The 60,609-nt window shown below is 55.7% G+C and overlaps 4 protein-coding genes across 5 annotated transcripts; 3 read left to right on the top strand and 1 right to left on the bottom strand.

The window, feature by feature from the left end:
• Positions 1-11,586: 11,586 nt before the first annotated feature.
• Positions 11,587-12,536, top strand: NKG7 (natural killer cell granule protein 7). Its single transcript, XM_049787112.1, has 4 exons — positions 11,587-11,743; positions 11,845-11,991; positions 12,267-12,401; positions 12,478-12,536. Exons 1-4 carry the CDS (start codon positions 11,587-11,589, stop codon positions 12,534-12,536), a joined length of 498 nt encoding a protein of 165 aa, XP_049643069.1.
• A 4,056-nt stretch (positions 12,537-16,592) lies between these two features.
• On the top strand, positions 16,593-25,559 carry ETFB (electron transfer flavoprotein subunit beta). The gene is made up of 6 exons (XM_049787079.1): positions 16,593-16,706; positions 22,572-22,730; positions 22,953-23,111; positions 23,572-23,634; positions 23,726-23,884; positions 25,336-25,559. Exons 1-6 carry the CDS (start codon positions 16,650-16,652, stop codon positions 25,504-25,506), a joined length of 768 nt encoding a protein of 255 aa, XP_049643036.1. The 5' UTR covers positions 16,593-16,649; the 3' UTR covers positions 25,507-25,559.
• A 1,548-nt stretch (positions 25,560-27,107) lies between these two features.
• VSIG10L (V-set and immunoglobulin domain containing 10 like) lies at positions 27,108-34,364 on the top strand (the record flags this gene model as incomplete). Its single annotated transcript, XM_049787586.1, has 9 exons — positions 27,108-27,147; positions 27,234-27,941; positions 28,480-28,782; positions 28,867-29,151; positions 30,305-30,559; positions 31,614-31,892; positions 32,432-32,728; positions 33,729-33,842; positions 34,246-34,364. Coding segments are annotated over exons 1-9 (2,400 nt in total), but the record flags the coding sequence as incomplete, so codon positions are not given.
• Positions 34,365-39,996: 5,632 nt separating this feature from the next.
• On the bottom strand, positions 39,997-53,724 carry IGLON5 (IgLON family member 5). Of its 2 annotated transcripts, none has more exons than XM_049787058.1 (8): positions 53,642-53,724; positions 47,554-47,632; positions 46,343-46,575; positions 45,290-45,409; positions 44,059-44,193; positions 42,721-42,841; positions 42,403-42,558; positions 39,997-40,655 (listed from the first exon to the last, which is right to left on the bottom strand). In XM_049787058.1, exons 1-8 carry the CDS (start codon positions 53,718-53,720, stop codon positions 40,550-40,552), a joined length of 1,029 nt encoding a protein of 342 aa, XP_049643015.1. In that variant the 5' UTR covers positions 53,721-53,724; the 3' UTR covers positions 39,997-40,549. The 2 variants fall into 2 exon arrangements, with proteins under 2 accessions (XP_049643015.1, XP_049643016.1); XM_049787059.1 differs by having other exon boundaries at positions 39,997-40,697; positions 42,404-42,558.
• Between the last annotated feature and the right edge of the window lie 6,885 nt (positions 53,725-60,609).

Here is a 60,609-nt window from a genome sequence, read left to right as displayed (position 1 = left end):
GTGTGAACCCCAGCACCACCAGGCGTGACACCTGAGCACAGAGCTAGGAGTCAGGCCTAAGCACTGCCATGTGTTCCTGGAAGCCAACAAGGGGAAGTCATCAGCTGAGGCTTTTAACCAACTAACTGTAGATTGGAGCTCCTATAAATATTTCTCATCAGTACAGCAGGGAAGGTGTGTGCCTTGCACGTGGTTGTCCCCGGTTCAAGTCCCAGCATCGCATATGGTCCCCTGAGCCTGCCAGGAGTGATTTCTGAGCACAGAGTCAAGAGTAATCACTGAGCACATTGAGTGTGGCCCCCAAACAAAAACAAACAAACAAACAAAAAACAAAAACAACTAAGAAATTCCTGGGGTTTGAGGAACTCTGTGTCAAAATTGGGAGTGAGAGTAAAAATAAAGAAACTGGGGGGCCCGGAGAGATAGCACAGCGGCATTTGCCTTGCAAGCAGCCCATCCAGGACCAAAGGTGGTTGGTTCGAATCCCGGTGTCCCATATGGTGCCCCGTGCCTGCCAGGAGAGGAGCTATTTCTGAGCAGACAGCCAGGAGTAACCCCTGAGCATCGCCGGGTGTGGCCCAAAAACCAAAAAAGAAAAAAAAAAAAAAAAGAAACTGTGTCTTGGGGGAGCACAGAGTCAGGTTGACCCATGACCGTCAGTCACCAGGTGTGACCCCAAATAAGGCAAAACATAAGCAAACAAATATCTTATTTTGTTTGTTTGTTTTTGGGCCTCGCCTTGTGGTGTTCAGGGGTTACTCCTGACTGAGCTCAGAAATCGCTCCTGGCGAGGCTCGGAGGACCATATGGGATGCCAGAGATCGAACCCAGGTCCCTCCGAAGTTGGCCACAGGTAAGGCAAACTCCCTACGGCTATGCTATTACTCCAGGCCCCAAAAACAAGTATCTTATGAGTCACTGAGGAGACAGGTGCATGGAAAGACGGGTGGAATAAAAGTGGCTCTTGGCTGGTGCAATGGCAGTGGTTTATCAGAATGTATTAATGTTAGTATCACAAAAGTTGGTATATAACACACACACACACACACACACACACACACACACACACACTGCTTAATTTGACTGGCTTAAAAAAAAGTGACTCTCCCAAACTCCCTCCCTGCCCTGGGAGCACCCTTCTAGGAGCAACACCCCTAATTTTGACCTATACCTTGTCACACACAGTCATCTCTGCCACTCTCTCTTCCTCTGCTCATTCATTCATGGCTTATCAGTTGATAAGCGGATGCTTTTCATAAGATAATGATAGGGAGATGCAGCATGTGGGACACTTGCCTTGGACATGCCTGCCTGCCCCAGATTCCATTCCCAGCAACCGCAAATGACCCTCTGAGCACTGCCAGGTCTGATCCCTAAGCACAGAGCCAGGAGTAATCCCTGAGCACTACCAGGTATGGTTCAAATCCCCCCCAAGAAAAAAAAATACATGAACTGAATAAAAGAATAAGTATATAATAAAATATGGGCCCGGAGAGATAGCACAGCGGTGTTTGCCTTGCAAGCAGCCTAACCAGGACCAAAGGTGGTTGGTTCAAATCCCGGTGTCCCATATGGTCCTCCATGCCTGTCAGGAGCTATTTCTGAGCAGACAGCCAGGAGTAACTCCTGAGCACCACCAGGTGTGGCCCAAACACCAATATATATATATATATATATATATATATATATATATATATACACATATATATAATTAAATAAATAATAGGAAATAAAAATAAATAAAATAAGAGGACATCCTCTAAAGATACCCATGACATTCTTCAAAGAAGTGGATCAAAGACTTCTGAAATTCATTTGGAACAATAAACACCCTCGAATAGCTAAAGCATTCCTTGGGAAAAGGAATATGGGAGGCATTACTTTCCCCAATTTTAAGTTGTATTACAAAGCAATAGTTATCAAAATAGCATGGTGTTGGAATAAAGACAGACCCTCAGATTGGTGGAAAATGCTTGAGTACTCAGAGAATGTTCCTCAGACATACAACCACCTAGTTTTTGATAAAGGAGCAAGAAATCCTAAATGGAGCAAGAAAAGCCTCTTCAACAAGTGGTGGTGGCACAACTGGTTAGCCACTTGCAAGAAAGCGAATTCAGACCCCCAGCTAACACCATGTACGAAGGTAAAATCCAAATGGATTAAATACCTTGATATCAGATCTGAAACTATAAGGAATATAGAACAACATGTAGGTAAAACACTCCATGGCATTGAGACTAAAGGCATCTTTAAGGAGGAAACAGCACTCTCCAAACAAGTGGAAGCAGAGATAAACTGATGGCACTATATTAAGCTGAGAAGCTTCTGTACCTCAAAGGAGATAGTGCCCAGAATACAGGAGCCATCCAATGAGTAGGAGAAATTATTCACCCATCAGATAAAGGACTAATATCCAAAATATACACGGTATTGACAGAACTTTACAAGGAAAAAAACAGCATAAAATGGGGAGAAGAAATGAACAGACACTTTGTAAAAGAAGAAATGCAAATGGCCAAAAGGCACATGAAAAGATGCTCCAAAATCAAAACAACTATGAGGTATCATCCCACACCACTGAGATTGGCACACATCACAAAGAAGGAAAACAAACAGTGCTGGCGGGAATGTGGAGAGAAAGGAAGTCTTTTTCACTGCTGGTGGGAATGCTGTCTAGTCCAACCTTTATGGAAAGCGATATGAAGATTCCTCCAAACACTGGAAATTGAGCTCCCATATGATCCAGCTATACCACTCCTAGGGATATACCTGAGAAACACAAAAATACAATATAAAAATCTCTTCCTCACACCTATATTCATTGCAGCGCTATTTACAATAGCCAGATATGGAAACAACCAAGATGCCCTTCACCAGACGAATGGCTAAAGAAACTGTGGTACATATACACAATGGAGTATAATGCAGCCATCAGGAGAGATGAAGTCATGGAATTTTCCTATACATGGATGGACATGGAATCTACTATTCTGAGTGAAATAAGTCAGAGGGGGAGAGATAAACGCAGAATAGTCTCACTCATCTATGCGTTTTAAGAAAAATGAAAGACATTTTTGAAATCATTCTCTTTTTTTTCTTTTTTTTCTTTTCTTTTCTTTTTTTTTTTTTTGTTTTTGTTTTTGTTTTTGGGCCACACCCGGCAGTGCTCAGGGGTCATTCCTGGCTGTCTGCTCAGAAATAGCTCCTGGCAGGCTCAGGGACACCGGGATTCGAACCAACCACCTTTGGTCCTAGACCGGCTGCTTAAAGGCAAACGCCACTGTGCTATCTTTCCAGGCCCATTTTTTTTTTTTTTTTGCAATAATTCTTAGAGACAAAAGAGAGGAGGGCTGGAAGGTGCAGCTCACAACATGAAGCTCACCACAATGTTAGAAAAAAAACTACATTGAAAAAATAACTACATTGAGAACTATCCTAACAATGTGAATGAATGGGGGGGGGTGGGGAGGAAGAAGATTTGGGACATTGGTGGTGGGAATGTTGCACTGGTGAAGGGGGGTGGGGTTTTTTTGTTTGTTTTTGTTTTGGGGCCACACCCGTTTGATGCTCAGGGGTTACTCCTGGCTAAGCGCTCAGAAATTGCTCCTGGCTTGGGGGGACCATATGGGATTCCGGGGGATTGAACCACGGTCTTTCCCTGGCTAGTGCTTGCAAGGCAGACACCTTACCTCTAGAGCCACCTCGCCGGCCCAGAAGGGGGGTGTTCTTTACAGGACTGAAATCATACAACTACAGTCATATTTATAATCATGGTATTTAAATAAAGATAAAAAATTTTAAAAAATGATCAGACATACTAGACACAGAGGGGACCACTGATACTAGCAACCCGGGTGCTAAAGGATGGGGCTGTGGGATGCATGCTGGGAACAGGGATGGAGGGAGGATAACATTGGTGGTGGGAGTGCCCTTGACTCAATATCACTATGTACCTAAAAAATTACTGTGAAAGATTTGTAATCCACTTTGGTCAAAGTAAAAATTAAAAAAAGGAATATAATTAAAGAAAAAAATAAGTGCCTGGGCAAGCCAGCGAGGTGGGTCCCTTTTAGGAGCTTGAAGGTTACCCTAGTCTTAACTTGTAGGTGCTGAGAGCTGCTTGGTTGCACTAAAGCAGTCACTGGTAATTTCTTACCAGTATACATGTTCAAAATGCTCAAGATACATTAATAGTACTCCCTACCCTTGAATTATGTTTTTGTGTATGCAGAATGTCCATTTTGTTATCTGCCCTTTCGCACACCCCTACAAAAGCTCCTTTTTTCTTTAACTCTCTCACCCCCTACCATCATTACTGCACATTTACCCTTTTTACCTTCAGTACTGCAGAGTTCTCAGTCACAGACCAAAGTGGTGCACTGGAGTAAACACCGCCCCCAACTATTTCAAAAGGCATAAAATGGATACGTATGTCTTTTCAACATTTTATGTGTGTTTTCTTTGACAGTATTTTCTTATACAGTGACGATTTTCTCCATTTTTTTTTATCTTTTTCTCTCTTTGTGAACTGTTCAATAGGGAATTTGGTGAAAGAGTCCCTCTGTTTAATGCTTATGTTTGAACCAAGTCACTGGTATTGTTGGCCGTGTTCTTATGCCCTCATATCACCGATAACGCCACGTGGCTTTATTTCTTGTTTGCATAGGCACATTAAAATGGGAAAATACTATACATACAAATAAGTTCTTATCTAATAGAGATGGGAACACACAAATCTTGTAGTGCAATGGGACCTTAAGCCCTGAACATTGACATAATGACCTGGCACAGGCCTCAGAAGAATGGGTATTCTCCATTCACCCCTGATCTAGAGAAGCCATCTACAAAACATCCAAGGTTGTCTATAACATCACCTGGAAACAATCCTCTACTGGGGAAGACCCTACCGCTGCTCTGACATCGACCTACTCAAAAGAGACTTCCCTTAACACTGAGAAGACTTAACAACAACAACGACCTGCTTACTGGACTGGGCTTTCTGCATTGCCCTTTAATTGTGAGGTGAAACTAGAGGATGCTCCACACCAGCCTGACTTTAATGTAGGATATGCAGATTCCAGGATTTAATACAGAAACCTGATGCCAACAATAGAGACTGTGTGAAAAATAAAACTGTATTGGCACTACAGACAATGACTTGGATTGAACAAACTAGTTTGCCTGGAGCCTAGAGTTGGTCTTATGCCAGGAAACTTCAGGGGTAGGGTCTCCTTGCATTTAGACCAAAGCTTTTCCTTTCCATGTCCCCCATATTTTGGTGGGCCTATGCAAACAATATTTGCCACTCTAACACTGTTTTTACTGTGCGTTGACTCTAAATCTTAAAAAAAAAACACTTAAACTTTTGATGTTAATTTAAACTAATATGCATGTGCATGAAAATGTAAAAAAAATACTATGCCTTCAATGTTTAAGGAGTCACATAAATTTAATGGCTTTAGATTGCTTTGTGTACTGCTAAGAAATGTTATAATGTACTACAATCTGGGGACTTGTGGACAAAGTAATTGTACATGGGTTTTGTTTTATTCTTCTTAATGTTCTTTGACTGTAAGTTCAAAATTTAGGCATCAGCACGGGGATTTCTTCTGAGAACTCTGTTTATGGGTGATTGTCCTTCCACTGTAACTTTACCTTGTCCTCTTTCTTTGCATCATTGTTCTTATAATAAATTAAATAAAAAATTAAAAAATAAGATAAATAAATACATGAACTAAATAAAAGGATAAATAATAAATAAAATGAATAAATAATAAGAGTAAACAAAACAAATAAAAATAAGAGGATACATAAATAATAAAACTAATATATAAAGGGGCCGGAGAGATAGAATGGAGGTAGGACGTTTGCCTTGCATGCAGAAGGATGGTGGTTCGAATCCTGGCATCCCATATGGTCCCCCGAGCCTGCCAGAAGCGATTTCTGAGCATGGAGTCAGGAATAATCCCTGAGGGCCCCCAGGTATGACCCCAAAAAAAAAAACAAAAAAAAAACAAAAAAACTCTGGGGCCAGCACAGTGGCACTAGAGGTAAAGTGTCTGCCTTGCCAGCGCTAGCCTAGGACGGACCGTGGTTCGATCCCCCGGTGTCCCATATGGTTCCCCAAGCCAGGAGCAACTTCTGAGCGCATAACAACCAAACAACTAGTAAATAAAATAAGTAATAATAAATAAATTAGATGAATAAAAATAAGAGGCTAATCCGGGACAGCCTTAATACTGCTGGGTCACCAACAAGTGCCAGCTCTAATATGATATCCTGACAACAAGGAAAATGGGAACAACTTGACCTAAGAGCAGGTTATCCTACCTTACCAGCTAATGACAAGACAAAATCAGAAGACTTGTCACCCTTTGATAGGTCCAAAAGCCAAGATCGCGATTTACAGATGACTGGCTGCTAGAACCATGACCAGACTGTATATATCTTGGGACCAATAAAAAAGCCCTAGTCTAGGGTTTGAACTACGACCTGCACAATAACCATGATCCCCAGTTCCAAAGGTCTGGCAGAGACAATTGTAACGGAATGGGGCTTCTGGAAACACAAAGAAAGACGCTATCCTAGGTGCCATCCTAGGTTCAGTGCAAAGACCAAGACCACCAACCACAGAAGATGGATTAAAAAGACACTGAGGGAACAGAACTTCTAGAACCACAAAGACTGACTTCATCATAAGTCCCACCCCTGGACCTGTGCAGATACTGAGATCTCTAGATACAAAGGTCTGATTGTATCACCCAGGACAGAACAGAAGTCTTCCAAACACCACAAAAGCACCACCGGAAGAGTAAATGATCCTGAACAGAGTCTATAGTTAATCCCATGACAATATACTCCAAGGACGGAGAAACCCCATATCTCTTAGGCCAAGTGAATTCCTTGTCGAATGACCCCAATATTTACTGTGCCAGGGTAGGAGGGGATAAAAAGCAAAAAGCACAAAATATTGTTTATTTTTATATGTTATTTTTATCTTCATTTATTATTATTATTATTTTTATTTACCTATCTATTTTTGGTCGATTTCTTTGTTTGGGTGTGGTTATTGAAGTTGTTGTCCCCAGTTATACTTATTTTTTTCTCTTCTTTTCTTTTTTTTCTTTATGTGCTCTGCCATGTTTCTTATCTCGAGACCATAGCGGGTTTGTGTGTGTGTGTGTGTGTGTGTGTGTGTGTGTGTGTGTGTGTGTGGTGCTTATCGTTATTGTTGGAGTCCTCACTGGATATTTGACACTTCTTTTTGTACTGGTGGAGTGTTTCACCTTCTTTTTCTCCTTCGTCTCTCAAATCAATGATGAGAGCCTCTAGAAGGATTCTGCCCATTTTCGGCATATTAGACTTTTACCCCAGTATATTACTTTTCTCTTCTTCAAACAAAACCACGTAACTTGAACTAACTTGTCCTGCCTCCCAGTTAGAGGGGGAAATAAGGGAGGCTCCAAGACCAAACAGGTGCATGACTACTAAGTAGTAGGCTAGGTACAGAGGGGACCACATATTCTAGCAGCCCTGGGGGTGAGGGAAGAGGATATGGGAGGTAGGACAAAAACGGAGGTGTAGGGAGAACAAATTGGTGATGGGAATCCCCCCTGATTTTATATAAATATGTACCTAAAATATTATTGTCAACAATATGTAAGCCACTATGATCAAAATAAAAATTATATTAAAAAATAAGAGGCTGGGGCCAGGCGGTGGTGCTAAAGGTAAGGTGCCTGCCTTGCCTGCGCTAGTCTTGGACGGACCGCGGTTCGATCCCCCGGTGTCCCATATGGTCCCCCAAGCCAGGAGCAACTTCTGAGCACATAGCCAGGAGTAACCCCTGAGCGTTACCGGGTGTGGCCCAAAAACCAAAAAAAAAAAAAAAAAAATAATAAGAGGCTAAAAAAATAAAATAAAATAAAATAAAATAAAAAGAAAGGGGCTGGAGAGATAGCATGGAGGTAAGGCATTTGCCTTTCATGCAGGAGGTCATCGGTTCAAATCCCAGCACCCCATATGGTCCCCTGTGCCTGCCAGGAGCAATTTCTGAGCCTGGAGCCAGGAATAACCCCTGAGCACTGCCGGGTGTGACCAAAAAAAAACCAAAAAAAATAATAAATAAAAAAAAAATAAGAGGCTAAATACATGAACTAAGTGAGAGTATAAATAAATAATAAAAACAAATAAATATAATTAATACATAAATAATAAATAAAATGCATAAACAAGAGGATGAATAAATACATGAGCTAAATAAGAGTCCCATCTGGCAAGACGGACTCTAACAATATTTATAGACAGCCTCAACTATCCACTGCCATACATGGGCTCCTCCCTAGAAATAATACTGATGGGGGTCCCTTAAATAACAATAATGCCATTTATATAAAAGTGGTAGTGAGTCAAGCGAAGAAAGCCTTATGGAACAATAGCCATGGAAGCCTCTCCAGAACCCACTGTCTGGGCCAGAGACATAGCATGAAGGTAGGCCATTTGCCTTGCATACAGAAGGACGGTGGTTCAAATCCTGGCATCCCATATGGCCCCCCCTTTGAGCCTGCCAGAAGCGATTTCTGAGCATAGAACCAAGAGTAACCTCTGAGCACTGCCAGGTGCGATCCAAAAAACAAACAAACAAAAAAAGAACACACTGCCATGGGGCCGGAAAGATAGCAGAGCTCTAGGGTATAGGGTGTTTGCCTTGCACACAACTGACCCAGGACAGATGGTGGTTCGAATTCCGACATTCCATACGGTCCCCCGAGCACCACTAAGTGTGATCCCTGAACACAGAGCCAGGAGTAACCCCTGAGCACCGCCAGGTGTGGCCCAAAACCAAACAAACAAAAAGAAGCCATTATGTTTGGGGCTGGGGTGATAGCATAGTGGTAGGGAGTTTGCCTAGCATGGTCCTGAACCCAGGGCGGACTCAGGTTCGGGTTCAATCCCCAACATCCCATATGGTCCCCCAAGCCTGCCAGGAGCGATTTCTGAGTGCAGAGCCAGGAGTAACCCCAGAGTGCTGCCAGGTGTGACCCAAAAAAACAAACAAACAAACAAGAACACAATGCCACAAAATCATTTCACAGAGTTGGAAACCTCTGCGTTGCAGCAATGCAGACAGATGTCTTGGGGTCCACCCCAGCCCATGAGGAGGATGTCAGAGTTCCTGACTCCTGCCCCACCCCTGGGACAGTGTTTCCACGGGGACATCAGCAGCCTTTCAAGTGCCACCCGACTACAGCCAGAATCTTAACCTTCCCCACAAACACACAGCAGCTGTTCCTCCCACCTCCCACGGTCCCCCCCAACTTGGTAAACAGCTAAACTGTGTTGGTCTCAAACACCTCGAGGTGACATTCTCAGCCTCTTGCTTTCTCACATCTGACTCACCAGTTAGTCCTGCTTAGCTCTTGGGGTGGGGGGGCGCGCAGAGACAGAGTTTGAAGTAAGTAATGCTTGAAATAAAAAATTAAGCCAATGAGGCCCAAGAGGTATGCACAGCAGTGGGGAAGGCGTTTGCCTGGCACAGGTCGACCCAGATTTGATCCCTGGCATCCCATATGGTCCCCTGAGCCTGCCAGGAGTAATTTCTGGGTGCAGAGTCAGGAGGAATCCCTGAGCTCTGCCTGGTGTGACTCAAAAACCAAAAATAAAAATAAAAAGTCTAGACCCAGGGGATAGGATAGGGTTGTGGGGAGCACTTGCTTGGTTCGATCCCGGCACCCCATATTGGCCCCTTCATGTCCCACTACGAGCACCAAGGCAGGAACAGCTCCTGAGAACTGGCGTGTCACTCCCACCCTAAAAAAAAAAAAATAAACCAACTTGTTGATCACGTATTCCACCATTCCCCTGTGCATAGAACGAACCCTCCAACGCCACGCCACCCCAATATCATTCCTCCTAGGAGAGCACTTAGGATGGAGGGGAAACGTCTCAGTGTATATGTGGTTTGTGTTGTGTAGGGTGACAAGGTGTCATGGGGGGGAGGGAAATGTCATGTATTTTAGGGGGGTTGGGTTTTTGGGCTGTATGCAGTTGTGCTCAGGGTTGCTTCCTGGCTCTTTGCTTAGGAATCACTCCTGGGGGTTCAGGGGGATCTTCTGTGGTGCTGGAGATTAAACCTAAATTGATTGTGTGCAAGGCAAGTGCCTTACCCCTGTCCTATCTCTCCAGCCCCTTTACACTGATTCTTTTATTATTATTATTAGTTTTTTTTTCTGGGGGAGCACGCCCAGTGATGATTAGGGCTCTGCACTCAGGGATCACCCCTGGAGAGCTTAGGGGACCCTATGGGATGCCAGGGATAGAACCCAGTTTGACCAACCGCGTGCCAGGCAAATGCCCTTCCCACTGTTCTATCTCTCTGGCCCCTCCAAACCACTCTTTATTATGGTGGAGACGCACACCTGCTGTTGCTCTGGGGAATGCTCCCAGCTCAGTGCTCACTCCTAGTGGTGCTTGGGGTGTGTTTGTGTCATGTCATGCAGTCACCCAGGTCTCCTGCTTTAGGGGCCAGATGACAGCACAGCAGGGGGGACATTTGCCTTGCGCGATACCCACCCAGGTTCCATATCCCATAGGGTCCCCAGAGCCTGCCAGTAGTAATTCCTAAGTGCAGAGCCAGGAGTAACCCCTGAGCACTCCGGGGGTGGCCCCAAAAACTCTAAAACTCCAAAACCAAATAAAGACCCAGGTCCCTGCTTCAGAAGCACATGCTTCTTTGAGCAATCCACATCGGTTTTTTGGTTGTTGTTATTGGAGGGGGTTGGGTTCTGCAGCTGCACCTGGAAGTATTCAGGGTTGACTCCTAGCTCTGTGCTCGGGATCACTCCTGACAGTGCTCAGGGGCCCCTTCATGGGGCCAGGTCAGGTGCATGCAAGGCCAGAGACTTCCCTCTATCCTGACTCTCTTGCCCTCCTCCCTTTCCCACTCAGTGGGGACCCACCAGTGGCCCCCCAGCTCTGGGTCTCAAGACGGAAATTGCCTCAGCCCACAGGAAAGCATGACGCATCCCCCCCAACTGTCCCCTGTGGCCACATCCCCCTTCTCACCTCCTCACAACCAGGAGGACTTTCTTGTATCAAGCTCACCAAGCCCCCCCCCACCCCAACTCTTCCAGGAAGGCCCTTCCTGCCACCCCACCTTGCAGTCTGAGGGTGCCGAGGGAGGGGCGGAGGTGAACAGGCAAATTCTCTCCACCTCAACCCAACCGCCACCAACCTAGCCTCCAGCTAGGGTCTGGGCCGCCTGACACCCACTGTCCCCGCCTCCCCACTGCGACACCCTAAAGGGGAAATCGCGGGGCCGCCTCCAGCAGTAGAGGAGTTTGCGCGTGAGCCAGGAAGGGACTGAAACAAATCCGACAGCAGGAAGAGTGGAGGAAGAAAAGAAGCGTGAAACTCCACCAGTGGGCCTGAGCGCACGGTCAGACTGACAGGCCTGCTGGACACAGACAGACAGACAGGCAGGCAGGCAGGCAGGCAGGCAGACAGGCAGGCAGACAGACAGACAGACAGACAGACAGACAGACAGACAGACAGACAGACAGACAGACAGACACTCCTCCCTGCACCATGGAGCCCTGCAGAGTCCTGGCTCTGTGCACCAGCGTCCTGGCCCTGACCTGCCTGCTGGTGGCTCTGAGCACCGACTACTGGTACCTGGTCATCGGGGCACACTTCACGGCACACTCGGGCATCTGGAGCAAGGATCCCAGCGAATCAGTGAGAGGTTAGGCAGGCCAGGAGAGCCTCAGGGGGTGGCTGGCTGGGTGGGTGGGTGGGTGGCGAGGATCCAGGCTCTGCAGGAGGTATCTCCCCACCCACCCGCAGGCTCTGTCCGAGTGACACAGGGGTTCGGCGTGGTGGCGGCACTCTGGGGCGTGGTGGCCGTGGTGTTCCTCGGCATGTCTTACATCCCTGCCCTCTCGGCCCCTGGCCGGGGCCCCATCGTCTCCTGCTTCACGGCCTTCGCCGCTGGTGAGGATGTGGGCTCAGTGGAGACCGAGTGGGGACCAAGACTGGGGTGTGGGAGGGAGGATTTGGGGTAAGGAGGACCAGGGCAGGGGAGGACTGGGGTAGAGGAGGATATAGGGATTGAGGACCAGGTTGGAGGAGGATGGGCAGGAAAATAGGTCGGGGAAGATCAGAGCAGGGGAGCACCAGCACAGTGGAGGGAGGCCTCTAGGTTCGGGTGTCCGGCCTGGGATGGTAGGAGATCGGGGCGCCCTTGAGCCGCTGCCTGTGTTCCCCAGCCCTGTCCACAGTGGTAGCCTTGGCTGTCTACACCAGTATGCGCTGGAGCCAGCCTACTCACGCCCAGATCCAGAGTCTTTTCTCCTGGTCCTTCTACGTGGGCTGGACCTCCACCGTCCTGTTTCTCATCACAGGTGAGTGGGTGGGGGCTGAGGGTGGAGGAAGGGAGTGTGGTGGGGGGCTCCCCTGACCTTCTTCCTGCCCCCCCAGGAAGCCTGAGTCTGGGTGCCCACTTCCGCGCCCATCAGACCAGCTACGACAACATGTGAGCATGACCGGAGGGAGCATCCCGGCTGGACACCATGAACCCTGGTCCCTCCGGGGCCTCCACTGTTTTCTCTTTCATCATACAAAAACAATTAGCAACGATCTGCTTGTTCTTTGGTTTTTGCTCTGGGGAGCCACACCTGGCGGTGCTCAGGGCTGACTCCTGTCTCTCCGAGCAGGCATATTTCCTGGGGTGGGGGGGTTGGACTCGTGGGGCCCTTTGCGGTGTTGGGGATCAAACTGGGGTCAGCTACATCTGGAATAAAGGAATGAACCCCAGGTCTGTCCATGTGGTTATAGTCCTACATGTGGACTCTATGGGGCTGAAGTCTCGGGGTTCAAGCAAGGGCTTGGGCGGGTGGCAGTGGTAGAAATGGAGATAGGACTGGGTGAGGGAGTGGGTGACTGTCCTCAAGAAAAAGAATTTAGGGTCTGGGCCCAGAGAGATAGCACAGCAGCGTTTGCCTTGCAAGCAGCCGATCCAGGACCAAAGGTGGTTGGTTCGAATCCCGGTGTCCCATATGGTCCCCCGTGCCTGCCAGGAGCTATTTCTGAGCAGACAGCCAGGAGTGACCCCTGAGCACCGCTGGATGTGGCCCAAAAACCAAAAAAAAAAAAGGATTTAGGGTCTGAGGAGGGATTTGGGGGCTGGGAGAGATTGTCCAGGCCAAAGGCTGGAAAGTCTAGATATTGTCAGAAGGTGTTCTCACTCCTTTGTGGGGGAAATGTAGTATATGGGAGCATTAGAAAATGAAGGTGAGGACAGAGGCATGGTGGGCAGCTGGGGTTCAGACTCCATCGATGGGGAGTTAGGAGGTCCTGCGCCAGGCGAGAGGCCCAACTGGTGAGATAGTTCCCAGTAGGACAGGCAGATACATGGTGGGATACCCCTGAGTCTGGGGAGGGAAAGAGAAAAGAAGAAAGGAACCCAGAAATTCAGGGCTCAGCAGGAGACACTGAATTTATTTGAATTTTATTTGTTGGGAGGGGCAGACCTGACAGTGCTCAGGGTTGACTCCTGGCCCTGTGCCTAGAGATCACTCTTGGAGGGGCTCCTGGAGCCCTGTGGAATGACAAGGATGGAACCCGGGTCTGTGGCAGGCAAAGACAGCATCTCAACCCCGATCAGGCAAAGCCAAGACTTCATAGGGAAAAGAGGGAGAAGCGCAGACATATGTGGTCCTAGGGTGTCTGGTCCCCGCCCAGACAGTTGTCTACACAGTGGCTTCCACACTGCCCCAGCAGCTGGCCTGGGCGGGGACCAGACACCCTAGGCCATACATGTCTGCGCTTCTCTCCCTTTTCCCTATGTGGATTCACCGGGAGCTACAGGTCTGGGAGACAGTCTGGAGGGACAAGGACTTGGACAACAGCTTGGGGGAGAAGTCTGGGCTGGAGCTAAGCCTGGGGGTGCCATCTGAGGAGCCAGCTGCCCAATGTGAGGGTACGAGGGTGCAGGCTGGGGAAGTGACAAGAGCAGATCTGGGCTCGGGGTCTGAGTAGCCCCAGGAGATGTGGGACAGACCAAAGCAACATTCGCCAGGGGAATGGGAAATGTCTGAACAGAAGGCAGAGCCAGGAGCAGGAGCGGGGTGCAGGGACACAAAGTCTGGGCTCAGGAAAAGGTTGGGGTTGGGCAAACTCATGAGGAGGGGACAGGGGCAGCTTTCGGGTACAGGGTACAGGCAGAGGAGGGGGATGGGTGCTATTGGGGTTCTCATGGGAGGTGTGGGGTAGGGAGCAGGGTGGAGGCTGTTGTGTGCGCCACAGGAAACCTCACGGGCATGGGGGTACAGTGGAGCCTCTGGTGAGTGGGGGTGTTCTGCTGGGCCTCCAGAGCATCACACTAAGTTTGGACTCTACCACCACCCCCTCTGAGATCCATCTCTCCAGGGGTCCCAAGGTCTGGTGAAGAAGTGGGACCAAAGTGGCTGCATTGACTTGTCCTGCCAGAATGAGGCCCGGCCCGTCCAGGCATCAAAATCCCCGCTCTCCCCCACACTGGTCATGTGGGGGCCCCTGCTCTGGCCACATCCTGGGGCGCCATCCCTCCCTCTCCTCCCACCCCCTGCTCTCCCATGGCAGTCTCAGACCTGTGATGGGGCCACTACACACCCTCATGTGAGCTCCCCCAGCCCCTCTCGAGGATGGCTACACAGTGCTTTCTCCCAAGTCCTCACCCTGGGGTCAGGGTGCAGAGACCCCACAGGGGGTGGCAGAGCAGGACTCACAGGTCTGCTCTCGCCAGGCCCCTTGGTGGTGACCGCAGCATGCATGGGTGTTGACTTAGTTCTAAGCACCTTGGACGTGCTATTTGGTTGTTGTTATTTTTGGTGGGGACTGTGGGTTCTGTGCCACTAGGGTATCATCTGCCTGCTTCCTCTGCGGTGAGAAGGTGATGGGTCTCTGGGCATTGGGGTGGGTTAGGATGGGGGTGGCCTAGTACAGGGATGGGCCCATGGGCACATAGGGCCCTAATATGGAAAGCAGGAAGGTCCCTTAAGATCATGGAAGGGGCGTGACCAGAGACGCAGGGGCGTGGCCAGTTGGTTCGGGGGCATGGTCAGGGATGTTGGTCAGTACCTAGAAGGTGCAGAGACGTGGCCAGATGGTTGAGGGGTCAGAAGCTTGGAGGGGGTGGCCAGAAGATGCAAGGGCGTGGCTAATTGCTTCAGGAGTGTGGTCAAAGATCTCTAAGATGCAGGGGAGTGGTCAGATGACCAGGGGCGTGGCCAGGTTAGTGGGCGTGGTTAGACATGCTGGGGAGTGTCTAGAAAATGGAGGGGGCGTGATTAGAAGGAGAGGGGGCGTGGCCACTAGGTTAGTTGTATAAAATAGATGCCATAAAGTGGGGGGCAGGATGTGGGGCCCAGGTCTGTTGCTGCACATCGAGATGACATTCTACTTCGTGAAGGCTGCGTAGAAGGGCCAAATCTCCTGATCCTATATTTTGGGGGTGTCTGGCTTTACCCTTCCCCTGTTTTCTCATGTAATGTGCACAGCAGAGAAGCAGGTGGAATAACAGCTCAGAGGCCCCTTGAACACCTCACCCCACACCCTTTCAGGAAACTCCGGCTCTCTCAGACTGGGCAAAGAAGCCCTTAGGAGCCCCCCACAAACACACATCAGAGTCCCCAGGGGCCCAGGGCCCTCCCAGCCTGCAGCTCCCTCCTACATGTTTCTCCCAGGCTCCTTGGAGACTTCCCAAACGCCTTGCACAACCTCAGGAATGTGAACGTGTGTGTGCCTGCGTGTGTCTTAAGAACCTGGGGGTGAGAGTGGGGCTCGAATCCGGGGGTGCAGGGAGGCAGGATCCTATAGAGAAGTGCAGACATATAGGGGAGAGCATGCACAAGGGATCACTTTGCAGAGGACTGGGCCCAGCTCGGGGTCAAGGACCAGCAGGAAACAGGCGCATGGGCGACCTGTTTGGGGAGGAAATGGGGGTGATGGGGAGGTGGGGTGGGTCTGGGGTACACGGAGACGCGGTTATATATATGGGGGAGCCCTTTGGGGGAAAATGGGGCGACCCACGTGGGAGACCTCCATGGCGTGGAGGAGTCTAAGACAAGGGACAAAGAGGACGACTTGGGGGGAGCCCCCCGGAGCGATTGCACAGCGTGGAGGGCCTTGCACGGGGCTGGCCAGGGTCCGAACCCCATATTGTCCCATATGTCCCCCAAGCCTGCCAGGAGTAATTTCTGAACGCAGAGTCAGGGGTAAGTTTTGAACGCCGCCGGTATGGCTCAAAAGGCAAAAAAAAAAAAAAAAGTAGAAGAAGAAGAAAAATAAAAATGAAAATCAAAATGAAGAAGAGAATAGCCCCAACGCCCTGGAAAGAGCTGACCTTTCTCCCAGTTCCCGGCCAAGCCCCTTATCCTGGCCACGCCCCCATCGGACCCGCCCCTTCCAGCTCCGCTTCTCATTGGTCCCCACCTGCTCGCCCCGCCTCCCAATCCACGCATTCTCATTGGTCCTGCCTGACGGGGGCGGGCAGCGCTGCGTCTGATTGGCTGTCGGCGGGTGGCGCGTGCGCAGACGATCCCGGCGAAGGCGCCCGCTGACCTGGCGGAAGTTGGCGGCGGCGGCGGCGGCAGCGGCAGCGGCGGGTGAAGATGGCGGAGCTGCGGGCGCTCGTGGCCGTCAAGCGAGTCATCGACTTCGCCGTGAAGGTGACCGGGGTCCCCGCTCTCTCCTGCTCCGAGGAGGGCCTCCAGGCCGTGTGCTTCCGGGTCACGGGGGCGCGCTGCCTTGTGGGGTGACCGAGTTGTCACCCCCAAGTCAAAGTCACAGCCGGGGTCAAAGGTCAAGCGGTCCCTGTTGCACCCCGAGCCCACGTTGTGGCCTTCTCTTGGGGTCTCTTGTTTGGGGGCCACGCTGGCTGGGTCAGTCAGGGCTTACCCCTGGCCCTGTGCTCAGGGATCTTGTGCCTTCCTGGTAGGGTTCAGGGGGACCCCTCTGGGATCCCCGGGGTCAAACACACACCCCCCCAAGGTCAGTCCTCTCCCTGCTGTGCTCTCAGTCCTGGCTCCATGAAACAAACTTCATTTTATTATTTTTTGATTTGGGGCCACACTGGGCTTACTCCTGGCTCTGTGCTCAGGGATTTTGATCTTTCCTGATGGGGTTCAGGGGACCCCCTGGCATGCCCGGGGTCAAACAACCCCACCCCAAGGACTGTGCTCTCAGTCCTGGCCTCATGAAACAAACTTTATTCTTTTTATTTTTTGGTCGGGGCCCGCACCCGGCTGGGCTCAGGGCTTACTCCTGGCTCTGTGCTCAGGGATCTTGATCTTTCCTGGTGGGGTTCAGGGGACCCCCTGGGTTGCCCAGGGTCAAACACCCCCACCTCAAGGTCTGTGCTCTCGGTCCTGGCCCCATGAAACAAACTTTATTCTTTTTATTTATTGGTTGGAGGCCACACCCGGCTTGGCTCAGGGCTTACTCCTGGCTCTGTGCTGAGGGATCTTGATCCTTCCTTGGAGGAGCTCAGGGGACCCCTCTGGGGTACCCAGGATCAAGTCCATGTGGACCACATGCAAAGTAAGTGCCCTGAGCTGAGGGTTCCTGCCCACCTCCCCACCAAGGTTCCTAGCCCCATGAAGCAACTTTACTTTTGTTTTCTTGGGGGGTGGGGGTGGCGGCACACGTGTAAGTTCTCAGTCAGTTACTCCTGGCTCTGTACTCAGAAATCACTCCTGACAGGCTCCGGGGATCCTATGGGATGTCAGGGATTGAACCACGTCGGCCGTGCAAGGCAAACACCTCATTCGATTTGCTAGTGCTCTGTCCTATGAAGCAACTTTGACACCTGTGTGCAGGTCCTCTTAGCTTTCTCTCAGCCCTACATTGTGCTCGGGCACTCGTGAGCTTTCTGTGTCACCTCACCCCGTTCCTTGCCTGCACTGGTGCCTTGCAACTCTCTGGATCCTTTCCTTTCTGCAAAACTGCTGTGAGTCACACCCACTCTCTGCCACCTCTGTACCAGGGGATGGAGAAGGTCTCAGGTCTGAGGAGAGCCAGCTTGTGCCAGCTGCCATCCAAGTGCTGATGTTGTACCTTGCCTCAGTGTCTTAGAAGCAAATCGAACATGTCAGTAAGGCATTTGTCCTACACACTTCAGACCCAGATTCGAACACCGGCATTCCCTATAGTCCACGCTTGCCATGAGTAATTTCTTTTTTTTTGTTTTTGTTTTTGTTTTCTGGGGGGGCCACACCCGGTGGTGCTCAGGGGTTACTCCTGGTTGTCTGCTCAGAAATAGCTCCTGGCAGGCACGGGGGACCATATGGGACACCGGGATTCGAACCAACCACCTTAGGTCCTGGATCGGCTGCTTGCAAGGCAAACACCGCTGTGCTATCTCTCTGGGCCCACCAAGAGTAATTTCTAAGCTCAGAGTCAGGAGTAAACTCTAAGCTGAGTGCTGCTGGGTATGGCCCCAAAACAAACAAAATGAATGCCAAATGGTAGGTAGTGAAGGACTGCCCTCAGTGACTAACCCCCAAATATACATCAGAGAGGGAGAACCCACTATTGGGTGTCCAGTACAGCCCAGCACAGGAGAATGGCAGGCGGGATGCCTGGGAGGGATTGAAACTGGGGCCACCAAGTTAACCCCAAGTACTACTGCCTGCCCCATGTGTATTTGGGATCCTGGGCACCAGACTCAGGGAACCTACTTGTCCTGAATCCCCACTATCAGTGCTAGGAAGTGGGTCCAGACGGCTGGGATATGTGAGCTTAAAATGCTGGGCATCCCAAGAGTGATCTCAAGGACCACAGGGGCTCTCCCACTCACCCCCAGCACACTACGTCTGACCAGCACAGCTTGGCCAGGCTTTGCTATCAAACTGCCTCCCCTTGGCCCCAGAACTATGGGGAACCCACAAATAAAAGCAGTAAAGCCAGTTGCTGGCAGTGGCAGGGCAATGACCTCTGTAGCTTTTCTTCCCTTTGGGGGACCAGGGAGGACAGTTAAGAGGAGGCCCAGGGAATTCCCACCTGTTAGCTGGCACAGCTGAAGGGCTGTTAGATCAGAGACCCTGTTTAGAAGCCGCCATCCTGGGGCCCTACCCTCACTCTCCTCCAAACTGTGGGTCCCCTGGGTCCCTCTCCCTGCCCCCTGGCCCTCTCTGGCTCACTTGCTTGAGGACAGGGAGCCTCGGGGTGCTGCCAAGGACAGCTGAGGAAATGGGAGGCAGCCTAGAGCAGGGCCCCTGCCAAACGGTGGCTGTGGGCAACCGCTGATTACGGAGGGGGCAGGTCGTGGCTGGGTCTGCGCTGCTCCCAACGCACCGTTCCAAGGTCCGCAGATATAGAACAGGGGACAAATGCCTGCCTGGCCCGCTGCTGACCTACTTGGGTACCTTCCCCAGCACCAGATGGGCCCCCTGAGGCCTGCCAAGAGTGCAGGAGTGAGCCCTGAGTAGAATTGGGGCTGAGCTCCGAGCACAGCCAAAGGTCGGAATGAGCCCTGAGCCCTGCAATTGTGATTGCCACCCCCCCAAGACAGTCAAACCCACACACAGCAAACCACCATGACTCAGACACCGGCTCCCTAAGCACCCCTGTCCCTGCACTGTCATCTTTGCCTCACTTCCACCCGGGGCTCCTAGCCTCCATCCAGTCCTTCCCCTCCCAGCCTCAGGGACCCCATGACTGACCCTGTGATTCCCCGGGACTCCCACGCCAGGCGGGTCATCCACTTGGACCCCCCACTCCTCTTCCCCTTCTTCATCCACTTCCCCTTTAAGTTTCAACTCCCATCCACCAAGCTGCCTCTTGCTTTGGGCCCTAACCCTTGACCCCAGGCATTGACCCTAGACCCCTGACCTCAAGCCTTGACCCATGGACACCCTTTCTGTCACACCACCCTTTATCTTTGCTGCTGCTTTGGAGGTTGTGGGGCTCCCTCCAGTGACATGAGGCTGGGGACCCCCAGACCCACACTGCTCATGGGGTGACACAGGGAGCGGTTGGTCTCTGGAGCAGACTCTGAGCTCATGTTCTCAGGGCCTATGCTCCAGCCCTTTTGCACTGTCTCCCGGCCCCTTCTTAGGCCCTCCCTGTTCCTCCTTCGCTCCAGTCACTGTATCTAGGTTTCCTGGTTTTCGGGTTCGGGCATCACCTCCTCCCGCCAGCCCTGACACACACACACACACACACACACACACACCCATGTTTCTGCTGTGGATTTACACACACACACACACACACACACACAAACACACACACACACACACACACACACGTTTCTGCTGTGGGTTTTCCTGTCATTCCTTCTGGCAGGATCTTGGGGACACTCCCCTTACATGGCTTCGGTGCAGGTACTACCTAGTTTTGCTTCCTGGTGCGATATTGTTGGGCTGTGCCCAGCCACCCTTTCCTCCTTTATTGTAACGTTTCTTTTTTTGTTTTGTTGCTTTTGGTTTTGGGGCCACACCCGATGGCACTGAGGGGTTACTCCTGGCTCTGCGTTTAGAAATTGCTCCTGGCAGGCTTGCAGGACCATATGGGATGCCGGGGATCGAACCCAGGTCTATCCATGGTTGGCTGCGTGCAAGGCAAACTGCCTACTGCTGTGCTATCACTCCAGCCCCTAGTAACATTTCAAAATTTTACTTATTCCCTTTATTTTTTTTCGTGGTGCTTGGGCCACAGCTGGCGATGCTCAGGGATCACTCCTGGCAGTGCTCAGGGGACCATATGGGATGCTGGGGATTGAACCCAGATTTGCCTCATGCAAGGCCAGCACCCTCTCCATGGTGCTTACTCTGTCTCTGTCAAAATTTAATTTATTCTTTTATGTTTGTGTATTGTTTATTCTTTTATGTGTTTGTCTTGTTTGAGAGACGCCCCATGCAGTGCTCAGGGGCTGCTCCTGACTCTGCTCAGGCGTCCCTGCAGTGCCCATGGTTCTCACAGGACTATACATCGTATTAAGGAGCCAGTCAGGTCAGAAGCAAGTGATTCACTCCTATGCTAGCTCTCGGGCCCCAATGGAACTTTTCTTATTGTTTTCCTTGTGGGGCACACCCAGCAGTGCTCAGGGCTTACTCCTGGCTCTGCCCTCAGGGATTCTTCCTGGCGGGACTCAGGGGATGCCAGGGATCAAACCTGGGGCAGCCACATCAAGATATAAGCCCTATCCACTGGACCATCTCTTGGCCCATTTTGGTTTGATGCCACACCCAGTGGTGCTGAGGGCCCACTCTTGGTTCTGTGGTTGGGGGTCACTGTGCAGTACCTGGGAACAGACCTGGGCCCCCTATGGACTGAATGAAGATGAGCTGGGCCTCAGTGCACACATGTGCGTGTATGCATGTGGCATGGGGCCTACCACTGTGTACAGGGCACTTTGGGGGGGGGGTGAATTCTTGGCAGCATGGGGAAGGAGTCACCGGGTTTATCCCCTGAGATACTGTGTGGGGTCCATCCTGGAAGTCTTGTCTGATTCTATCACACATATGCTCCAGCCATTGGCATGTTCAGGCTATTCATAGGCATGAGGCAGTCCCGTGTGGCACCTGCCCTGCCATGTGCACTTTGGCTGCTGGAACTTGACCTTCAGCTCCTGCCTCAGGCCCAAGAGAGGCCAGATGTGGGCCGGGCTTGGGCCTTGGGCCCCTTCCAGGAGCATCCTCCAGCGGGATGTAAGGCCCCTGGAAAGCTGTTTCTCAAGTCTGACTAGAACTGAGACAGAGGTCATCCCTTGGCCCTTGACCTTTGGACACCTGCACTGGCCCAGTGTCCCCCATTAGAACCCCTAAGAGACTTCTGGTGTCCCTGAGCAGTGCCAGAGACTCAGAAACCCCAACTCAGGGCCTAGAAACTGGGACCTGTCCCCCGGCATCAGAACCAAAAAAGTAAACACCCCCAAACCACACAAGCAAAGTGAAGAGCACCCCCAGATACAACACAACCAGCTTACCTTCAAGGGCAGCTGAGCAGCTGAGCACCCCCAAGAGGGCCCCAGTCACCTGATATTGGGTTATTTTGTGTTTCTTTTGTTTGTTTGATTGGTTTTGGGGCTACATCCAGTGGCGCTCAGGGGTTACTCCTGGTTCTGTGCTCAGAAATCGCCTGTGGCAGGCTCAGGGGACCATATGGGATGCTGGGATTCAAACCTGGGTCCATCTTGGGCTGACCGCATGCAAGGCAAATGCCCTACAGCTGACAGTGCTATTACTCTAGCCTTTTCGTTGTTTTTTGATTGGTGTTGGGTTATTTTGGGGTAACATCTTGTGGTGCTCAGGGATCACTCCTGCTAGGCTTGAGGGGACCCTGTGAGATGTTGGCGAGTGAACCCCGGTTGGCCTCATGCAAGGCAAGCACTCTCCCTGCTGTGCTATGGCTCCAGCCAGCCCAAGTCACACTCGGGTTATACTCCTGGACCTGCCGCTTCCTTATAGCATGGCCTTAGGTAAGGCACTTGGCCCTTCTGTGCTTGGTGTCCCACCTGAAAAGTGAGGATCCCCCAGCCTATCTCTGGAAGGTGGTTCTGGGCCTCACTGGACCCTCCCCTCCTGCAACAGATTCGGGTGAAGCCTGACCGCTCTGGAGTGGTGACAGATGGCGTGAAGCACTCCATGAACCCCTTCTGCGAGATCGCCGTGGAGGAGGCGGTGCGGCTCAAGGAGAAGAAGCTGTTGAAGGAGGTCATCGCCGTGAGCTGCGGGCCCGCACAGTGCCAGGTCGGTCCAGCTCCGGGTCTGAGGGGGCCTGTTGCTGGGGCCTGCACTCTTGGGTCCTAGGGAGGAGGCATTGGGTGCTTGTGCTAGGTCTGAGGGAGGAGGCACTGAGGATCGGGATTCCTGAGGGAAGGGCTCCTGCCTGGACTTCAGGTCTGAGGGAGGTTTCAGGCTCTGCTTGAACTTGGGGTATGAAGGGAAGGGCCTGGGCCCTGTCTTCTCCAGGAGACCATCCGCACAGCCCTGGCCATGGGTGCAGACCGGGGCATCCACGTGGAGGTGTCAGCGGCAGAGGCCGAGCGCCTGGGGCCCCTGCAGGTGGCCCGGGTCCTGGCAAAGCTGGCGGAGAAGGAGAAGGTGAACCTGGTGATACTGGGCAAGCAGGTGAGTGTGGACAGCACTGGGCCCAGTTGCAGAGTTCCAGGCCATGGAGCAGCCGAGGTTCAGCTGAAGAGATGGAGAGTTTGGGGTGTGGGGGCACAGAATGTGTCTAGTCCGGAATCACAGAAGCAAATCCTGAGAACACTTTTGGGCACGGGTGAGGAATTCGGGGTGGGGGGCCTCTGGGCACAGAGACCTGATCTGAAGCAGGGCAACATTGTGGGGGGACCTAGGGACCCCTGGGAAGTCGCAGAACAGGGACAGTTCAGGTTCAACTCCGGTGCTGAAAGACCCTTTGGGGACTGGGGTGCTAGTCCAGCGGGGACTCCGGGCGCCTGCCTCGATGCTGTCAAGCGGGGTTCGGTCTCCGACACCCCATGGGGCCCCCCAGGCCCTGCCAGTGGCCCTTGACAGTCAGGCCTCGGCTCAGCCCCCTCCTTCCCTCCCACCCCGTCCGTCCCAGGCCATCGACGACGACTGCAACCAGACGGGCCAGATGACTGCGGGGTTCCTGGACTGGCCGCAGGTGAGGGACCCCCACCCCAACCCACCCCACCCCAGGCCGGGCCTTCCTCCCGCCATCACCCCCAACCCCCGCTGCCCCTCCGGCCCCGCAGGGCACGTTCGCCTCGCAGCTGACGCTGGAAGGCGACAAGATGAAGGTGGAGCGCGAGATCGACGGGGGGCTGGAGACGCTGCGCCTCAAGCTGCCGGCCGTGGTCACCGCTGACCTGCGGCTCAACGAGCCCCGCTACGCTACGCTGCCCAACATCATGGTGAGCATGCGCATGGGCGCCGCCATGACGGTCCTCCGATGGGCGGGGCTATCTGGCTCCTCCAATGGGAGGGTGCGCTTCCGTTGGTGGGCGGGGCATTCTGTTTCTCCAATAGGAGGGTCTCTCAGTTCCTAGAGTGGGAGGGACTCTTCCCTTCCCAGTGGGCGGGGCTCTCGTTCTTCCAATGGGAGGGGTTTCTGCCTTCAGTGGGAGGAGCCTCATCCTCCAATGGGAGGATAGCTCAGTTTCTTCAATACCTGTTCCTCCAATAGGAGGAGTTCTCAGTTCCTCCAGTGGGAAGAGCTTCCTGTTCCTCCAGTGGGCGAGGCGTTCTGTTCCTCCAGTGGGAGGGGCTTCCTGTTTCCCCCAGTGGGCGAGGGTCTCTTCCTCCAATGGGAGGCTTCGGTGGGAGGAGATTCCTGTTTCTCCAGTGGGCGGTGCTATCTGTCTCCTCCAATGGGAGGGGTTCTCTCCAGTGGAAGGAGCTTTCTGTTCCTCCAGTGGGAGGGGCTCACTGTTCTTCCAATAGGAGGAGCTTCCTATTTGTCCAATGGGCGGGATTCTCTCCCCCCCAGTAGGAGGGGCTTCCTGTTCCTCCAATGGGCGGGGTGTTCTGTTCCTCCAGTGGAAGGGGTTCTCTTCCTGGTGGGAGGGGCTTTCTCTGTTCCTCCAATGGGAGGCTTTGATGGGAGGGCTTTCCTGTTTTCCAGTGGGCGGAGCTATCTGGTTCCTCCAATGGGAGGGGTTCTCTCCCCCAAGTGGGAGGAGCTTTCTGTTCCTCCAGTGGGAGGGGCTCACTGTTCTTCCAATGGGAGGAGCTTCCTGTTTGTCCAATGGGCGGGATTCTCTTTCCCCAAGTGGGAGGGGCTTCCTGTTCCTCCAATGGGAGAGGCGCTTTGTTCCTCCAATGGGCGGGGTGTTCTGTTCCTCTAACGGGAGGGGCTGTCTTCCCGCACAGCAGGGTGGGCTTTGACCTCGCACAAGATAGATCCGGGTTCAAGCCTCAGCACCCCATACCCAACTCCGAGCCCCACCAGGAGTAATCCCTGAACCCCGGGAGGGCGTGACCCCAAAATAAGAACCAAAAAAATGGTTCTGTGAATTATCGAAATCAACGAGGGGGGAATTCATGGGCTTATCTCCTCCGGAGACAGTGGGCGGGCTTAGTGGGCCGTCTCAGCCAATATGGAGAGCCCAGCGGGTCCGCTCGCCCAATCGGAAACGCCCGGTGAGTCCCCTCAGCCAATCGGGTTGCTCCGAGGAGGGGGGGCGGGGCGGAGCCCTAAGTCGCTTCCGCCCAAAGACCTTGTGCAAAGGCCCAATGCAGCCTCCAGGGAGCGCCATAGGCGTGGGGGTGCCCCGCCAGTGGGCGATCGGGGCGAGGCTCGGGTTCGGGTTGGGGTCGGGGTCCGAGCGAGGGCCCCCGCTGAGCCATGGCTTCCGGGGCGCAGAAAGCCAAGAAGAAGAAGATCGAGGTGCTCAAGGCCGGCGACCTGGGCGTGGACCTGACCTCCCGGATCTCGGTGCTCAGCGTGGAGGACCCGCCCCAGCGCACGGCGGGCGTCAAGGTGGAGACCACCGAGGACCTGGTGGCCAAGCTCAGGGAGATCGGGCGCATCTGAGCCCCGACGGACGGGTGGAGGCGCCTCCGCAATAAAACGGCCTCTCTTTGCCAGCCTCGTCTCAGTCCACTCTGTCCACTCATCGCCTCCAGCCCCATTCATTCCCCCGTTGGTCGCTCCACAGGCCCAGGCCTAGGCCTAGGCGCATTGGAGGAGGTGGAGGAGCTGTCGGGAAGAGGGACGGGACCCCCAGTGGGCGCCCATGCTCCCCCTGGGGCTGTGCAGCTTCTGACAGATCCCTTGACAGCTCTGAGCCCCTAAAAAAGAAGAGGCTGATGCACACCCACCTGCCACTCGCAGGGCTTGCGGGGGTCCAGCCTGGGAAGAAGCATTTTGTGCCTTTTCTGGGCAGCGTGGGTAGGAGTGATTTTTGGGGGGTCCTAACGGAGAGGACATGGCATGGGATGTAAGGAAGAGATAGACATGGGGCATCAACAGTAGAGGGGACAAGAAGGAAGGGGGGCCGGAGAGATAGCATGGAAGTAGGGCGTTTGCCTTGCATGCAGAAGGACGGGGGTTTGAATCCCGGCATCCCATAGGGTACCTGAGCGCTGCCAGGTGGGACCCAAAAATAAAACAAAACAAATGCCTTTCCCCTATACACACACCAAAAAAGATCAAGCTTGTTTATGTGTAAGAGAACAGAAAGAAGGGCCTGAGAGATAGTATGGAGGCAAGGCGTTTGTCTTGCATGCAGGAGGGACTGTGGTTCAAATCCTGGCATCCCATCTGGTCCCCCGAGCCTGCTGGGAGCGATTTCTGAGCGTAGAGCCAGGAGGAACACACTGCCGGGTGTGACCCTAGAAACAAACGAAGAAGGAAGGGAGAAATAGAGACCTGGCCCAAGAGTAACCCTAGAGAGGCCAAAGTGGGTTGGGCATTTATGTCCCTTGCATGTCACCGATCCAGGTTCAATCCCTGGTACTCCCACAGGGTCCCCTGAGCCCCACCAGGAGTGATCCATGAGCTGGGAGTAACCCCAGTTACTGGAGGAACCCCACAGTCTGGAGACTCTGCAAGGGGGCTGGGGAAAGGGTTAAAAGTGGGGGCTGTATGGGACTGGCCAGTTTGAACCCCAAGGAGAGGAGCACAGACAACGAATGAGACTATAAGCAGGGATGAGGAGGTACTGGGGACCACACAGAGATACAGAGCCCCAGAGGCAGATCTGAGCTGGGGGGAAGAAAGGGGGTTCTGAGGTTGGGGCAACAGGAGATGGGAATCCTTAGAGGTGACCCCGTGGAGGGACTGGGCAAAGGCCCAACACTGCCAACAGGTGTCCATACCCAGTGTATCACCAGGCCTGGAGGCAGAGAAGGAGGAACCCTGAAAGCTCCCCCTTTCCCTTCCTCCAGCAAGGCTTCCAGGCTGCACCCCTACTCCGAGGGCTCCTCCTGGGCGTGGGGCCTGCAGGGATCAGGCGGGACTTCCCCGGGCTGGGTGGGGTGGGTGAATGCTTCAGCTCCTAGGTCCCGGGAGGTGGGGGTGCTGGCCCCTCCCTCGTGGACTGGCTCCTTTTCCGCACCCCAGAAGCTACCAGGCCAGTCTGACCCGTCCAGCCCCGAGAGCCGGGCGCTGGTCCCGGCCCTGTAGCCGGCACCATGGTCTCCCCGGGCCTTCTGCTGCGCTTCCTGCTCCTGGGTAAGTTAAGCCCCTGGGTGCAGCCCCCTAACTCGGGGTCCCTTTCCCTACCGGCTGCAGACCACCCTCTCTAATTTCCTCTGCAGCCCTCATCACACACCGCTCCTCAAGCTCCTCTCCAGACTCAGGTCCCAGTGCTCTGTCCATGAAGCCCCCTGAAGGGGCACGGACAGGGTGTGCCCAGGGTCCAGAAGCTTCTGTGGGGACCCCAGATTCCAGCTGCTCTCCAGAGCCCGAGCAATTTTACCATTCCACATCGAATGCTTCCAAAGAGGGACAAATGATGAGCACCTACGTCCCAGAGTCCCAAGGAGCACCCCGGGACCCCAGCCAGGAGCTGGCTGGAGAGACCCAGACTGTGGGGCTTTCCAGCCCGGATCCAGCTGGATCCCCAGAACTTCCAAATCTGGAATTTTCCCCCCCAAAACCGGAATTCAAAGCACCTGCAGAGACGGATTCTGGGGCCACGTTCTTGCAACAGGTGGAGGGTCCCCTGGCAATCATCGTGGGGGCCACCCTCCGGCTCTCTCTGCTTCCAGTGCCCAGCCTTGGGCCCCCTGCCCCCCTGGTGGTCTGGCGGAGGGGCACTAAGGTTCTGGCAGCGGGGGGCCTCGGACCAGGGGCGCCCCTCATCAGTCTGGACCCCACTTACGGGGACCGGCTGCGTTTTGACCAGGCCCGTGGGGGGCTGGAACTCACCTCGGCCCAGCTTGATGATGCTGGCGTCTACACCGCGGAGGTCATCCGGGCCGGGGTCTCCAGGCAGATCCGGGAGTTCACGGTGGGTGTGTATGGTAAGTGGCACCCCGAGTTGTGGGATCAGCTGGAGGGGGAGCCCTGAACTTTTCTGGGCTTGTTGTGATGAGGTTTCTGACACAGAGGATCCAAGGCTGTTAGGAAGAAGAGGGGGTAGGGGTGAAGAGATAGCACAGGGTAGGGCGTTTGCCTTGCATGCGGATGACCCAGATGGACCCAGGTTCTATTCCTGGCATCCCATATGGAACCCCTGAGCACTGCCGGATGTGGTGCAAAAACCAGGAGAAGAGGGGCTGGAGGCCCAAAATAGGGGTGCATAGGAGAGCTGACAGGTGATCTGGATTATAATCCCTGGCCTGGATCCCTGACTTCTTTGGGCTCATGGCTCTGGGAACAGCTGGGCTGTTCTCACACCCAGAACTTGGGGGGTCTGGGAAGAGGGACCCCAAGTTCTGGGTGTGAGAAACCTAGGGCCCAAGGATTTGGCGCAGGTCCAAGGGAGGAGGGCTTGGGGGTGCGGTCCGAGGGAGGAGGCCCCCGGCGACCTAGGCCCTCAGGCGTCTCCCCCTTTTGCAGAGCCCCTGCCCAAGCTCTCGGTGCAGCCCGCGGCCCCCGAGACGGAAGAGGGGGCGCCCGAGCTCCGGCTGCGCTGCCTGGGGTGGGCGCCGGGCCAGGGGGCGCTGAGCTGGAGCCGGGCCGGGCGCGTCCTGGGGGCAGGGGACCCCGAGGGGGCCGGCCCGACGCCCCGCGACCGGATCCGAGCCCGGGGCGACCAGCTGCTCATCGCCCGGCCCGAGCGCGGCGACCAGGGCCGCTACACCTGCCGCGTGCGGAGCCCCCTGGGCCAGGCGGAGGCGGCGGCGGACGTCAGCGTGCTGTGTGAGCGGGCGGGGGCGCCCGGGGGGGGCGTGGGTCCCGGGGAGCCCCCGAGGCGCCCGCTGACCCGACGCCTCCTCCGCGCAGTCGGCCCGGACCCGCCCGCCGTGTCCGTCTCGTCCGATCGCGACGCCGACCCCGCGCGCTTCGTGTCGGCCGGCAGCGACGTGCGCCTGGCCTGCAGCGCCGCCTCGCGCCCGCCCGCCGCCTACGCCTGGAGCCTGGCCGACCCCGCCGAGGCGGCCGTGCCCGCCGGCCCGCGCCTGCTGCTGCCCCGCGTCCGGCCGGAGCACGCGGGCGCCTACGCCTGCCTGGCCTCGAACCCGCGCACCGGGCGGAGCCGCCGCGGGGTGCTCAACCTCACCGTGGCAGGTGAGGGGCGGGGCTTCGAGGATGGGCGGGACCACGAGGGGCGTGGTTGGAGCGAGCCAGTGTCTGCGGGAGGGGCGTGGCTTCGCTGAGGGGCGGGGCCACGAGGAGGACGGCCCTGGTAAAGGGGCGTGGCTACCCTGAGGGTGGGGCCCTACGGAAGGCGGTCTCTGCGAAAGGGGCGTGACCTAGTCGAGGGGCGGGGCTACCCTGAGAAGGTGGGAACCAGCCAGACACAGCTTCTGCAGAGGGGGCGTGGCCACTCTGAGGGGTGGAGCCACGGCGAAGGGGCGGGGCCACAAGGAAGGCAGTCTCCGTCTGTGGAGAGGGCGTCGTTCCTTGGAGGGGCGGGCTACCCTGAGAAGTGAGAGCCAGCAAGACAACTTCTGCAGAAGGGGCGTGGTTACTCTAAAGGGTAGGGGCACAGAGGAGGGGCGGGGCCACAAGGAAGGCGAGCGTTCCGGAAGGGGGGTGGCTTCCTTGAAGGGCGGGGCCACAGAGAAGGGGCGTGGCTTCGCTGAGGAGGAGGTGGGAACCTGCAGAAGGGCGGGGCCTGGAAACGCAAGAATGCAGCTAGTCTAAGCAGAAGGGGCGTGGCTACCCAAGTGGGTGTGGTCACTGATGAGGGGCGGGGTCACAACAAGAAAGGCTCTTCGAACGGGGCGGGGCTATCGAGGGGCATGGCTACCTGGAGGGGGCGGGACTACCGTGGAAGGGCCACCTTATAGGATAACACCACGTCAGGGGCGGGGCCACAGCCAGGCAGCGACTGAAGGGGGCGGAGCTACCTGGAGGGGCGGGGCCACAGTGACGGGGCGGGGTCTGCAGAAAGGGCGGGAAATCCAGCAGGCAGGGAGGAATGAAAAGCAAAGGCCTGGGGTCCTCCAGAGCCTGAGGGGAGAACAGGGTGCCCAAGAGAGGGGTGCAGGAGAGATTGGGAGGCTTGGCGGGGCTAATGCAAGGAGATGGAGGTTCCAGGGCCTGGAGCAAACCCAGCCAGTTAGGCCCCAGCATGCAGGAAGGGATGGGAGGGAGAGGGAAGTCACCCCAAAAAAGCCAGCCTGGGAAGGGTCAGGGATACTCAGGCCTGGCAGGAGAGGTGAAGGGACAGGGGAAGAAAGTGAGGCTGACATCTCCCCTCAAATCTCTCCCACAGATCTGCCTCCAGGGTCCCCACAGTGCTCGGTGGAAGGGGGTCCTGGGGACCGCAGCCTCCGTTTCCAGTGCTCCTGGCCCGGCGGGGTCCCGGCGGCCTCTCTGCAGTTTCAGAGTCTCCCTGAAGGTGTCCGAGCCGGCCCCACGCCCTCTGCGCTGCAGGTGACCATCCCTGTCCACCCGAGGCTCAGCGGCGTCCCAGTCACCTGCCTTGCTCGCCACCTGATGGCCACCCGCACCTGTACTGTGGTCCCAGGTGCGAGGGGTGAAGCTTCTTTGGAGGTGTCCAGGGAGGGGGGCACTTTCTGGGATCCTTGGGGAACGTCTTAACTCCCTTAGAAAAGCTCTTCCCTGGCTCTCAAAATAAGGGGATAGACAGGGCCAGAGCAATTGCACAGCAGGGAGAGTGTTTGCCTAGTACCCAGGATTTGATCCCCAACATCCCTTATAAGCCCTGAGCCTACCGGGAGTGATTCCTGAGCCAGAAATAACCCCTGAGCAGGGTCAGAGAGATAACATGGAGGTAGGCGTTTGCCTTGCATGCATGCAGAAGGACGGTGGTTCGAATCCTGGCATCCCATATGGTCCCCTGAGCCTGCCAGGAGCGATTTCTGAGCGTAGAGCCAGGAGGAACCCCTGAGCACTCCAGGGTGTGACCCCCCCCCCCAAAAAAAAAGAAATAACCCCTGAGCACCGCTGGGTATGGCAAAAATAAATAAACAAATAAATAAATAAATAAATAAATGGGGGGCTGGGGACAGGACATTTCTTTCCTGGGCCCAAGAGGAGGGGTGACATCTTCCCATGTGAATAAAGGGATAAACATGTTGGCATATCCCTGTTTTATTGGGGGGGGGATCACACCCAGAAGTGTTCAGGCTTTACTCCTAACTCTGCAATTAGAAATTTACTCCTGGTGGGCTTGGACCCTATGGGATGCCAGGGATCGACCCCAGGTTGGCCTTGTGCAAGGCAAACAGAAAATCCTTGTTTTCTGTTCACACCCAGCAATGCTCAGGGCTGACTCCTGGCTCTGAGTTTTTTTCAGGGCTCACTTTTTAGGGGATAGGGGACCCCCTGAGTTGCTGGGGATGGAACCTGGGGAGGCTGTGTGTGCCAGGCCAGCACCTTCCCCACTCTCTCTCTCTCTCTCTCTCTCTCTCTCTCTCTCTCTCTCTCTCTCTCTCTCTCTCTCTCTCTCTCTCTCTCTCTCTCTCTCTCTCTCTCTCTCGTGCTCTTTGCTTTTTGCTGGTTAGACTTTGCACCTACCCAGGTCCTAACTTTTCTGCCCATCATTCTCGCCCCTGCAGAGGCCCCCCGAGAGGTGCTGCTGCTGCCTGTGGTGACAGAGACGCGGTCGGGGGACGTGGAGGTGGTGCTGGAGGCCACGGGCTGCCCACCACCGTCCAGGGCATTGTGGGCACGCGAGTGGCGGCCCCTGGCCCCCGGTGGAGGGGGGCGACTGCGACTCAGCCAGGACAGCCGGAGGCTGCTCGTGGGCAACTTCAGCCTGGACCGGGACCTGGGGAATTATTCAGTGCTGTGCAGCGGGGCGCTGGGGGCCAGGGTCGACAAGATCATGCTCACGGGTGAGCCCTTCCCTTCCCTGGACCCCAGAAAGCAGGACCCCCCTGTCCTCCCTCCATCCTGAACAACAGTGATGTGTGCGGAAATGAGGACAAAGGGTATTGGATGGAGGTTGTGAGGTGGCTTGAGGTGGTGAGTAGCTCAAGACACCCCAGGACTCCTACCTTTCTCCTCCAGAATTCCAGGCTGTGGGACTCTTTCCCCAGAGACCATCTTTCTCCTCTCAGGTTCCAATGTCTCCCTCCTCCCTCAAACCCAGAGCTCCATCTCCCAGCCTTTTCTATCAGACCCAGAAATCCATTTTCCATCATTCATTCTCCTTCCTCAGACCCAGGGGTCCATTCCCAGCCTCCTCCCTCAGAGACGACTCCCACCTTCCAGCCTCTTCCCTGAGACCCATGAAGCCTAGGCCCAAATCTCTTCCTTTCCTAGACACCCCACCACCACCACCAAATCCCGCAGGATCTCAGTGCTCAGGAGCATAGCTCCTTTCCTGTGCCAGTCTGCATGCATGAATGCAGCACCCCCCTTTGTCCCCCAGGACCCTCCATCTCTTCCTGGAGGCTGCAGAGAGCACGGGGAACAGCGGTGCTCACTTGGGACGTGGAGCGCGGAGCCCTGATCAGCGGCTTCCAGATCCAAGCACGGCCCGAGCGGCCCGAGCAGGGCAGGGTCTCGGCCTCCCAGGACTGGGTCTCACTGCTGGAGCTGGGACACCAGGAGCGATCGGCCGTGCTCTCCCTCCCACCTCAGAACTCCGGTTCCTGGGCACTTCGCATCTTGCCCATCCTGGGCCACCTGCCAGGGACCCCGTCACAGAGCCGCATGTACAGGACAGGTGTGTGTGTGTGTGTGTGTGTGTGTGTGTGTGTGTGTGTGTGTGTGTGTGTGTGTGAGAGAGAGAGAGAGAGAGAGAGAGAGAGAGAGAGCCCAGCCATGTGTGTGTGTGAGAGAGAGAGAGACAGAGAGAGAGAGAACCCAGCCATGCCTCCTCTTCCTCTGCCCACCCAACCTGACTGTCCTTAGCCAAGTGGCCTCTGAAAATGCCATTTGTTCACAGCAACCTCTCAGTGTCCCCATCCCAGACACACAACCTTGTCGTCCACCTGAGCACAGTTGGATGTGACCCAACTCCAATTTATATAAATTTTTTCACACCCCCTCCAAAAAATAGTTAAAGGGCTCTCCAGTCTACTCAATTTCCCTTCCAAAATACTTTTCTTTTTTTTTGCGGGGGTGGCTAACATGGTGATTCTTGGGGGTTGCTCCTGGCCCTGCACTCAGAAATCACTCCTGGCATGGGACCATATGTGATGCCGGGGATCGAACCCGGGTCGGCCATGTGCAAGGCCAGCATTGTATAGCCTCTGTTCGTTTACTTCCCCCCCCCTTCTCTCCCTCTCCTCCCCCTCTCCTCCCTCCCCCCCCCCTCTCTCCTGACTAGGATTGGTACTTCCGTTTATGTCTACTTCATCACTGAGACTTGGCCACTTTCTAAGATGTCAGGAGTCTGAGTCACTCAGAAAAAACTGTTAGTTCTGGGGGCCACAGTGATAGCACAACAGGGAGGGCGTTTGCCTTGCAAGTGGCCAACCCGGGTTTGATTCCCAGCATCCTATAGGTTCCCTCGAGCACTGCCAGGAGTAATTCCTGAGTGCAAAGCCACGAGTAATCCCTGAGCCATTGAATGTGGCTCAAAAATATAAAAAAATAATAGCTTCTTTTAATGTTTGTTCATGCACATCTGGGCTCTGCAATCACTGGGCTTAGAACTTTGAGCAACCAGGTAGGGGCCTGCCCTGGGCTCCCACTGCCCCATTCTTTCTGTCTTCCCCCAGGCTCCACCCTGGGCCCCGGAGCCATCGCTGGCATCGTGCTGGGCTGTCTGCTGGGCCTGGCGCTCCTCTCGCTTCTTCTCCTGTGGTGCATCTGCTGTCTGTGTTGCCACCGAGGTGAGTCAAGGGCCAAGCAAGGCATCGTCCATCACAGGAGAACCATTAGAGCTGGTTGACCAATCAGAGAGCCCAGGTCATCCGCCCCTCCTCCTAAATCCATAGCAGCCAATCAGAATAAAAATCCAGAGCCGGAGAGATAGCACAGCGGTAGGGCATTTGCCTTGCATGCAGCCGACCTGGGAAGGACCTAAGTTTGATCCCCGGCATCCCATATGGTCCCCTGAGCCTGCCAGGAGCGATTACTGAATGCAGAGCCAGGAATAACCCCTGAGCGTGGCTGGGTGTGCCCCTCCCCAAATAAACTAGAGTCAGGACCCACCCCAGCTCCCTTACCATTCATTGGCTATGCTGGCAGGTTAGCAGAGCCAGTCACCTGCGTCTTTCTCTTTCTCTCCTCCAGGTGAAACTCTTAAGAAAATGAAGTTCCCTCCCGTGCTGAGCCCCGTGATCCCCCTGCCAGAAAAGAAGATGCAGTGCGTGACCCCAGCTCGGATTCTGCCATCTCTGCCCCTCAAAGAGCCTCCCGGTCCCCCAACCCCAGCCAGGTCCCACCAAGTGAGTGTGGGTGATGTCACACACTTGCCTTGTTGGATTTAGGGGCTGAAATGGGGTGACAGTGTCATTTACTGAGTTTCAGAGTGGATACATCTTTTTTGTTTGGTTGGTTGTTGTTGTTGTTTTGGAGCCACACCCAGCCATGCACAGGGGTTACTCCTGGTTCTGTGCTCAGAAATTGCTCCTGGCAGGCTCCGGAACCATATGGGATGCCAGGGGTTGAACCCAGGTCAGTCCAGGGTCAGCAGCATGCAAGGCATATGCCCCACCACTGTGTTATCACTCTAGCTCCACATAAAGATTTTTTTGAGTGGTGTGACTTGACACTACTGTGTCAAGGGTAATTCTTGAAATTTTCCCCCCATGATCTCTCTCTGTCTCTGTATCTCTGTCTCTGTCTCTCTCTCTTTCAGGCCACACACCCTCATGGCGAGGTCATCACTCCAGGGGGAGGCCAAAAGAATGTCCGAGCAGCCACACAAGTGTGACCAGGGTCAGCGTCTTGCTCTGTATAGGACTTGGCGGGCAACAGAGTCGCCCCAGTGACTGGCAGGACCTTCTCGTTCTATGGTGAATGGATGTTGGAACCCCAACTGGCACTTTCCGGCATGAAAGACTGCGTTTGTTTTGTTTTGTGTTTTGTGTCACACTGGCAGTGCTCTGGTCCCCTCCTGACTCTGCTCAGTGGCAGCTCCTGGTGGGGGGCCAGGGGACCCTGTGAGGTACCAGTTTATCGAACCTGGGTCAGCTTCATGTGAGCTCAGTGCCTTCCCTCTTGTCCTGCTTTTCCAGGTTCTCTATTTTTATTTATTTATTTGGTTTCTGGGTCATACCTGGCAGTACTCAGGGGTTCCTCCTGGCTCTCTGCTCAGAAATCGCTCCTGGCAGGCTCAGGGGACCATATGGGATGCTGGGATTTGAACCGCCGTCCTTCTGCATGCAAGGCAAACGCTTTACCTCCATGCTATCTCTCCAACCCCCCCAGGCTCTCTATCTACACTGTGCATCTCAGGAAAAGGGACTCAGGGCTGACTGAGTTTTATTCTGAGCATTGTTAAGGCAGTGCTTTGTTCTGAACTGGGCAGAGGATACCCCTTCATTCTCAGAAGAGGTTTTCCTGCCCCTCCAAGCCACAGGCCATCCCTTCCCAGTGTCCCTGAAATTATATCTTGTCCTTGCAGCTGTAAAATCTCCCATGGCTGCCTATTGCCTTTCTGCTATGTTCCTCATCATGGCCTTCTGAGCCTGGACATTTGACCCACTCTCTGGTGACCTCTCTGGCTTTTTCTTCCATGACTTTTCTTCTGCTTCTTCAGGCCTGTCTTTGTACCACTTGTGTTCCCTTCTTACCTCCAAATACTTGCTCCTAAAGTTTACTTAGCCTGGAGTGCTCCTCTTTCCCCTACAATGCTATCTCAGGTAGGAAGTCAGTCATTACCACTTAGAAGCTCCATTCCTGGTCCTGCCTCAGCCACACCCTTGAACCTCCTTCTCATCTACCCATCCATCTGTCTGTCCATCCACTCATACATCTATCCATCCAACCATTCACCCATTCATCCATTCACCCACCCACCCACCTATCCATCCATTCATCAATCATCCATCATTCTTCCATCTGTCAGTTAGTCCATCCATCCATCCAACCAACCATTCACCCATCTATCCACCCACCCATTCATCTACTCACCCATCCACCCACTTATCCACTCCTCCATCATCCATCCATTTGTCTGTCCAACCATCCATCCATCCACCTACCTATCCATTTATTTGTCCATCCTTTCATCCATCCATCCATCCATCCATCCATCCAACCATTCACCCATTCATCCACACACTCATCCACCCACCTATCCATAAATGTTCCATCCATTTATTCATCTGTCCGTCCATCCATCCATCAATCCATCCATCCACCCATCCATCCTGCATTGCCTACTCGTTTCTGACTCCTGGCTCCACAAAGAGCTCCCTGGAGCCAGAGACAGCATTGCAGTCCCCTCTCCACCCAGAGTCTCACACAGGGAAAACAATTAATAAATCACTGCCCACTCGATATTTTGCTCAAGAACTGTGCTTGCTGTTGGGATTATCTCCCTGATCTCCCTGCTGGGACGACTTTCTTTTCCCAGCTGGATTTCTCCTGGAACATGGATGAAGGCATCAGTAAAAATTTCTCTGGCAGCAAGTAAAGAAATGTAGCACAGCAAGAAATGGAGCTCAGTGACCTGGCATGTTGCCTCTTGTGGCCTAGATGGCTGCTGCTGTTCCAGCCATCACCTCTTCCCACAATGGGTGTCTGGAGACAGAAAGAAGGAAGCAGGACTCTTTCTTCCCATATACTTTGCTCAGCCTATCTCAGGAGTAGGGAAAAACCTTCCCAGAAGCTGAGCAGCAAATGTCCCAGTGCCTTATGGAACCCAAACTAGCGGCTTGGAAACCAATATTTCAGCCTGTATCATGGGAGTTGGGTGGGTCTTAGAGCTGAGAGAAGATGGGAAAACAATTAGTGTCCATGAACTACAAGTCTGAGAGAGTTTCTTGGAACACACAGAGCTTGAAAAGGTGACAGCTAGGGGCTGGAGCAGTGAAACAAGTGGTAGGGTGTTTGTCTTGCATGTACTGACCTAGGACGGACCGTGGTTCCATCCCCTGGTGTCCTATATGATCCCCAAGCCAGGAGCAATTTCTGAGTGCAGAGCCAGGAGTCACCTCTGAGCGTCACTGGGTGTGGCCCAAAAACAAACAAAAAAGGTGACAGGGAGAATTTTGAGTCCATGGACTCACTCTCTTTCCTATACCGTTCAGGAAAAAAAATTCTAAGTGAAATGAGATGGAAATCCTCTCATTCCCTCCTTGAGACAGAAAAGAATGAATCGGCATGAGCGTACAGGGGCTGGCTCCAGTTTGGTTTATTTTTCTGTATCTTGTTTGTTTTGGGGGCCACACCCAGCAATGCCCAGGGCTACTTCTGGCTCTGTGCTCAAGTATTACTCCTGGCGATGCTCAGGTACCATATGGGATGCTGAGGATCCTAACCCAGGTTGACCACGTGCGAGGCAAGCACTCTACCCACTGTACCATCTCTTCTTGGGCCTCATGCTTTTTAATGTTTCTTCTTTTGGTTTTGAGGTCACACCTGGTGGTGTTTGGGGATCACTCCTGGCCCTGCATTCAGGGAGCCTTTCTGATGGGGTTCAGGGGACCATATGTGGTGCTGGAGCTGGAATTTGGGTTGGCTGTATGCAAGGCTGTGCTATCTCTTGGAGCAGGGAAGGTCAGTTTGGATGTAGAAATGGAAATTTTAAAAATGTGGCCAGAGGGGCCGGGAAGGTGGCGCTAGAGGTAAGGTGTCTGTCTTACAAGCGCTAGCCAAAGAACGGACCGCGGTTCAATCCCCCGGCGTCCCATATGGTCCCCCCAAGCCAGGGGTGATTTCTGAGCACATAGCCAGGAGTAACCCCTGAGCGTCAAACGGGTGTGGCCCAAAAACAAAACAAAACAAAACAAAAAAAAATGTGGCCAGAGGCTTGTCTTTCTTCCTTTCTTTTTCTTTCTTTCTCTTTCTCTTCCTTCCTTCCTTCCCCCCCCCCTTTTTTGTTTTTTTTTTTTGGGGGGGGCACACCCAGTGTTGCTCAGGGGTTACTGCTGGCTGTCTGCTCAGAAGTAGCTCCTGGCAGGCACGGGGGACCATATGGGACACCGGGATTCGAACCAACCACCTTTGGTCCTGGATCAGCTGCTTGCAAGGCAAACGCCGCTGTGCTATCTCTCTGGCCCCTTTTCTTTTCTTTTTTGGTTTTTGGTCACACCCAGCAGCACTCAGGGGTTACTCCTGGCTCTATGCTCAGCAATCGCTCCTGGCAGGCTCGGGGGACCATATGGGATGCCGGGATTCGAACCACTGTCCTTCTGCATGCAAGGCAAATGCCCTGCCTCCATGCTATCTCTCCGGCCCCCAACAGGCTCATATTTCTATTTCGTTTCAGTCCCCATGTCATCTTCCAGCCTTAGCTACCTCCATGGACCCCAGATGTCTCCATCCCCAAGGGTGTAGATTCGAGGGATGGAGGCTTGAGTGCAGGAGTAAGGTGGCCCCTTTTCTCTCTCTTGTGGTCCAGAATGAGTCCTTTGATGCTCCCAAACAATCTGGGTGCTGGGGTGTGATTATGCTAAATGGCTCCAGCTTCAGCCAATCAGGGGCCACCTTCATACCAAGTCAATTCCTAGGGGCTGGAGTGATAGTACAGTGGTAGGGCGTTTGCCTGGCATGCAGCCTACAGCCTACCCGGGATGGACCAGGTTTGATCCCCAGCATCACGTGATTCCTCCCCCAGAGCCAGGAATAACCCCTGAGCACCACTGGGTGTGGCCCCCAAATAAACAAAAAGAAAACCAAGTCAATTCCAAGTCAACCAAATAGAAAAAAAAGGGACAGGAACCTACTGGGGTGGTGCGAGGACATGGAGCCATAGCACAGCAGGGAGGGCGCTTGCCTTTGGCTGAACTGAATTTGATCCTCAGATCAAGTTGGTCCCCTGAGCCTCAGCCAGGAGTGATTCCTGAATGCAGGGCCGGGAGTAACCAACCCCTCTGAACATTATTGGCTGTGGCCCCAACCCCCAAAACAAAAATTATAGGGGAAGGATCCCTTTGCCCTCTTGCACACACACAGACACCCCAACCCTAGTCCTTCCTGAATAACCCTGACGCGCATATGCAGAGACTTTGGAAAAAGGCGTTTATTGGTGTGGTGGTTTCAACACTCCCCATGAATCGGAACACACGGCCCCCAGGGCCCCCCCCCCGCCCCCCTCCCTGGCACCCTGCCCCGCCCCATCCCCCCTGGGCCCTGGGAATGGAAGACAATGTGGGATGGGGCCCATGCCCCCGTCTGAGGTACAGTCACTGCCCCCTTGGCCCCTGTCCTGCTTTCTCCGCACCCCCCTTAAGCTCTGAGTGGTTTGGGGGTGTGGTTCGTAGGGGGATCCCCTGGGAGTGGAAGCAGGGTGTCTTGGCACCTGGGGGTGAGCTTGAGATGTCTGAGTACTGCCACTCCCTCCCGGATGCGGAGTCCCCGAGTGAGGGAGGCCAAAGGTGGGTGTTTTTACAGTTCGGGACTCCCAGAGAGACTCTTCCTGGTCTTGGTCCCCACCAGGGCGGGGGTGCCACAGCTGGCCGCAGGACAGGGGGGATACGGGGCCTATTGCTGGTCGGTCGCTGGTGTGCGTCTGTGAGTGTGAGGGTGGGGAGGGCAGCCTGGGGCTGGCGGAGCAGCGGGGGTGGCCAGCTGCGGGGATCACGGGGTGGGGTGGGTGGCAGAGCCAGTGGAGGGGTTGGGGGAATGGGGCAGGGCAAAGCACATGGGGGCAGGCGACTCAGGTCACCTGCCAGCATGTTGGATGGAAGCACCGGTCGGCCCGGGAGAGGGCCAGAAAGTTCAGGGGAGGGTGGGAAAGAGAAGGGCTGGCCACTGGGCCAGGGATGAGGGTCTGTGGTGCGTGAGCAGGTAGACCAGATGTCTGTCCAGACCTGCTCATAGAGGCTCAAAGACAGCTCGAAAGTGAGTGTGATACCCCTCCGTCCAACTGCAAGGAGAACCCCCCTTTTGATGGGGAGGGGAGAGCAGGGTAGAGGGGCTGCATATATCAGAAAAAGCCAGGAGCCTGGACAACCTCTTTTCACAGTTTCTCCCCAGAAGCCTCCATCCCTACCTCCAGCCAGAGGTGAGAGGCACAGGGTGTGGGTGGGTGGGTGGGCAGAGGATGTAGAGGTGTGGGGTTGGAGGGGGAAGACTGCTGAGCCCCCTTGCCCAGCCCACCCCGTACAGGTGAGTTAGCAGGGCTGGCCCCCCACCTCCCCGCTCGCACACGCAAGCACACACACGCCATCCAGTTGACAGCCTGAGCTAAGAGAGGGGTATGGGGTGGCCGGGGGTGGGGCCGGGAAGGTGAAGGGTGGCGGGAATGGCTGTAGAAAGATGCATAAGTTTGCGTGTTTGTTTGTTTGTTTGTTTTCCCTCACAGTGATGGGTTCTCGAAAGGTCTCGCTCCTTTTCTTCCTCCTCCTCTCTCCTTCCTCGTGGCTGAGAGCTCTTCTTGCTCTCCGGAGACCCACGGCATTCGCTCCCCCTTCTGCTCTTGATCTCAGCTGCAGGCGCCCACCCCCCTGGCACGGAGGGGCAGCCAGCTGCATGGATTTCCTCCTACATCCTCCACCACAGCCAGCCCAGGGCGGAGAGGAGGGTCAGGGGTCCCGGGGGCCGCGGGGCTGAGTTCTCCAGGGATCCTGGGCCTGAGGGAATAGAAAGAGAGAGTCACAAAGGAGCTAAGAAAGTAGGGGGGTATATATGTCTCTCCAATGCTTTATTGCACTCTCAGACTGGGGTTCCATCCACAGCATTCCCCACCGAACATCTTCTAGTCAACATGTCCAAACTGCATTGGGCTTTCCCATGCAACCCCATGCCTCCCTGGTTCCAGATCACATCCCCAAGCCCCTCAGGCTCAAGCCCCTGGGGCACCTCAAAGCACATTCCATACCCCACCCACCATCAAATAAAGAAAGGTCTCCTGGAATCAGGCGCCACACTCCACCCTGCCTCTTTTTTTGAATCCCTCATCTCAACCCCATCTTGCCCTGAGATCCTCCAGTAATTCATTGCAGGAACTGTCAGCTTTAGGGTTTGGCTCTGGACTCCTTTGGGACCACCCCCAACATTCATTCATTCGGCGAGGGATACTTCTGGCTCAGCCTTGGTGGGGGTGGGGGGGTTGGAGGATGTTACCCCACCATGATATTGAGCCAGGATTGAGTCAGACCTAGCCACCACATGCAAGGCAAGTAAGTGCCTCACCCTCTGGACTCTGTCTGGCCCTGGCCCTCCCTCCTCTTTACCCTTGGATCTGGAGGTACTTGTTGTGTTAGAACTGCACCCCGCTTGCAGGTGCAGTGCCCTCTGTCTGCAAAGCTTTCCCTTCACGTTCTCCCACCATTCATTCATTCGGGTCTCAGAGCTCCGGGAAGGCCCCGCTGATGAGCTTAACTACAGCTCCCGTTCTGGGCCCCATTCCTCATTTCCTTCGTAGCCCTCATCGATATCCGAACGATCTGTCTGATTTATCTGTGTGAGCGCGTGTTTTTGTGCGGTTATTTATTGGACGTCTCACTTGGGTATTGATTTTCTACGACTGGCTGCTAAAGTCCGCTAGGGCCTAGAGGAGCATCTGACCTCTCATGTCCACACACTGTTGTGTCCCAGCACCCCAGCGCCTGGGCTCACTTTTGCAGTCTTCTGCATCTCAGTGTCTTCCCTGGTCTTTCCCAAATCAGGGATCCAGGGAGGACAGTTCCAGTGGGCGGGGCCTTGCCTCCCAGTCCTGCCCACAACCCGTGGCCACGCCCCCAGCCTCAGAGGGACTCCTGAAGCCCCGCCCACTTCCGATCAGGATTCAAGTCTCCCTCCACAGGGGCCCACCCACTTCCTTACCCACTAGCCCACCCGCAGGCCCCGCCCACTCCCCTCGGCTCCACCCACAAGCATAAGGCCATGCCCACTCACCACGGTCCCTTCCCTTTTCCGATGGCCCCGCCCCTAACCCCGCCCACTTCCCCCCACAGCCCCACCCTCAACCCTAAGGCCACGCCCACTCCCTAGGCCCCTTCCGCTTCCCAATGGCCCCGCCCCTAATCCTATGGCCACGCCCAGCCACTGTCCGACCTCAACCCACAAGCCCCGCCCACTCCCCCATCGGCTCTACCCACAAGCATAAGGCCACGCCCACTCCCAAGCCCCTCCGCTCTCTGATGGCCCCGCCCACTATTCCCCTCGGCTCCACCCACACGCATAAGGCCCCGCCCACGCTCCCAGGTCTCCTCCACTTTCCGATGGCCCCGCCCCCAACCCTACGCCCCGCCCATCCCCACAGCCCAGCCCTCAGTCCTAAGGCCCCGCCCTCCCTCCCAGGCCCCGCCCCACCCGCCCGCCCTCCGGGACGCACGCAGGAGCCGCATGGAGGCGCTGGAGGCCCCGAGCCGGTTGGCGGCGCGACACGTGTAGTTGCCGTAGTGGCGCGCGCTCACGTTGGCGAACAGCAGCATCGAGCGCGTGCGCTCCGTCTGCACCTTCAGCCCCTCCGCCGGGCCGCCGCTCAGCCTGCGGGGAGGACGGAGACGGGGACGGGAGGACGGAGGCGGGAGGGAGGCGGGAGGGAGGCGGGCAGGGCGGGGGTCCCCGGGCTGCGATCGATCGCCAGCCCGCCCGCCCGCCCGCCCAGGGGCGCCCCGATCCCCGCGGCCCCCGCGGCCCCGCGCTCACAGCCTGTCGTCCTTGTACCACTGGAAGTCGGCGGGGGGCACGGCCATGGCCTCGCAGCGCAGCAGGGCGGCCCGGCCCACGGCGGTGCGGGCGCTCGTCACGTCCGTGATGGTCGGGGGGTCTGCGGCCGAGGGGGGGACGAGAGTCGGCGTCCGATCGCAGCCTCCCACGCTCTCCGGAGCCCCGCCCGGCAAGCCCCGCCACCCCGAGGCCACGCCCACAGCCTGCTCTCCCTGGAGCCCCGCCTCTCCGCGCCCTGGCACCACGCCCACAACCCTCCCATCGGGCCCTAAGCGGGGTGGGCGGGGTTCCATCCCTGAAGCCCCGCCCACCAGCCTCCCACCCCGAGCCTCGGCCCCGCCTCCCACTCCTTGGGGCCAGGCCACGCCCCCGCTTCACAGAGCCCCGCCCCTCACGTCCCATCATTTCCTGGGACCTCGCCCACAACCATGCCCTAAATGGGCTGCGCCCACTCTCTGGGGTCAAGCCCCGCCCCATCCCCTGAAGCCCCGCCCAAACCTTAACTCCCCACCAGTCACGCCTCCTCTTCCCTGTGGGCAGACCACGCCCCCTTCCGAAGCCCCGCCCTCCCTCCTCAGCCCCAGCCCCGCCTCCCACTCCCTGGGGCCAGGCCCCGCCCCTGCACCCTGGAGCCCCGCCCCACATCTCAATGTCCTGAGACCACGCCCACAAACCACAATCGTGCCTTTAACAGGGCCACGCCCCTTCCTGAAAGCCCCGCCCACTCACATCCTCTACCGTCTTCCCTTCCAGACCTCAGCCAAGGCTCTTCCTGAAGCCCCGCCCACACGCAGATCCCCAACCATCTTTCCTTCCAGACCTCAGCCACGCCCCTTCCTGAAGCCCCACCCACACCCCAACCTCTTCCCTTCCAGACCTCAGCCCCGCCCCTCCCGAAGCCCCGCCCACACTCACACCCCAACCTCTTCCCTTCCAGACCTCAGCCAAGGCCCTTCCTGAAGCCCCGCCCACACTCACACCCCCAACCTCTTGGCTTCCAGACCTGAGCCCCGCCCCTTCCCGAAGCACTGCCCACTCCCTGGACCAGACCATGCCCTTCCTGAAAGCCCCGCCCACACTCACATCCCCAAGTCTTCCCTTCCAGACCTCAGCCACGCCCCTTCCTGAAAGCCCCGCCCGCACTCACACACCAACCTCTTCCCTTCCAGACCTCAGCCAAGGCCTTTCTGAAGCCCCGCCCACTCCTTGGGCCAGACCACGCCCCTTCCTGAAGCCCCGCCTACCGCCTCCCTCCCCCTCTGCCCCCCTCCCCCATTCCCCTGCTCCCCCTCTCCGCGGTCCCTGGTGGGCACTCACAGTTGACGGTGACCAGCACGCGGCGGCTGTCGGGGCCCGTGCTGACCCCGTTGTGCGTCAGGCACTCGTACTCGCCCGCCTGGCCCCGCTGGACGTCGGAGATCTCCAGGATCTCGCCCTCGGACGTGAAGCCATCTGCGGGGGGCCCGACACGGACACTTAACACGGGACAACACGGCACAACACGGACGGACACACATCAGCGCCGGGGCGGGCACCACGGCCGGCCGGCGGGGCCCGGGGTGGATGGAGAGGGGCCTAGGGTTTTTGGGGTGCTTAGGAGTGCCTAGGGGTCCAGGGGTCTGGGGGGGCCCGGAGTGGTGGGATTCGGGAAGATCCAGGGCTGGGGGCCCTAGTGAGCCAGGGTGGGTGTGTGGGGAGGGACCTAGGGTTTTAGGGGTGCTTAGGGGTGCAGGGGTTCAGGGGTCGGGGGCCCAGCCTCTGATGGAGGGTCTTGGAGTGGTGGGATTAGATTAGGGAAGATCCAGAGCTGGGGGCCCTAGGGAGCCAGGATGGGTGGAGAGGGGCCTAGGGTTATAGGGTGCTTAGGGGTCCAGGGGTCGGGGGCCCAGACTCTGATGGACGGTCCTGGAGTGGTGGGATTCGGGAAGATCCAGGGCTGGGGGCCAGAGTTCTGGGGGTCCAGGAACTCAAGTGTTAGGTGATGGGCCAGTCAGCTGGGCCTCCTGACAGATTGGGCCTTTGGGGACCCTCAGATCCAAGACCCAAGAGGGTCGGGAGGATCCGAGCATGTGAGACCCAGTGACTGAATGAAGGGCTCAGGAGACAAATTGTGGAGTGATGAAGGATGGGCTGATGGCGATGGCAATGGCGGTCCTGAGATGGAGGCCATGGTGGTGAAGGTAAGATGGAGGTGAAGATGGAAGAGGTGGTGGTGGAGGAGGTGAAGGAAGAAGTGATAAAGATGGTGGTGGGGTGAGGTGGGGACCATCTAGTGGCGGGGATCTGGGTCCAAGAGGAGGAACTGAGCTTTAGGGTGACCGTGGCGTCTGCCAGGCTTGGTGGCAATCTGGAGGAAGTGAGAAACCTGGGAGACAAGGGGTGAAAGAAAGCTCTGGGTTCTGGGGCCAGGTGGCAGGAACAGGAGCCTGGAGCAGGGAGGATGGGAGGAACTTCTGACACTGGAGGGTCAAAGGGCCCAGAGCACGGACTCAGGGGGGCAAGTGGGAGGGGTGGGGGTCAGGGACGGCGACCAGGGGCAGGGCCTCACCTCGGAGCTGCCTCCAGGTGACGGTGGGCTCCGGCCGCCCCACAGCCAGGCAGAGCAGGTTCACGCTGCCGCCTTCATTCACCGTCACGGGCGACGAGATGTTCACGATGCGGGCGGGCACTGCGGGGAGGGGAGCTGCGTCCGGCCCAGGGCCCCAGGGAAAGAGGGGTGCAGCCCCAGCCTCCTCCCTCAGACCCAGAGGCCCAACCATAGCCTCTTCCCTTAGACCCAGGTTTCATTCCTCAGCCTCTTGCTTCAAACTCGGGGGTCCACCCCACCCCTTCTTCCTCGGGCCTTGCAGACAAGACCTCTAGCATTTTCCTCCAACCCGAAGTCAGCTTCACTTCCTGTGCCCCTATTTTGCAGGGGTGAAAGTGCACTCCCGGACATGCTGAGAAGGACCCAGGGCCTCCCTCCTGCATTTTAGCTCTCTGAGCACCCCGGGGCCTGGATATTTCTGTCGGAATTCCTGGGTCCTCCGTTTCCTCCAGCTCCTCGCCTAACCCCTGATCTCTTGTCCACTTATTCTCATCTGTTTATTTTTATTTTTTGGCGGGGGGCTCACACCCAGCAGCACTCTGGGATTACTCCTGGCTCTGTGCTCAGGAATCATTCCTGGCAGACTCAGGGGGGCCTATGCGATGCTGGGGATCGAACCCGGGTCAGTTGCGTACAAGGGAAAACACTCTCTCTGGCTTCTGGGCTCCTCGTTCTGTTTGGAGGTTTGGAGTCACATCTGACTGTGCTTGGGGCTTGCTCTTGGGGTTCTATGCTCAGGATTCACCTAGCGGTGCTTGGGAGACTCTATGGGATGCCGGGAATCGAACCCAGGTCGACCACGTTGAAGCCAATCTCTCTAAGCCCTGGGCTTCTCCGTGTTGTGTTTTGGGGTTTGGGGATCACTGCTCAGGGCTGGTTCCTTGCTCTGTGCTCGGGGCTCCCCTGGCTCTGCACTCTGGACTGACTCCTGGCCCTGTACTCAGGACTCACCTGGGGAGACTCGGGGGCCCCTGTCCGGGCAGTGCAGGCCCGGGGGCTAGCTGGGGGACTCACCGTGCACGATGAGGTACACCTGCGTGGTGAAAGGCTGGTGGCGCGTCTGGAAGGAGCAGGTGTAGAGCCCCTCGTCGCCCAGCGCCACCTGCGTGATGACGATGGAGAACTCCTCGGGCGTGTTGACCAGCAGCCGAACTCGGGGGTCGCTGGTCCAGCGGTCGTTGCCCGCGTACAGGATGTTGGAGCGGTTCAGCCAGGCCACGCGCGTCACGTGCTCGTCGATGAAGCAGCTGGGGAGGGCGGAAGCTGTGGACGGACCCCCCCCTCCCGGCCCAGCTCTACGGGCCAGGAGGGAAACTGGGCCCGGATGGGGTGAGAGCAGGAGCCCAGGGGGTGGGGGTGGTGGTGGTGGTGGTTATCGGGGACGCCCAAGGAAGCGTGGGGACTTGGAGGGTGGAAAGTGGGGGCAGGGACCCAGAGACGGGGACAGAGACCCAGAGACAGGGAGACAGACTCAGAAAGAGAGAGACAGAGATCCAGAGACAGGGGAGTCAGAGATCCAGAGACAGGAAGTCAAAGCCAGAGAGAGAGAGAGACAGAGACCCAGAGAGAGAAGAGACAGACACCCAAAGAGAGGGTTCAGAGATGGTGGGAGACAGGGACCCAGAGACAGGGGGACAAAGACCCAGAGACAGAAAGACTTCTAAAACCAAAGAGAAAGACAGAGAGAGAGAGAGAGAGAGAGAGAGAGAGAGAGAGAGAGAGGCAGAGAGAGAGAGAGGCAGAGAGACAGAGGAGTCAGAGACCCAGAGATAGAAAAGACAGAACCAAAGAGAGAGACAGAGAGACAGAGAGAGAGAGAGAGAGAGAGAGAGAGAGAGAGAGAGAGAAAGAGAGAGAGAGGAAGACAGAGATGCAGAGACAGGGAGACAGAGATACAGAGACCCAAGACAGGCAGAGACCCAGAGAAAGAGACAGAGACCCAAAGACAGAGACCCAGAGATAGAGACCCAACGAAAGAGACAGAGACCGGGAGACAGAGACCCAAAGAGAGGGTTCAGAGACCCAGAGACAGAGGGACAGAGCCCCAGAAAGGGGGACCCCAAGAGCCCGGCAATGCCCGCTGCTTTCCCGGCTCCATCAGGCCAGGTCACCCCGCCCGCCCGCCCGCAGCCCCAGAGATTGGGGTGCACGGTGCCCCCGTGCTCTCAGCGGCGACCTGCCCTCTGCGGGGTGAGGGGACAGAGCCCCAGCCCCGGGCACTGTACCTGAGGGTCGCGTTGTCGCCTTCGCACACTGTGTAGTTGTCGGCAGGGGAGCTGAACTCCAGGCTCTGCGACAGCAGCCCTGCAGGGAGCAGGGCAGGGTGGGTCCCGCAGACGCCACACAGCATGCAAACACACGCGACATGCACACGCAGAAACACACTTATCACAGAGGAGGCATGCACACGCCAGTCACCCACAAACACACGGTGCCCTAGCACAGACGCTCAGACACAAAGACACAGAAGAACACTCACAAGGGACTCACACCACACAGATGCAAACACACATTCAAACATTCACGCGGGCGTGCGCTCACACACACCCAGCAGGGAAAGGCAGGCACCTGCACCCCAAGCCAGAAAGTGGGGTGCAGGGCACACGGACACTCGCAACCGTCGCCCACGCACACGCGTGGACGCGGACACGCGTGGATACAGACAAGAGGCCATGAGCGCGCACAGATCCCCCGCAGCCTCCCAGGACCGCGGACCCGAGGGGACCCCGAGGCCCAGCCGGGTGGGTGCAGAGGCCCGGGGTGGGGGGTCAGCCCGCGCCTCTGCAGACCCACGGCCCAGCTCGCCCCAGCACAGGCGCGCCCCGCACCCCGCTGCCCTCCATCTCCGTCGCCATCGCCTTCGCCTTCGCCAACGCCATCTCCGGGACCGGCCAGCAGAGGGGGCTGGGCCGCCGCGGCCGAGGCCAGCGAGGGAGGCTGTGGGGTGACCTTGGCCGCAGAGCAAGAGAGAAAGGGCTGCCCCGATACGCCCGCCCGCCCGCCCGCGCTAGGGCGGAGCCACTTCTGATGGATGAATGAATGAATGAATGAATGAATGAAGAGATGAATGAATGAATGAATGAATGAACGAAGAGATGGATGGATGGATGACTGAGTGAGTGAATGAATGAATGAATAAGTGAGTGATTGATTGAATGGATGGATGAGTGAATGAATGAGTGAATGGATGAGTGAGTGAGTGATTGAGTGGATGAGTGAGTGAATGAACAAATAAGTGAGTGATTGAATGGATGGATGAATGAGTGAATGAGCAAGTGACTGAGTGATTGAACGAATGGATGGATGAGTGAGTGATGAGTGATTGAATGGATGAATGAATAAGTGATTGAGTGGATGAGTGAGTGAATGAGTGAATGAACAAATAAGTGAGTGATTGAATGGATGAATGAATGAGTGAATGGATGAATAAGTGAGTGAGTGAATGAATGGATGAGTGAATAAACAAATGAGTGATTGAATGAATGAATGAGTGAATGAATGAGTGAGTGAATGATGGTTGGGACAGCCCAGACCTCGGGGTGTTAGCAGTGTCCCTCACCAGCTGGGAGGAGCTGGGATGGGGAGAAGCGGTGGGGACAGACAACAAGCTTGTCCCCCCAACCCAGATGGGAGAGGGCAGGAGAGAGAGCGCCAGGCCGCGGCTGTGCTCACAGACTCCAACAATCATACACGCACATATGCTGTCACGAGTCACGCGTGCCCACACTGACACGCAACTCACTCGCGAACACACAAAGTTACGCACACACAGGAATGATGCGCAGAGCTGACACCAGACCAGGCAGGAAATGTCCTCACTCTCAGAGGGTCTCTCTCTCTCTCTCTCTCTCTCTCTCTCTCTCTCTCTCTCTCTCTCTCTCTCTCTCTCTCTCTCTCTCTCTCTCTCTCTCTCTCTCTCTCTCTCTCTCTCACACACACACACACACACACACACACACCAGGACCCGTCTCTGTCCTGGAAACACACATCTGCTCTGAGCTGTTCCACCTGGACACGGCGACACCACCCTGTCTTCACTCTGGCACCCTAACCCACTGCGACGCTTGCAAAGGCTTTGGAGGTATCACAGTGCAGGATATCCCCATGCCACCCCCAGGTCCCCCAGCACAGGGGGCTCAGCCTGGCTGGAAGCAAACTGTCCCAGGTGACCCCTGGCTCGAGGCCCGGGTCCCAGGACACATGCCGGGGCAAAGGGGAGACTGGACCGCATCAGGCCCAGTGTGATCTTTGCACCCCAGGGCGCTGGGATGGCCGTGTTTGGCCCCACCAGCCTCTCTAGGCAGCGGAGGAGGGTCATGGGGTCCCTTTCAGGCCCCTTGACACCCCATCCCAGAGCCTCAGCCAAGGAGTTCAGGGATCACCCCACTGCCTTCCTGCCTGTGTCTGCCCACATCAACCCTATCATGCCCCGCTTTGCAGAGTCCACTGGGCCTTCCCGGCTGGTCGAGACCCAAAAGGGCTGTGTTGGGGCTCCCCGCACCCCCCAGAGCCCAAACGTGGGGGGCACAGGAGTCCAGGAGAGTCTAAGGCACAAGAGAGGGGAAGGGATGACCAGGCTAGGATGCCCCAAGAGTGATTTTCATTGCCTGGAGACTGACTGGGCCTGGTCCCTGTTTGGTCCCTGTTCCCACTGAGCCTCGGCCTCTCCCTCCAGTCAAATCACACGCCACCGACTCTGTCTCCTCCATCAGATTGGAAATTTCTGGGGGAGCAGCTGGACTCCACTGCAAGTCTCTGGGCCCAGGAAGTCCTCGGGAAATAGCTGCGAAATAGGTGAGTGCTGTCCATGGGCGCTTGGATCCTATCTGTTCGTCAAGACCCAAACTCAGATGGCCCTTCTCCCAGGAGGACCTTCCCGGCTGAGGAAAGGTTTTTGGGTCACACCCGGCAGCGCTCAAGGGTTCCTATTGGCTCTACGCTCAGAAATCGGCCCTGGCAGGCTCGGGGACCATATGGGATGCCAGGATTCAAACTAGCCCTCCTTCTGCATGCAAGGCAAACACCTTGCCTCCATGCTATCTCTCTGACCCTCTATCTTTTTTCTTTCTTCCTTTCTTTCTTCTTTCTTTTCTTCCTTTCTTCCCAGCCCTTTCTTTTCTTTCTCTTTCTCTCTTTCTTTGTTCTTTCTTTCCAGCCCTCTTTCCGTTCTTTCTTTTCTTTCTCTTTCCGGCCCACTTTCCTCTCTTTTCTCTTTTCCTTCCTTCCCTCTGCTTTCTCTCCCTTCCTTCCTTCCTTCCTTCCTTCCTTCCTTCCTTCCTTCCTTCCTTCCTTCCTTCCTTCCTTCCTTCCTTCCTTCCTTCCTTCCTTCCTTCCATCTTCCCTCCCTCCCTCAGGTGTCAGTAAGTCAACCTCCCACCCCTCTGGACCATCTCTCTAGCCCACCTCCCCTTTCCCGAAGGGCACCCCCAGTTTCCCCTCGCCTCCTTCCCACAGATCCAGCCTTAGTTTCCCCACCGAGGAAGGAAGGGAATGAAAAGATGTTCCCTCTGTGGCTCGGAGCACGGTTCAGTGGGCGCCTGGACTGGGCACCCCACTAATGCCTGACAGGTCCCCAGAGGGAGGCCCTGGGGTGCAGAGCACAGGGAGGCAAGTGCCCTTCTCTGAGCCAGCGGATCAGGCCCAGCTGCGGCACATGGCCAGAACATAGGTTCGAGCCCTGCAGAGCTTCAGGCTTGGCACAAGTCACACCCCTTCCTAGGACTCAGTTTCCCTGCTGGTAAAGAGGTATGATGAGACTGTAGCTCCTGTCGGCCCTCAGTGTGGAGTTCTGGGGGGAACAGTGGATAGAGGGCGCCCAGATAATGGGGTTAGAGAGGCTGCTAGCTTGGCTGATGGAAAGCGATGTGGGGGTCTAGAGGTGCCCGGGGAGGGGTCCACCTGGGCCCCGTCCCTCCGGACTATGGGTCTGCAGACCCTTTGGGTGAATCCAGGTGGACGAACTGCTCAGGAAACCTGATCCCCGTGGTGGAGGACTTTGGGGCCACGGACAGCACCTGTCTCGCAGGGGGCCACCTGGTGGGGTCCCCAAGGCCTCATGGCTGCCAAGCACTGCTAGGGAGCACTCCTGAGCACAGAGCCAAGAACAGCCCCCAACATCAGAGGGTGTGGGGCCTACCCCAGCGATTCGGGTTTAGAGGCTGTGGGGGACAAAGTGGGGTCTGCTCGCAGGAGGACGTGGCAGGATGCAGGGACCCGTCAGCCACTGGAAGAATCTCCTTTCGGGGATACCACTTGGAGATGCTAAAGACCCATGCCTGGCTCTGTGCTCAGGACTGACTCTGGGTTCTGTGCTCAGGATTGACTCCTGGCAGGGCCCAAGGGACCCTAATTTGGTGCCAAGGACCAAACCCCGGTTGGGCACCTGAGAGGCAAGTCCCTTCCCTTCCCCACTGTCCCGGCTGTTCGCCCCTCTGGAGCCAGTTGAGTTTGGTAAACGCGTGGCTTTGGGGAGCAGGCAGAAATGAGAGGTGGGATGTGGCCCTGAGGGCAAAGCAAAGGGGGAGAGTGGGACGGAAGGAAGTCACGGGGTACAAGGAGAGGGTCCCGGGGCAGGAGGGAGAGATCTGAGAGGGGAGGACGAGGGAAAGAGGCGGGAGAAGAGGCGAGAGTCCCCCAAAGCACAGTGGGGAGGACTGGGGGTAACAACGGGGAAGAGTCTGAGAGAGACAGAGAGACAGAGTCAAAGAGACAGAGAGATGCAGAGAGGCAGAGACAGAGACACATAGAGAGCCAGAGACACAGAGACAGAGAGAGACAGAGAGACACATAGACAGCGACAGATAGACAATAGAGACAGAGATAAGAGACACATAAAGAGACAGAGATAGAAACACAGAGATAAGAGACACAGAGAGACAGAGATAGAAACACAGAGAGACAAATAGAAAGACAGAGAGACAATAGAGACAGAGATAAGAGACACATAGAGAGACAGAGATAGAAACTTAGACATAGAAAGACAGAGACAGAGACAGACACAGAGACAGAGACACAGAAATAGAGACACATTGAGACAGAGACAGAGACACAGTCAGATAGACACAGAGAGACACATAGAGAGACAGAGATAAGAGAGACAAAGACAGACACAGAGACAGAGAGACACACAGAGAAACAGAGATAGAGAGACAGAGAGGCAGAGACAGAGAGATACATGCAGAGAGACAGAGAGACACATAGACTGAGACACACACAGACAGCATACAGGGACAGAGAGACACAGAGATAGACATGCACAGAGCGAGACAGAGACAAAGAGACCCAGACAGACAGAGAGACATAGAGAGACACACAGACAGAGACACAGAGAGATGCATAGAAAGACAGAGGCAGAGAGGCCAGGAGAGATACAGAGATAGAGTCAGAGAAGGATCGAGACAGAGACACAGAGAGAGACATAGAGAGATAGAGAGACAGACACAGACAGAGACACAGAAAGACGCATAGAAAGAGACAGAGAGGCCGGGAGAGATACAGAGAGAGTCAGAGAAGGATCGAGACAGAGACACAGAGAGAGACATAGAGAGACAGAGACAGAGAGACACAGACAGAGACACAGGGAGACGCATAGAAAGACAGAGGCAGAGAGGCCGGGAGAGATACAGAGAGTCAGAGAGAGATCGAGACAGACACAGAAAGAGACAGAGAGACACAGACAGTGACACAGAGAGACGCATAGAAAGACAGGCAGAGAGGCCGGGAGAGATACAGAGAGTCAGAGAGAGATCGAGACAGACACAGAGAGAGACAGAGAGACACAGACAGTGACACAGAGAGACGCATAGAAAGACAGGCAGAGAGGCCGGGAGAGATACAGAGAGAGAGAGTCAGAGAGAGATGGGGACAGAGACTCAGAGAGTCAGAGAGAGATGGAGACAGAGACACAGAGAGACAGAGAGCCGGAGAAGCAGAGACCGAGACTGAAATGCCACTGGCCGCCGCGGGGGAGCCAGGCAGGCCCGAGGCAGGTGACAGCGGGACCCGCCAGCGCCGGGTGGGCGTGGGGAGCCGGCGAGGGGGCCGTGCGGCGGCGCCCGGGAGGGGCCGGACCCCCCCCCCGGGGCGTCCCTGGCCGTGACCCCGCAGCCCAGGCGCCCTGCCGCGGGCTTCGCGTCGCGCCTCCGCCCGGCCTCGCCCTCCGGCGTGCGCTCCTGGGGGCCCTGGGGCCTGCTCCCCCGGCCGGGCCGCCGCCTCCGAGCAGCCCCCCGGGGCTGGCCGAGCCCCGCTTCTCCCCGGCCCCCTCCTCTCCCCCTCGTCCTCCCCCCCGGCTGCCCCGCGCCCCCCGCGCCTACCTCGGCCGAGCAGGGCCAGGCCGGCCAGGGCGGCGGCCGCGAGGAGCCGGAGCCGGGCCCCGGGCGCCGGGGGGCGCATGGCGGCGGCGGGCGGCGGCGGGTGGGGGACCCGCGACGGCGGCTGCGGCAGAGGGCGGGCGCGGGCGGGCGGCGGGCGGCCAATCGCGGGCCGGGGGCGGGCCCGCGCCTCCCGCAGCGCCCCCGGCCGGCCGGACGGGGGCGCCCCTTTGTGGCGGGCGGCGGCGGCGGCCCCTCCGCGCCCCGGCCCCCCGAGCCCCCCGGCAGCCCAGGCCCAGCCGCCTCCGTCCGACCTGGACCCCCCCCCCCGGGACCCCTAAAGCCACGACCCTCCTCCCAAGCACCAGCCTCTTCCGTCACACCCGGACCCCCCCAAACCCCCAGAAGCAGCGGCCCTCCTTCCAGACCCCAGCCTCTTCCATCCCACCTGGACCCCCTGGGTCCCCTAAAGCCCTGGCCCTCCTCCCAGGCCCCAGCCTCCTTCATCACACCTGGAACCCCTGGACCCCCAGGAATCCAGACCCCAGCCTCCTCCATAGGACCTGGACCCCCTGGAGCCCCTAAAGCCATGACCCTCCTCCCAGGCCCCACCCTCCTCCATCTGACCTGGACCCCCCAAACCCCCAGAAGCAGCGGCCCTCCTTCCAGACCCCAGCCTCTTCCGTCACACCCGGACCCCCTGGGACCCCCAGAAGCAGCGGCCCTCCTTCCAGACCCCAGCCTCTTCCGTCACACCCGGACCCCCTGGGACCCCCAGAAGCAGCGGCCCTCCTTCCAGACCCCAGCCTCTTCCATCCCACCTGGACCCCCTGGGTCCCCTAAAGCCCTGGCCCTCCTCCCAGGCCCCAGCCTCCTTCATCACACCTGGAACCCCTGGACCCCCCAGGAATCCAGACCCCAGCCTCCTCCATAGGACCTGGACCCCCTGGAGCCCCTAAAGCCATGACCCTCCTCCCAGGCCCCACCCTCCTCCATCTGACCTGGACCCCCCCAAGCCCCCAGAAGCAGCGGCCCTCCTTCCAGACCCCAGCCTCTTCCATCACACCCGGACCCCCTGGGACCCCCAGAAGCAGCGGCCCTCCTTCCAGACCCCAGCCTCTTCCATCCCACCCGGACCCCCTGGGACCCCCAGAAGCAGCGGCCCTCCTTCCAGACCCCAGCCTCTTCCATCCCACCCGGACCCCCTGGGTCCCCTAAAGCCCTGGCCCTCCTCCCAGGCCCCAGCCTCCTTCATCACACCTGGAACCCCTGGACCCCCAGGAATCCAGACCCCAGCCTCCTCCATAGGACCTGGACCCCCTGGAGCCCCTAAAGCCATGACCCTCCTCCCAGGCCCCACCCTCCTCCATCTGACCTGGACCCCCCACACCCCCAGAAGCAGGGGCCCTCCACCCTCAGACCTCAGCATCTTCCATCTGACCTGGACCCTGGACCCCCCACGAACCCCCAGAGTCCCCAGAAACCCAGGCCCTCCTCCCTCAGGCTCAGGAATGCAGACCCCAGCCCTTTCCGTCTGACCTGGACCCCCAAGAGCCCCTAAAGCCCTGACCCTCCTCTCAGACCCTAGCCTCCTCCGTCTGACCTGGACTCCCTAGGACTCCTAAAGCCATGACCCTCTTTCCAGACTCCAGGCTCCTCCATCTGACCTGGACCCCCTGGGACCCCTAAAGCCCTGACCCTCCTCCCAGATCCCACCCTCCTCCATCTGACCTGGACCCCCCCAAGAACCCCCAGAAATCCAGACCCCAGCCTCCTCCATATGACCTGGACACCCCAGGAACCCCCAGGAGTCTGGGCCCTCCCCCTCCCCCCTCAGACCCAGGAATGCAGACCCCAGCCCCTTCTGTCTGACCTGGACCCCTAAGAACCCTCAGGAGCCCAGGTCCTCCTCCCAGGCTCCTCCATCTGACCTGGACCCCCAAGAACCCCCAGGAATCCAGACCCCAGCCTCCTCCCCATCTGACATGGACCCCCCCCCCCCCAGAGATCCCAGGAGCCCTGACCCTCCTCCCAGACCCCTCCATCTGACCTGGAACCTGGAGGCCCCACGAACCCCCAGAGTCCCCAGAAACCCAGGCCCTCCTCCTCCTCCCTCAGGCCCAGGAATGCAGACCCCAGTGTCCTTCATCAGACCTGGACCCCCAGGAACCCCCAGGAGCAGAGGCCCTCCTCCCAGATCCCAGCCTCCTCCAGCTGACCTGGACCCCCTAGACGCCCAGACCCTTCTCCTCCCTGAAACCCAGGAATCCAGGCCTTAGCCTCCTCCATCTGACCTGGTCCCCTGGGACCGCCAGGAGCCCTGACCCTCCTCCTTCCCCAGACCCAGGAATCCGGACTCCAGCTCCTCCACCTGACCTGGAACTCCCAGGCTCTCTGCCCTCGGACCCCAGCCTCTTATATCAGACCTGGAGTCCAGACCCCGACCTCCTCATCTGACCTGGAACCCGGAGACCCCAGGAGCCCAGACCCCCCTCCCTCAGACCCCAGCCTCCTCCATCTGACTCGGGACTCCAGAGTCCCAGCCCCCCACCCCTCCTTCAGCCCTGACAATCTGGGTCCCATTCCCTTCCATCTGGCCAGGAGCCCAGTCCCTCCTCCCTCAGCCCCAAGCCTCCTCCGTCGGGCTCCGGGTTCCGAGTCGAAGCGATAGCACAGCGGTAGGGCATTTGCCTTGCACACAGCTTACCCGGGTTCGATCCTTGGCATCCCATAGGGTCTCCCCAGTCTGCCAGGAATGACCCCTGAGTGCAGAGCTGGGAGGAAACCCTTGAGCACCACCGAGTGTGAGCCTCCCCCCAAATAAAAAGAAAACGGGGTTGTGGCTCTCCTTTCCTTTCCTTTCCTTTCTGGGGGTCACAGCCTGCTGCATGTGAGGCCTCACTCCAGCGACTGTATTGGGGTGCCCCAGCCCCCACTTCCCTGTTTCTCTGATTTGAAACATGGGGGCTTGGGAGTCGCTTCTCTTTCCAGTCCCTGCCTGTCCACTGAAGCCTCTATTGGGATGGTAGGGATTGAACCCAGGTCCGTCCTGGGTCAGCCGTGTGCAAGGCAAATGCCCTACCGCTGTGCTATCGCTTCGACTCCCCTATAAGCCTTTTTTGTTTTTCTTTTAAAGAAACATTTTGTGGGTCAGAGAGATGAAAGCACAGTGGAGAAGGCTCTTGCCTTACATGCGATCAACCTGGGTTCAGTCCTTGCAATCCCATAGGGTCCCCGGAGCCCCACCAGGAAAAATTCCTGAGCACAGAGTCAGGAGTAAAGCCTGAGCATGACTAGGCCTGCCTCCCCCAAACAAACAACAACAAAAAGAAAGAATAAAGGAAAGAGAGAAGGAAAGAAAGAGTGGGTGACCCCCCCAAAAAAGATGGTTCTCCTGTTTGCATTGTATCCAAGGGGCGACGATAGCATAGAGTGTAAACCACCAAGTCAAGTGAAGGAAAACTTGTATAAATTACTAATAAATAAAATTTCTTAATGTTCATAGTAATACAAATAATCACAATAATTTAGATAATTTAATTTCATTAGTATTAAATTAAACGAGTAAATAGGTTTCATTAAATTGACAATTTTAATAAATTTAAATAATTTGAGTAGATTTGAATCAATAAATTTATACAATTCTAAATAAATACAACTATGAAATTATTAATAAATAAAAGCCAATAAATAAAAACAACAAACCTTAACTTTTTGGTTTTTGTTTTTTATTTTGTTTGTTTTGTTTTGTTTTTGCTATCACAATTGAATCCTGAAGATTTTTCTTTTGACTTTCTTGGCTTCCACCCAGTGATGCTCAGGGGTTTCTCCTAGCTCCGCAAGCAGGAATCACTCCTGGCAGGCTCGGGGGACATTTTGGGATGCCAGGAATCGAACCCGGGTCAGTCTTGTGCAAGCATTTGCTTTCCCTACTCTGCTCTGGCTCCAACCTCTCTGTTTTGTTTTATCTCGAAGGCCCCCGGTTTTATTTATTTATTTTTTACATAGCAAATGTTTTTTGGCCATGCCTGGTGGCATTCAGGGGTTACTCCAGGCTCTGTGCTCAGAAATTACTCCTGGCAGGCTCGGGGGACCCAATGAGATGCTGGGGATCGAATTCCGGCCGGCCAAGGTAAACGCCCTGCCGCTCTGCTATGGCTCAGACCCCCAGAGCCTGGTTTTTGACAAAGTTTCTATCATGAAGGAAATGAGTTCCAGACAGAATCGAAGATGTTTGCACACCCCTAAACCGCTGCAGCAATATATCAAAATATATTGTTCCTAGTTATAAAAGGGTTCAAGCAAGCCGATTTGATATTGTGCAAAACTGAGGATGTTTAGAAGAACATAATTTATGTCCTCCTCCGCCATATACAGTGCTGCATGCATATTCATCGCACTCCCTGGCTGGTTCTGTGCCCCGTTAATTCAAAGCTGTCCTTGGAAGAACGATTTAAACAAAGTGGTCTTAGGAGACCACGAAGATGTTCGAGATTATTCTATGACGTCTTGGGGAAACGATGCCCCAATGGGAAGGTAGAATTCTAGGCAGTGAGTGCGGCCAGTCCTTTTTCTGGCTCAATTTTCAAATTCTTTCCCAAAAATCACACAGTTGCTGTCTAGTCAATATACTCGTTTTCTTAAAATTTCAATTTTTTCTTTTCTTTTTTTGTTTTTGTTTTTGTTTTTAGGGCACACCCTGCAGCACTCAGGGGTTACTCCTGTCTCTACACTCAGAAAGCGCTCCTGGCAGTCTCGGGGGACCATATGGGATGCCAGGATTTGAACCACCGTCCTTCTGAATGCAAGGCAAACACCCTACCTCCATGCTATCTCTCCGACCCCAATATTTTCAACTCTTTTTCTTTTTTGATCAAGGTACAATATTGTTTTTTATTGTTTGTTTGTTTGTTTGTTTTTGAGTCACATCCGGCAGCGCTCAGGGGTTCCTCCTGGCTCTACGCTCAGAAATCGCTCCTGGCAGGCTTGGGGGACTGACCATATGGGATGCCGGGATTCGAACCACTGTCCTTCTGCATGCAAGGCAAACTCCCTACCTCCATGCTATCTCTCTGGCCCCCTAATATTGTTTTTTTTTTAATTTATTTATTGATTGACTGGTCCTTGGGTCACATCCCAGTGGTGCCCAGGGGGGCTATTCCTTGCTCTGCACTCAAAAATTGCCCCTGGCAGGCTCGGGGGATCATATGGGATGCCGGGAATCGAACCTGGACCTTCCTGGGTCAGCTGCAAGCAAGGCAGACATCTTATCACTGTGCTATCTCTCTGGGCCAATATACAATATTGGATTTATTTGGGGGGGGGGGTGGGCACACCCAGTGGCGCTCAGGGGTTATTCTTGTCTATGTGCTCAGAAATCACCCCTGGCTTGGGGGACCATATGGGACCATATCTTGCTACTTTGCTGTGTCTTTTCCTTTCCTCCTTTTTTTTTTTTTTTTTTTTTTTCAGTTGGGGGCAGACAAACCCAGTAACGGCTCAGTCGTTTACTTGTAGCCCTACACTCAGGGGTCATTCCTGATGGTGCTTGGGTGAACCATATAAGATGCTGGGGGGTCGAAGCTGATTTAGCCACTTGCAAGGTAAATTCTCTCCCAGGGGACCAAAGAGATAGCAGAGTGGTATTTGAGCACAGCCGGATGTAACCCAAAAACAAAGAAAGAATTCCCTTCCCACTGTATTATCTCTCCAGCCCCTGCTTAGTAACGGTTTATTTATTTACTTCAGGGGTCTTCAAACTACGGCCCGCAGGCCACATGTGGCCCGCAGAGGAGTCTGATCCAGCCTGCCAGCAGTGAGCGCTGTTTAGTTGCCAAGATACCTGCCAGCATATACACTCAGTGTATATCCAAACATCAGGAATCATGCACTCAAAATGGTAACCATCCTTGGTAGTACTTATGCCTGTGAACAGACTTTTTCAAGAATGAAACATCTGAAAACTCCAACCAGATCAAGATTAACTGATGCCCACTTGCATCACTAGTTACAGCTGGCAGTGACAAATATGGAACCGGACATTGACCATCTCTTTAGCCAAAAGCAGGCCCACAGTTCCCATTGAAATACTGGTGCGTGATCTGTTTATTTATAAATGGTTTTCATTTTATTTATATAAGATATGTGCAGTGTGAGTAGGAATTAGTAGCTCATATAGTCCGGCCCTCCAGCTTTCTAAGGGACCGTAATCCGGCCCCCACTTTAAAAAGTTTGAAGACCCCTGATTTACTTATTGGTTTTCCGGTCACACTCAGGGGCGCTCAGGGGTTCCTCCTGGCTTTGCACTCAGAAATCACTCCTGGCAGGCTCAGGGGACCAAATGGGATGCCAGGGATAGAACTGGGGTCTGTCCAGGGTCGACTGCGAGCAAGGCAAACACCCTACTGCTGTGCTATCTCTCCGGCCCTTATTTATTATTATATTTTGGGGGTGGTTGGGCTACAACCATTGGTGTGCAGGGGTTACTCCTGGCTCTGTGTTCAGGATTCGCTTCTTGGCAGTGCTCTGTTGACCCCAAATAGTCCTTCTCATCAAGGAAAGGGGCCTGACTCGCCTCCCCGACAGGCCTCTTGTTGCACAGCCCTGTCCCGACACCCCGGCTGGCTCCTCACCCACAGACAGCAGAGACTGAAGGTCGCGTGTGGAAGGCTGTTTTATTTTCCAAGGTCTCTGGGATGTTTCTTCTCCAAGAATGCGCTCTGGGTCCAGCTTGCCCGGTGCCCACATGGGTGCAGGATGGTCACTGCTGGTCCTCTTCTGGCTCCATGGAGGGTAGTTCCTCTACAGAACTGACTTCTTCGGGAGTGTCATGTACTACGAGTCGGACATCTCGCTGGGGTTCGGGCTGGGATTCTGGCTGCATGAATCAATGAGTGGGACCCGTTAGGCTGTGAGGGCTCGAGCAGAGGACACTCGGAGGACGAGGCCTTTTTTGGTTGTTGTTTTTATTT

Source organism: Suncus etruscus, chromosome 14, assembly GCF_024139225.1.
Source record: "Suncus etruscus isolate mSunEtr1 chromosome 14, mSunEtr1.pri.cur, whole genome shotgun sequence".
NCBI classification, from domain to species: Eukaryota; Metazoa; Chordata; class Mammalia; order Eulipotyphla; family Soricidae; genus Suncus; species Suncus etruscus.
This window is presented reverse-complemented; position numbering and strand designations above follow the sequence as displayed.

What these genes read in the sequence shown, in the direction of transcription:
- ETFB (XM_049787079.1), top strand. Translation starts at nt 16,650, where the DNA reads ATGGCGGAGCTGCGGGCGCTCGTGGCCGTCAAGCGAGTCATCGACTTC. An exon ending in TCATCGACTTCGCCGTGAAG is followed by an intron (nt 16,707 to 22,571) that starts GTGACCGGGGTC and finishes CTCCTGCAACAG; the next exon opens with ATTCGGGTGAAGCCTGACCG. An exon ending in GGTTCCTGGACTGGCCGCAG is followed by an intron (nt 23,635 to 23,725) that starts GTGAGGGACCCC and finishes CCGGCCCCGCAG; the next exon opens with GGCACGTTCGCCTCGCAGCT.
- NKG7 (XM_049787112.1), top strand. Translation starts at nt 11,587, where the DNA reads ATGGAGCCCTGCAGAGTCCTGGCTCTGTGCACCAGCGTCCTGGCCCTG. An exon ending in TCCCAGCGAATCAGTGAGAG is followed by an intron (nt 11,744 to 11,844) that starts GTTAGGCAGGCC and finishes ACCCACCCGCAG; the next exon opens with GCTCTGTCCGAGTGACACAG. An exon ending in CGTCCTGTTTCTCATCACAG is followed by an intron (nt 12,402 to 12,477) that starts GTGAGTGGGTGG and finishes CTGCCCCCCCAG; the next exon opens with GAAGCCTGAGTCTGGGTGCC.
- IGLON5 (XM_049787058.1), bottom strand. Translation starts at nt 53,720, where the DNA reads ATGCGCCCCCCGGCGCCCGGGGCCCGGCTCCGGCTCCTCGCGGCCGCC. An exon ending in CCTGGCCCTGCTCGGCCGAG is followed by an intron (nt 47,633 to 53,641) that starts GTAGGCGCGGGG and finishes TGCTCCCTGCAG; the next exon opens with GGCTGCTGTCGCAGAGCCTG. An exon ending in TGGTACAAGGACGACAGGCT is followed by an intron (nt 42,559 to 42,720) that starts GTGAGCGCGGGG and finishes TCCTCCCCGCAG; the next exon opens with GCTGAGCGGCGGCCCGGCGG.